The sequence below is a fragment of the Stegostoma tigrinum genome, chromosome 1 (assembly GCF_030684315.1).
Source record: "Stegostoma tigrinum isolate sSteTig4 chromosome 1, sSteTig4.hap1, whole genome shotgun sequence".
Classification (NCBI taxonomy): Eukaryota; Metazoa; Chordata; class Chondrichthyes; order Orectolobiformes; family Stegostomatidae; genus Stegostoma; species Stegostoma tigrinum.
In genome coordinates this window covers 123,052,713-123,124,801 of record NC_081354.1, presented here as the reverse complement: position 1 = coordinate 123,124,801, position 72,089 = coordinate 123,052,713, and the positions used below count along the sequence as shown (strand labels likewise).

Here is a 72,089-nt window from a genome sequence, read left to right as displayed (position 1 = left end):
ATTAAGTGGCACAAATTCAATACTTACATTACACAACCTAATGCCCAGATATCAGATTCACAGCCATGCCCTTGTTTGTTGAGAACTTCAGGAGACAAGTAGTTTGGTGTGCCACAGATTGTCCTGCAAGGACAGTGTAGGGGTTAGTGCCAAACATAATCCCATAATATTTTCCACAATCAAAGCTTCAGATACATCTGAACTCCTCACCTGCTCCTTTGCTCCACTGGTTCCAGTTTTGCCGCTAATCCAAAATCTCCTATTTTCAGTTCCATGGACTCATTGACAAAGAAGTTTCCTGCAATTAACAAGCACAACTACACTTAAAATAGTATTAACAACCACATTTTCTAGTTTTTATTAAAGAGAGATTGGAGACATTGATACTTTAACTCTTATTCAATTTAAATCAATTTCTATATACAGATGGGGAAATAAGTTATGGAGCAACATAGGTATACCTAATTTGAGGTCTCGGTGTAGGATTTCTTGCTCATGCAGACACTTCAGTCCTGATACTATCTGCCGGAGGTAGTACCGTACTTCTGGTTCTGTCAGCACCTTCCTAGCTTTCAGTATGTGAGCCATGGACTAGAAATACAAAGAAACAATTAACGATGACATCTTTTTCAAAAAATCACAGGCAGATGTTGCACTTCAAGTTTAATTAGCAAGGAGAAAGGATCAATACTTACTCTTCGGCTACAGTGCTCTAACAGGATGTAAATGTTTTCATTATCTTCAAAGTGACGGTAAAAGCGAACAATGTGCTTGTGGTGAAGCGTTTGGTGCAGTTCAATTTCTCGATCAATCTGTTTAAAAATATATAAAAAAGTCAGACATTTTGCTAGGAACACATTTTACTTTGTTACTTACAAATTAAGCAGCCTCCAGATTTTGATCAAAGTGGCAACGTAACCAACCTCTATTCAGTTAAGTGGAGAAGGTTACTCACCTTTTCTCTCTGATGGGGTCTGGCCACTCTCGAGTGCGGGATGATCTTTGCGGCATAAACACGGTTAGTAGTCAGGTCAGTCATCTCATAGCATTTCGCAAAGCCTCCCTAACCATGGAAAGAATTCAAGAGCTTTTGTAAAAAAAATACAAAAATTCACAAGAGCACTGAAGCTTTTGACTACACTGTCACCTAAAGACTAGAGATTGTCTTTCTGTATCAAATAAAGCTAGTTATTGCATTTAACACGTAGTGCTCATTGATAATGGCTTCTGCTGAAAAGCCTTCAAATACTAAATACTACGGGCTACATTAACATTGTTCAATAGGCGGCTAAAAATTCTACAGAGATGATCAAGTTGAACCTTTTGCAAGGATTCATTCAACGACTGCCTTACAATATTTGTAAATATTGTTCATTCAGTGCGCCCTCCATTTACACTGTCTACAAAAGCAATCCCTATTTACCTTTCCTAACACTTTTCCTCTGCAGTAACATTTGCCAGTTGCGGGGTCGGTTATAATCCGGGACATTTCTGTGTTGGAGTATGTTAAGTCGCCCTGTCTTTTGTTGACACGGTGTTCGGCGGACTTGCCAAGAGGCTGTTCGCACATCTTAGCGTTTTGTTGGTAAGTGATAGTCCTCAATAACTCCATCCAAACTTTGCAACAGCACTCTCCAGACTCTGAATGAAGCAAAACGCCGGCTGTGCAGTCTTTTATACCTTCCCCTTCCACACGTCACAATGACATTCATTGCACGCGCTCGTTACTGCCCTTCTACACCGATTCGTCGTTCTGATTGGTCAAGTGACATGTCAATCATTCCACCTCGAGACTCTATTGGACAGAATCTGCGCTGGCTAGACGGACTATCAATCTGGAGAGCTATCAATGACCTTAATGACAGCAAGTACTGTACTCTGTACAAACAGAATCATCACTGGATGGTGCTTTCATTATATTGGAATACGTACATTGTTCAGTTCATCTCCCTGTCTGTACTCTGAATAAATTTGTATTTGCAAAAAATGGAGGTGGGCGGAGGGTTTGCATTTTTGTTCGAAGATCACCTATCTGCAAAAATATATGTCCAGTCCGCCTCATTGCAACTTTATCAATCATCTCACAGCCGTTATTGTTTCCATTTGTCTCCAAACCTCGGTTTTATCTCCCAACGCGTTGTTAAGCACCGTTTCTAAAGCCACCCCATACAAATTCATGTCAGGCTGTTACAGTTTATCAGTTACTTTATCTGTAGAACATACTCCTTTCCATTTGCACATATCAAACTGTCATTGTGCGTTTCCATAACTGTTATTTTGTAATGACACAGCAAGCAGCCAGACACGCACTCACTCGATGATAAACAGTTTATGGTTTTATAAGTGGGAAAAATTAGACCGGACAAGTAACTGCTTTGCATTTATTCAAGACCGGGTGCATTTGTGGTTTTACGATCAGTGGATCAATTCAAAGCGAGACAAATCAGAGATGTTACTATAAATCCATTAATTGTGAGATTCATCATTGCCTTGCACAAGCGAAAATGACTTGCCGTGTTCTGGTTTTCAGGGAACTCCTGAAATGTCTCCAGCAATATAAGAAAGGTTGAATAAAAGGTAGAAATCTTCATTCAAAAACGTGCCAATTTCATTTTGATCAATGTTATTCAAAATTTGTATGGCAATGTTTACATCCAGTGTTGTGTTTTTGAAATTGTGAATTTACTTAGCCCAGTAATTTAACATTTATAAATTCAGCCTTCTAGGGTTTCTGACAACAGAACACATTTGATTTTTGGTGAAATTGATGTATGTCGACGAGATAGAAACATCGCACAGAAATCGGGAAATATACCGGCACTTCGAGAAACGATGCTCGATCTAGTTTATTCGTACCGAGCGCCACCAAATGCTCCCACACATGAAATACAGCAGCAGTTACATTGAGTCTGCGATACTGATAGGGTTGAGAAGGATCAACGTTTGTTTAGCTCCACCTGTCGGACAAATGTCAGTCTGAAATTTGCGACAAAAAATTGCAATTGCAGCAAACAGAGATAGTAAGAGCTAGCGAGTTTTGAGAAGATTTGTAGCTCAGGTTGAGGTTCTGGATGTGAGTTTGCTCGCTGAGCTGGAAGGTTCATTTTCAGACGTTTCGTCACCATTCTAGGTAACATCATCAGTGAGCCTCCGCCGAAGCTTCGTCGGAGGCTCACTGATGATGTTACCTAGAATGGTGACGAAACGTCTGAAAATGAACCTTCCAGCTCAGCGAGCAAACTCACATCCATAGTAAGAGCTGCCGATGCTGGAGTCAGAGATAACACAGGGTGGAGCTGGAGGAGCACAGCAGGCCAGGCAGCGTAAGAGGAGCAGGAAGAAGGATCCCGACTCGAACCATCAACTTTCCTGCTCCTCTGACGCTGCCTGGCCTGCTGTGCACCTCCAGTTCCACACTGTTGTCTCTTATAATTGCTGGAAACATTTGGGGTTTGGCAGCATCTGTGGTAGGGGAAACGAATTAATGTTTCAGATGCGCTGAAATGTGTAACTCCTTCTCAAAAAAACTAATGCAAGCATATCAAATGCCTCTAAATTGAGAAATGGAGGCCTTAGATTCTCTCTTGCTTACAGCTTTGAGTAGATTACATTGAGTAAAATGGTGCCTCCGACTGTCTCACTCATCCTTACCAATTTGTTAATTTGGGTCATGAGAATATTGGGTGGCTTTGTTGACAATGGCAGCTCCGAGTCTATTTTGAGGGTGGGAAGAGAGGGGAACAAAAGGGCAATGGCAGCTTTCAATATTTTTGTGAAGACTCAAGAAGCAGTTGAAGATGTGACAGCTTAGTGGTATTACCACTGGACTGGTAATCCATAGACCCAAGTAATGTTTTTGGGGACCTGGGTTTGAATCCCATCAAGGCAGATGGTAGAACCTGGAATTAAGAGACTAATGATCACCATGAATCCATTATCAATTGTCAGAAAAGCCCATCTGGTTCACTATAATGTCCTTTTTGGAAGGAAACTGCCATCTTTACCCAGCCTGGCCTACATGTGACTCCAGACCCAAAACAATGTGGTTGACTCTTAATTGCCCTGTGGGCATTTAGGGATGGCCAATAAATGCTAGTCTAGACAATGACAACCACTTCCTGTGAATGAATAAAAAAAAGTAGGTCCACAAAGCAAGATGGTGGAAAGTAGTCACTGGGCTACGATTTCATAGACCCAGGCTTATGCTGTGGGGACTTGGCTTTGAATGCCCTTACAGCAGAATACGACTAATAAATTTAGAATTAAAAAGCTAGTCTAACGATGACGCCAGATGTCCAAGTTTTTCAAGGACCGCAACTTTCCCCCCACAGTGGTCGAGAACGCCCTTGACTGCGACTCCCGCATTTCCCGCTACACATCCCTCACACCCCGCCCTCGCCACAACCGCCCACAGAGGATCCCCCTCGTTCTCACACACCACCCCACCAACCTCCGGATACAACGCATCATCCTCCAACTCTTCCGCCATCTACAATCCGACCCCACCACCCAAGACATTTTTCCATCCCCACCATTGTCTGCTTTCCGGAGAGACAGCTCTCTCCATGACTCCCTTGTTCGCTCCACACTGCCCTCCAACCCCACCACACCCGGCACCTTCCTCTGCAACCGCAGGAAGTGCTACACTTGCCCCCACACCTCCTCCCTCACCCCTATCCCAGGCCCCAAGATGACTTTCCATATTAAGCAGATGTTCACCTGCACATCTGCCAATGTGGTATACTGCATCCACTGTACCCAGTGTAGCTTCCTCTACATTGGGGAAACGAAGCGGAGGCTTGGGGACCGCTTTGCAGAACACCTTCACTTGGTTTGCAATAAACAACTGCACCTCCCAGTCGCGAACCATTTCAACTCCCCCTCCCATTCTTTAGATGACATGTCCATCATGGGCCTCCTGCAGTGCCACAATGATGCCACCTGAAGGTTGCAGGAACAGCAACTCATATTCCGCTTGGGAACACTGCAGCCCAATGGTATCAATGTGGACTTCACCAGCTTCAAAATCTCCCCTTCCCCCACCGCATCCCAAAACCAGCCCAGTTCGTCCCCTCCCCCCACTGCATCCCAAAACCAGCCCAGCCTGTCTCTGCCTCCCTAACCTGTTCTTTCTCTCACCCATCCCCTCCTCCCACCCCAAGCCGCACCTCCATTTCCTACCTACTAACCTCATCCCACCTCCTTGACCTGTCCATCTTCCCTGGACTGACCTATCCCCTCCCTACCTCCCCACCTATACTCTCCTCTCCACCTATCTTCTTTCCTCTCCATCTTCGGTCCGCCTCCCCCTCTCTCCCTATTTATTCCAGAACCCTCACCCCATCCCCCTCTCTGATGAACGGTCTAGGCCCGAAACGTCAGCTTTTGTGCTCCTAAGATGCTACTTGGCCTGCTGTGTTCATCCAGCCTCACACTTTATTATCTTGGATTCTCCAGCATCTGCAGTTCCCATTATCGTTGAGATTGGTTGGTTTGCCGAGCTGGTTTGTTGTTCTGCAGACATTTCATTACCCTGCTGTGTGACATCCACAGTGCAGCCTCTGATGAAGTATTGATGTGTTCTCCTGCCTGGCTTTTAGATCCATGAGATGGATTGCCTGACTTCCGGGTTTCCTTCATAGTGGAATGTATATGGAGTCGAGTTCAATATGTTTATTAATAGCATGCTTTATGGAGTGCCAGGCTTTTAAGAATTCCGTGCCCATCTCTGCCTAGCTTATCCCAGGATTTTTTGGGTGTTGTCCCAGTCAAAATGGTGGTTCTCCTTATCCATGTGGATTGAGACAACTTATCCATGTGGATTGAGACAACAACTGCTCACCCGGCCAACCTCGACACCCACAAACAGACCTACAAATTTACTCCAAAGCCTTAGTGGGACTATCATTGCTGATTGTTGTAAAATCTCATCAGGTTCAATATGCTCTGAAGGACAATCTTACATTCTCATCTCCTGACTTTCGTGTGACTTCAAATGTGGAGCAATGTGGTTGACTCTGAAATACTCTCAAAAATGGCCAAGCAAGGCACTCAGTTATATTTAACTGTTAGAAAGTATGATAAAAGGCATGAAACCAGACAGATCACTTGGCATCAAACAAGGCATTGGAAATGACAATGGCACACACAATCCACTCAACCTTGCAAAGTTCTTGTCACACACATCTGGGCCTTCGTCAAAATTGAGACAGCATGACATAGTCATGCTCACACTCTCACACAATATGCCAGATTTCATAGAATATTAGAACATAGAACATTACAGCGCAGTACAGGCACTTTGGCCCTCCATGTTGTGCCAACCTGTGAAACCAATCTGAAGCCCATCTAACCTACACTATTCCATTATCATCCATATGTTTATCCAATGACCATTTAAATGCCCTTACAGTTCGTTAGACTACTAATGTTGCAGACAGGGCATTCAACGCCCGTCCTACTCTCTGAGTAAAGAACCTACCTCTGACATCTGTCCTATATCTATCACTCCTTAATTTAAAGCTATGTCTCCTTGTACTAGCCATCGCCATCCAAGGAAAAAGGCTCTCACTGTCTACCCAATGTAATCCTCTGATCATCTTGCATGTCTCTATTAAGTCACCTCTTAACCTTCTTCTTTCTAATGAAAAGAGCCTCAAGTCCCTCAGCCTTTGCTCATAAGTCCTTCCCTCCATACCAGGCAACATCCTTCCTATAATGCGGCAACCAGAACTGTACACACTACTTCAAGTGTGGCCACACTTCACCTCCACTGCTGTAATATGAAACAATGAACTGAAGATCTGAAACAAGGACAGAAAGTGCTGGAGAATCTCCACAGGTCTGGTAGCAGCTGTAGAGAGAAAGAAAGAGTTAATGTTTAGAATCCAATGACACTTTGTCAAAACTGAAAGCAGTTAGGAAATGGTGGGATCACCATCACTATCCTGGGGCATGTTTTGTCCACCAGCAGAAGAGACCAACAGGAAAAGAGGGCACAGTGGTATGCAGTCAGGGAGTCCTCACTATTGACAACGACAACAAAAAACAGAAGTTGCTGGAAAAGTTTAACAGGTCTGGCAGCATCTGTTAAGAAAAATCCAGTGACCCTTTCTCAGGACTGAAACAGCAGAACAGCATCCACAGTTCTTTTGGTCCTCACTCTAGACCCTGAGGTATGGGATCAGGTAAAGCATGAGTAAGGAAACCTTCAGCTGATTACCTCATACACCCCTCTCCAACCTCACTCCCCTCCCGACCAGTGTCGATTGATGAATCAGCGCCTGTCCATTTTGAACACCTTCTGGAGGATACACTGAGGGTAATAAGAACAGGGCATGTCCTTTCCAATGTCCATCTTCAAGGGACACGGCTGGTGATAGAGCCTGAAGCAGATAGTGAGGGGACCAATGAAAAGGAAACATCTTGACTTCACCCACACCAATGTAAAAGTAAAAGATGCATCTGTGCTTAACAGTAATGACAAGGTCCTTGTGAAAAATTGCAGAGGTATATTCTGTTCACATAAAGAAGGAAAAATCCAACCTTAGACCTGAGCAATCTATTCTCATTCATCAGCAAAATGATGAAAACTGCTAGGAAGAGGCATTTACTCCATATTAACCTGCTCGGTTGCACCTAGTTTTGTTTCTGCCAGGCCCAGCTCCTGACATCATCAACATTCTGATCCCAACTGATGGATAAGTCAGATCCCAGAATGAAACCTGGCTCGATGTATCAGTTTTATAAAGACAATTAGTTCAGTGGTCATTCACTGAAATATAAACACCTAAGGTGGCATATTTCCTTTAACAAAGAAACAGTAGCTTATGACACAAAAGGAAAAATTAAAACAAACTGAACCAGAACACAATGTGAAACATTTTTAATCACACAGAAAAACATCTTATCTATGCCCCAACACTGTTTCAAACAGTAGCAAACAGAAAAAGTACCTCTATCTCAATTCTCAGTTCAATCAACTGATTCTTCCAAGTTATTTCCTGTGAACTATGAACACCTTTTACATAACTACTTACAAAGCTAAGAGGTTAAACTTGTTCAGTTTTCAATAGCCTGCAGATTGCTAACAAAACATGCATCGTTTGGAAGTTGTACAAACTTACATTTCACTAAAGTAACATTGCTGGAACTGTGCAGCATTCTTTTCCAGGTCAGAAAATATGCTTTGCTTCTGACCCTAGTAAAGTGCCCATTGGCATTGTCAATGTTCAATTACTATCACTGAATTCCCCACCACCAACAACCTGAGGGTTATCCATTGATGAGAAACTAAACATTTGATACAAATACAAATAAATATGTAAACTGGCCATTTAAATACAGCTCAGAGGTTAGGAATAATGCAGTGGGGATAAAGCTGGTGATTTATGGAGTTCCGCAGGAGGTAGTATTGGGCCCACAACTATCCATGTTGTATCTTAACAATGTAGACAAAGCAACTGAGGGCATTGTTGCTAAGTTTGCAGATGACAGAAAGATAGGTTGAGGGACAGGTAATATTGAGAAAGAGGGGAGACTACAGAAGGACTTGGACAGACAAGGAGAATAGGCAAAGAAGTGGCAGATGGAATACAATGTGGGAAAGTGTGAGGCTATGTACTTTGGTAGGAAGAATAGAAAAAAGAGGGGAAAGGCCTTCAGAAATCTGAAACACAAAGTTACTTGGGAGTCATAATTCAGGATTTTCTTCAGTTGGCAGTGAGGAATATGGCATTGAGATAGAAGATAAACCTTGGCCATATTGAATGGTGGATCAGGCTTACAGAGTCAAATGATCTATTCCTGTTCTTAGTTTCTATGTTTCACTGAAAGGAAAATCTTTCATGGTAATCTTCAGCCAGTACAGAAATGGAACCCATGCTGTTGGTGCCCTGCTGCTTTGAAGACCACCTGTCCAACTAAGTGATCTAACAAACGCTGTACGTGACGGCTCTCAATCAGCAGCTCCCACATGTATTCATGAGCTCCCCAATGCCCTTCCCAGGAAAGCACTTCCCTTTCTCCAATTCAATTTTGAGAGTACTAGAATACAAGAGCAGAGATGTTCTGCTGATGCTCTATAAGGCTTTGGTCAAATCACCTTTGTAATATTGAGCAGTTTTGTATCCTATTCCTAGAAAGGACATGCTGGTCTTGTAGAACATCCAGGAGCAGTTCACATGAATATTCCTGTGGAGAAAGGACTTGTCATTTGAGGAACAATCTGAGTCCTGTACTCAGTGGAGTTTAGACGGATGAGAGATGATTGAAACAGATGTTTCCACTAGTAGCAGCGACCATAGGGCATAGTCTCTGTGTGAATGGAGAACCCTTTACAACTGAGATGTGAAGAAATTTCTTCAGCTGGAGGTGGTGAATCTTCGGAATTCGTTGTAACAGAAGTATGTGAAGGCCAAGTCATTGAGTGAATTAAAGACAGACATAGATAGGTTCTTGATTACCAAAGGCATCAAAGTTTGTTGACAGAATGAGGTAGAATGTGCTTGAGAAACATATCACATGATTGAATGGTGAAACAAACTCACTTAGATGAATGGCCTATTTTTCCTCCTATACCTTGTGGTCTGCATGACTTGATTGGTTTGACTGGAACAAAAACAGAAATTGCTGGAAAAGCTCAGCAAGTCTGGCAGCATCGATGAAGAAAAAAACAGAGTTAACATTTTGGATGTGGTGACCCTTCCTCTGAGGAAGACCCGAAACATTAACTCTGATATTTTTCTTCGCCGATGCTGCCAGACCTGCAGAGATTTGGCCAACAACTTCCATTTTTGTTCCTGATTTATAGCATCTGCAGTTCTTTTGGTTTTTATTTGGTTTGACTGGGCCTGCATTCATGAGAGTTTGGAAGCAGGAGATAGTCTCTGAATGAAATGTACAGACTAGACACAGAGAGGATATTTTCCCAACTAAGAGTCTAGATACAGGAGTTATAGCCTCATGACATAGGGTAGGCCATTTTCAATAGTCTACAGATTGCTAACAAAACATGCATCGTTTGGAAGTTGTACAAACTTACATTTCACTAAAGTGAAATTGCCTGAACTGTGCAGTATTCTTTCCTAGGACAGAAAATATATTTTGCTTCTGAGATGAGCATTTCTTCATTTAGGAGGTGGTTAACCCAAGGAATTAACTTCCGCAGAAAGCTGTAGATCAATGAATACATTTAAAAAAGAGATTGATGCATTTTTAATATTAAAGGCATTAAGTGCTATGGAGAGTAAAAGGGAATATGGCATTGAGATAGAAGATAAGCCATGGCTATATTGAATGGTAGTGCAAGCTTAAAGAGTCAAATGGTCTTCTCCTATTCTCAGTTTCTATGCTTTAGTGAAAGGAGTTTATTCTTAAGAGCAGATGAGGCAAAACACATTTACATCAGTAGATAGGTTTAGTTTGCGCAATTTCCAGACCAGAAATGTTTGTTTAGAAATTGCAATTTAGTAACAGATGAGAAAGATTAAGCTTTCAGTTTTGTGAATTTTCATGTCTGTGCCTCATGATTTTGTCAACCTATATGTTTACTGGACAGAAACTGGAGAAAAAGATAAATTGATATAGTCTTAGAATCAAAGAGCATGAAAACAGGCCCTTTGGCCCAACTAGTCCATGCTGACACAGTTTCCTAAATTGAACTAGCCCCCTTTGCCTGTGTTTGGCCCATGTCCCTCTAAACCTTCTTATCCATACAGCTGACCATATGCCTTTTCAATGTTGTAATTGTATCCATCTCTACCACTACCTCTGGCAGCTCGTTCTATGTACACGCCAGCCTCTGTGTGAAAACATTGCCCATCAGCTTTCTTTTAAATCTTTCCCCTTTTACCTTAAGCCTTTACCCTCTAGCTTTTGGACTTCAGCTACCTTAGGAAAAAAGACCTTGGCTATTCAACGAAGATAACAAGGTGTAGAGCTGGATGAACACAGCGGGTCAAGCAGAGAGGAGCAGGAAGGCTGATGTTTTGGGCTGAGACCCTTCTTCAGAAATGGGGGAGGGGAAGTGGTTTCAGAAATAAATAGGGAGAGAGGGGGTGGTGGATAGAAGATGGATAGAGGAGGAGATAGGTGGAGAGGAGACAGACAGGTCAAAGAGGCTGGGATGGAGCCAGTAAAGGTGAGTGTACATGGGGAGGTAGGGATGAGATAGGTCAGTCCAGGAAGGACGGACAGGTCAAGGGGGCAGGATGAGGTTAGTGGGTAGGAGATGGGACTGGGGTTTGAGGTGTGTGGAAGGGATAGGTGGGAGGAAGGACAATTTAGGGAGGCAGGGACGAACTGGGCTGGTTTTGGGATGCGGTGGGGAAGGGGATATTTTGAAGCTTGTGAAGTCTACATTGATACCATTGAGCTGTAGGGTTCCCAAGCAGAATATGAGTTGCTGTTCCTGCAACCTTTGGGTAGCATCATTGTGGCACTGCAGGAGACTGAGGATGGACATGTCATCTAAGGAGTGGGAGTGGGAGTTGAAATGGTTTGTGACTGGGAGGTGCAGTTGTTTATGCGAACCGAGCGAAGGTGTTCTGCAAAGCGATCCCCAAGCCTCCGTTTGCTTTCCACGATATAGAGGAGGCCACAATGGGAACAGTGGATGCAATATACCTCATTAGTAGATGTGCAGGTGAACATGTGCTTGATGTGGAAAGTCTTCTTGGGGCCTGGGATGGGGGTGAAGGGGAGGTGTATGGGCAAATGTAGCATTTCCCACGGTTGCAGGGGTAAGTGCCAGGTGTGGTGGGTCTGGAGGGGAGTGTGGAGCAGACAAGGGAGTCGTGGAGAGAGTGGTCCCTCCGGAAAGCTGATACGGTTTGGGTAGGAAAAATGGCTTTGGTGGTGAGGTCGGATTGCAGATGGCGGAAGTTTCGGAGGATGATGCATTGAATCCGGAGTTTGGTGAGGGGTACGTGAGGATGTGGGGATTCTGTTGTGCCCCGCATGATTTTATCAACCTCTATAAGGTCATCTCTCTGCCCCCTGCACTCCAGGGAAGGAAGTCCCAGTCTATCCACCCTTACCTTCTAACACAAACCTTCCAGTCTCAATATCAACTTTGTAAATCTTTTCTACATTCTAGTTTAACAGCATCCTTCCCACAGCAGGATGACCAGAATTGTACGCAGTACTCCAAATGTGGCCTTATTAATTACTTGTACATGCTGTCCCAACTCCTGTACTCAGTGCTCTGACTGATGAAGGCAAGCGTGCCAAGTACCTTCTTCACCACCCTGTTTACCTATGTCACCACTTTCAAGGAACTATGTAACTGCACCACCTGTCTCTCCGTTTGACAACACTCCCAAGGGCCCTACCATTAACCATGCAAGTCCTGACCTGGTTGGTCTTACCAAAATGCAACACCTTGCACTTATCTAAATTAAACTCTATCTGTCATTCCTCAGCACACTGGCCCAGTTGATCAAGATCACATTGTACTCTTAGATAATTTTCTTCACTGTCCACTATACTACTAATTTTGGTCATCAGCTAACTTACTCACCATGCCTCCTACACTTTCATCCAAATTGTTTGTATAAATGACAAACAACAGTGGAACCAGCACCGATCCTTGCAGCACACCCCTGGTCACAGGCCTCCAGTCTGAACAACAACCTTCTACCACCAACCTCTGTGGTGTTTCACCTATTAGGAGACAATGTGGAAACGGCATTCAGCCCAACAAGTCAACATCAACTCTCCACAGAGCATCCCACCAAGACTTATCCCACTACTCTATCCCTGTAACCCTGCTTTACCAATGGCTAATGCACCCAGCCTTTACATCCATGGACACTATGGACAATCTACCTAATCTACACATCTTTGGGCTGTATACAAACTCCACACAGACAGTTGTCTGAGGCTGGAACCATGCCCCGGTCCCTGACACTGTTAGGCAGCAGGGCTAACCACTAATTGCCCAAGTCAATGTCAATCCAATGGTATACTGAATTAGCTAACCCACCCAGGATCTCATGTGATCTTACCTTACTAACGCATGTACCCATGCAGAACCATGTGACTTCTTAAAGATTTGATTTGACTGGCAATTTCTTTGGGTTTGAATTGCTGTACATTGATGTCATTGCAAAACGGCTTGAAACTTTGTCTTTTTGAGTTTTGTAAGATTTTTAAAATCTATGTTCTATATCTATAGAGCTTGTTTTGACTTTTTTGTCATGTCTGTGGTGTATAAAATTTCAGTCCTGCTGTTAAAGAAGTGTGTACTTATGTATTAGCAACTATATATCATATTAAATAAGTTGGTTTAAATCAAAACAAACAATCTATAAAGCTGCCTTTCATTTGGGTTCAGACATGTCCAATTGTAACATTAACTGGAATTTATAACATTGTTAGTAACTCAAATAATACAATGGGGAGGCGTAAATCTAACTTTTCAGAAAACACAAAATTTATTTACAAAGAAGGAATTTAAGCAGAATCATGAAGCTGCAGAGTCATTGAATAAGTGAGTGAAACTACAGGTGTTTGCTTTCAAGATGTGTGAGGTCACCCATTTTTCACCATAAAATGAGAAGAGTATTTTGTAAATAATTATTGGTTTGCAGAATGTGAGCAGCCCAGGCAGGGCCAGAATTGGTTGCCCATCCCTAACTGCTCTTGAGAAGATGATGAATGATTTGAATGAACTACTTCATTTCATGTTAGTGTAGACATATATGCAGGGAAAATAGGGAGGCAGTTTCAGATTTTTGGCCAAATGGTTGCAAAGGACTGTGACACAGTTCCAAGGTTGGGATTGGGTGTAGCTTGGAGGGGAGCTGGTAAGTGATGGTGTTCCCGTGCTTCTGTTCCTCTAGCTGGAGGAGGCCATGGGTTTGGAAGATGCTGTCAAAGAAGAATTGTTGGGTTTTGCAGTGCAGCATGTATATGGTACGCACTGCTGTAGAGGAGGGAGTCAGTGCTTAATTTGATGGATGGAACTTGCCAACATAGGAATAAGGCTAGACCATTCAGTTCACTGAGCCCGCTCCACTATTTAATTCTATCATGGATGACCAGCTACCTCAAGCTACTTCCCTGCTATATCTCTATACCGGTTGATGCTATTACTCTTGTTTGGTCTTGAACCTTCTCAATATTTAAGCTTTCACAGCCCACTGGAGTAAAGAATTTTAAAGATTCACCGTTGTTTGAATGATGAAAGTCCTCCATCTCAGGCGTTTATCTTTTAAAAAAATTATTCATGGGACACGGATTTGCCGGCCAGGGCAAAATTTTATTACCACACCTAACTGCATTATTGTCAACCTATTGATTAGATTAGATTAGAATTCCCACAGTGTGGAAACAGGCCCTTCCACCCAGCAAGTCCACACTGCCACTTGAAGCATCCCACCCAGACCCATCCTCCTATAGCCCACACACCCCTGAACACTATGGGCAATTTAGCATGGCCGATCCACCTAGCCTGCACATCTTTGGACTGTGGGAGGAAACCGGAGCACCTGGAGGAAACCCACACAGACATGGGGAGAATGTGCAAACTCCACACAAACAGTCGCCCGAGGCTAGAATTGAACCCGAGTCCCTGGCGCTGTGAGGCTGCAGTGCTAACCACTGAGCCACCATGCTGCCCCTATTGGTACGGGTCTGGAATCACAAATAGGCCAGACCAGGTAAAGATAGCAGTTTCCTTTCCTAAAGGACACTAGTGAAGCAGATGAGGTTTTTTTTCCCCAACAATCAGCAATAGTTTTATGGTCATCATTAGACTTCTAATTCCAGGTATTTAGTGAATTCAAATTCCACCATCTGCCATGATAAGGTTCAGAAGCCTACATAGTCTGTGGGGAAAGCCATCCAAACATGATTTTCTACAAACTAGCTAATTAGTGATCAGAGGTTTCGGCAGGGGAGTAGGTCTGGGGGGAGGCTTCAAACTCTGCCTGGCTCTCCCCACCCACTCCAGTCCTAGTTCAGTTTCTAGTGACCCTGCACTACTCCCCACTGTCTCTGGGGACCTGGGAGCTCACTGAAGTATTACAGAACTAGTAAGATTTTATTCATGGATATATGCTGCAATAGTTTTTATAAGACCTTTTGTTTTATCAGTAACAAAGTTAACTCATTAATAAAGGAAATGTTACATTGGAAAGCCAGGATGTTTCCATGTCTTGGATAACCAGATTTGCAGGAAGTGCCATAGATTGCAGCAGCACCTGGGCTCACACTGCCTCATCTCTGAGGCTGAGCTACATTGCAAATGTGTTTGTCAATGTGGTTACTCTTGGAGTATAGGAATATAGGAACAGGAGGTGGCCATTCACACCCTTAGGCCTGTTCCAACTTTCCAAACTTTCATGGCTGACCTGTGCCCTAACTCCATACATCTGCCTTTGATCCAAACAGTGACCATCGGTGACCTCTGGCAGTCAAAAAGAAACAGATACAGGGAGGTAAACAGGAGACTGGTAAGTGGATTCCCCTCTCCATTAAGTATTCAGTTCTGAATCTCTCTTGAGAATGATAGTTCATCTGAGGAATGCAGCTAGATCCATATTCATGGCATCACAGGTGGCTCAGCTGTACAATTGCATACATAGAAGACTGGAAAAGACATAAAGATAGGTGATTTGATGGTTAGAGGGACAGATAAATGTTTCTGTGGCCGTAGATGTGACTCTGGGATAGTTTCTTGCCTTCGTGGTGCCAACAGCAAGGGCGTCACAGAGGAGAATCATTTATCTTAGGTTGCCACTCATGTCAGTGCATCTCAGTATCCATCTGAAAGAATTCCCAGCTTTGTTGGAAGAGGGTCAATGACCTTCTCCACTCTGCAAGGATAGATGTCACACTCTTCTCTCCAATAACTCTCTCTAACTCTACCTCTGCTACTGCATCCAATTCTCACCATTAACAATGCATCCCCGCTGTGCTGCTTACTAACTCACTTGACTAGATATCACCAACAATCTGTTTTGTCTGTCCTCATTGATGCAACAGTCAAGAAAGCAAAGCAATGCCTCTACATCCTCAGAAGGCTAAGGAGGTTCAGCATGCCCACAATGACTCTGACCAATTTTTGTAGATGTACCATAGAAAGCATCCTATCTGGATGCATCATAACTTGCTTTGGCAACTGCTGTGCCCAAGACCACAAGACATTACAGAGCTGTGAGCACAGCCCAGCTCACAATGAAAACCAGGCTTCCTTCCATTGACTCCATCTTCCCATTGCCTTGGAAAAGAAGCCAACATAATCAAATGCCCCTCCCACTCCAATTATAGTCTCTTCCACCTTTTGCCAGGCGAAAGATACTAAAGTTTGAAAACACACATCAACTGATTCCAGAACTTTCTATACTTGCTTTACTTGCTATAAAAAAAGGGGGTAGCATGGTGGCTCAGCGGTTAGTACTGCTGCTTCACAGCACCAGGGAGCCAGGTTCAACTCTATCCTTGGGCTACCCTGTGGAGATTGTGCGTTCTCCCCATGTCTGCATGGGCTTCCTCCTACAGTCCAAGGATGTGCAGTCCAGGTGGACTGGCCATGCTAGAATGCCCATAGTATTCAGGGACATGTAGATTAGGTGGGTTACAGGGAGATGGGTCTGTGTGGGCTGTTCCTATAGTCAGTGTGGATTTGTTGGGCCAAAAGGCTGTTTCTACACTGTAGTAATTCAATTATTAATTTATGATAAGAACAACTTCTTCCCTGCTGTAATCGGACATATGAATAGACCTCTCAAATATTAGACTTGGTCTTTCTCTGCAGCTGCAACATTATTTTCTACATGTTGTTCTACTTCCCTGATGCACTTAGGTAAAGTATGATTTGTCTGGTTAGCATTCAAAACAATATTTTTCACTATATCTTGGTCCAAGTGACGATAGTAAATCAAATCAAATAAAATCAAAGCAAATCATTGTCTGATAGATGCTAGTGTTGTAGCTGTACTTGGACAGCTTGGTGAGAAGCATAATTGTAGAGTAGATGTAGAGGAAGGGAGGATGATTTCCTAGAGCTATACAAAGCTGTGACTAGATCACATCTCTAATAATGTGTATAGTTCTATGCACTTCATCTTAGAAATGAGATATTGACCTTGGAAGGAGTGAAGCACAGATTTATCAAGTACGACCCATGCTCCAAGGCTTAGAATATGAGGGGAGAGTACATAAAACAGCTCTTGTATTTTCTGGAGCATACAATGCTAAATGATTTATTTTAGGGTTTTGAAAGAAACTCAGTGAAAAACATGTCCATCATGGGCCTCCTGCAGTGCCACAATGATGCCACCCGAAGGTTGCAGGAACAGCAACTCATATTCCGCTTGGGAACCCTGCAGCCCAATGGTATCAATGTGGATTTCACCAGCTTCAAAATCTCCCCTTCCCCCACCGCATCCCAAAACCAGCCCAGTTTGTCCCCTCCCCCCACTGCATCACACAACCAGCCCAGCTCTTCCCCTCCACCCACTGCATCCCAAAACCAGTCCAGCCTGTCTCTGCCTCCCTAACCTGTTCTTCCTCTCACCCATCCCTTCCTCCCACCCCAAGCCACACCTCCATTTCCTACCTACTAACCTCATCCACCTCCTTGACCTGTCCGTCTTCCCTGGACTGACCTATCCCCTCCCTACCTCCCCACCTATACTCTCCTCTCCACCTATCTTCTTTTCTCTCCATCTTCGGTCCGCCTCCCCCTCTCTCCCTATTTATTCCAGAGCCCTCACCCCATTCCCCTCTCTGATGAAGGGTCTAGGCCCAAAATGTCAGCTTTTGTGCTCCTGAGATGCTGCTTGGCCTGCTGTGTTCATCCAGCTTCACGCTTTGTTATCTTGGATTCTCCAGCATCTACAGGTCCCATTATCTCAGGTGAAAAATGTTGTTGTTTGTTGGGCAAGCCACAAGAGTCCATAACCTTAAAATCAAAGCAGAGCTATTGAGGAAAGAAAAAAAAATACATTTATGTAGTCCTTTTCACCACCTTCCAGTCACCCCAGAGCCCTTTAGAGACAATGAAGTGTAGTCACTGCAGTAATGAAACACAGGAGCTGTGAATTGAACTAAGATGGACTTTGTCTTAATTTTTTAGATTTTCTCTTATCAATGCCTTCTGTTATTAATAAAGGTGCAGTAGTATGGCAACTTAAACACTTTTCACTGTATTTTGTTTTGTAAAAATGCAAGTGACGATAAATTACCAATCTGTTCTATTCTATTCCATAAATGAAGGAAATACAGCAAACCCTAAGCAGCAAAATGACAGTTACTGGATTAAATTATTTTCAATTGTGTTGCTTGAGGAGTAGGTGCTGGCACAGACACTAGCCATCCTTTCTTTTCCTTCAGGTGTCCTGAGACACTGCGTATAAAGAGAAAAAGCTGAGAAGCAAGAAAACACATCGTCAGGCAACGACTGATGACAACATGGGACACTATGCTACAAAACACAACATAATGCTTAAAAAACATATCAATAGATTTCTACTAAGCGTGTTAAAGAATATGAAGCCAAGAAATGGGGATGGAATTCAAATCAAGATTTCTCATAATTTTACTGATTAATGGAAAAGACACGTATGGATGAATGGGGCACTCCTGTCCTTACTTTCATATGATAATATGGATAATGAGCAGCAGTACGCCATTTGGTCACTTGAGCCTTTGCCATTCAGTTGGATCATGGCAGACTTAATAATGGCATCAACTCCACACCAGCCTACCTGTGCTATGCTTTTCTCTCTTGTTTAATCAAGAATCTGTAACTCTGCCTTAAAAGTATTGAATGGCTCTGCCTCTACCACTGTCCGGAGAACAGAATTCTACAGAGCCACAATCCTCTTACAGAATATAGTTTTCTTCATTTCACCCTTAAAAAGGAAGCTCACTCATAAACTGTGCCCCCCTGTTCTAGTGTCTCCCAGACTTACTGCCCTGTTTTGTCACCATCACCTGGATAAATTATTATGAACTCTCTATTTTAATTAGTCTGTACAGTTTTGAATTACCTATGACTTTGGTTAGACCATCGGCATGCGTCTCTTATACCTATCATGTTATTCCACCCAAGATAATAAAGTGTGAAGCTGGATGAACACAGCAGGCCAAGCAGCATCTCAGGAGCACAAAAGCTGACGTTTCGGTCCTAGACCCTTCATCAGAGAGGGGGATGGGGTGAGGGCTCTGGAATAAATAGGGAGAGAGGGGGAAGGCGGACCGAAGATGGAGAGAAAAGAAGATAGGTGGAGAGGAGAGTATAGGTGAGGAGGTAGGGAGGGGATAGGTCAGTCCAGGGAAGACAGACAGGTCAAGGAGGTGGAATGAGGTTAGTAGGTAGGAAATGGAGGTGCGGCTTCGGGTGGGAGGAAGGGATGGGTGAGAGGAAGAACAGGTTAGGGAGGCAGAGACAGGCTGGGCTGGTTTTGGGATGTAGTGGAGGGCAGGTTAAGTAAGCTCTCTTCAATTGATAAATCAAATGCATTTTTACAGCAGTTTCCATGTCCATATACTGCTGTTAACTCGCATACACCAGATTTTTCAGATAGGCAATTTTCCATTTTTCTAATCAACCTGTTCAGAGATGTTATTACAAACCTCTGGAGCAGGTGAGAGTTGATCCAAGGTCTCCAGGCCTGGGGTAGGGATACTACCATTGCAGCAGAAGAGCCCCTTGAACAATTTCTTGTTGTGAGATTTTTATTCACAACATCTGGCTTGCTAATTGTACTACCTGGTTCCAGAATTCTCTCATGTGACTTCATATACTCTACAAGAATCTGTCAGTTTTAATCCTTATTTCAGTGCAAAACACAACATCAGCTGAATCAGAAAACCAGGGAATTTTTCCTGAAACAGATGCTCCCCATTTCTCACACAGATCCATCATCAAAATTGTTAAACTTTTTCAGCTGCTCTATTCACAAAAGATGAAAAACCTGGTGTAGGGTCTTTTAAATAGCTGCAGCATTTTAAATACTGTCACTGAACTCAATTTCTTTTTTTGACAGCATGGTAGTCAATCCTTGAGGGGTTTTGTCAGTGTTTTAGAATTCTGCATAATGAATTGGACAGTTCTAAAGAAACAGAGTAGCAATAATTTATTCATTGGAAATTAATGGAATGTTACAGGAATATTATGGATCAAGAATGGTTGATATTGGATTTCATAACAATGGGTAATATATGTCAAAACAGAACTAAATGAAGAAACAATTGTAAATATTATTAGATTAAAACTTCTCCTGTGAGAAATACCCTAAATACTGACAGCTTTAGATAGTGAAATAAAATTTCCTCATTCTATTTTTAGCATGCTGTACCTTTGGAAACTCAGTATAAGTGTAAGTCTGTTTGTACTTTTCATTGTATCTTCCACCCTGATAAACAGAAGACATACAAACAAAAGATTAATATCATGTGACTCTACAATGGACAATGCGTGTTCACAATGCATCCCAATATCTTACAGCATTTGAATGGCTTCAGTACAGTCACATGGGGGCACTGTTTCTATACAAATTACAATGAATCTAGTTATTCTTTGAAATAAACTAGTGGGCAGAATCTTCTAGATACCTGAACAACATGGTCTTTTGTGCGATTTGAAGCAGAATCATGTGAGAAGCCTTCCTTGATGTTGGAACCAATTCACTGAAGGTTTTATGCATTTAGCAAGAGGTGAGGCAAGTTTCTCACCAGGCAGTGGCAAGCTGCCAATTGAGGGTAATCATCGATAACAAGGTGTAGAGCTGGATGAACACAGCAGGTCAAGCAGCATCAGGCATGCTGTGTTCATTCACCTCTACACTTTGTTATCTCAGATTCTCCAGCATCTGCAGTTCCTACTATCTCTGAGGGTAATCATAGCTTGTTTAATGGCTTATTAAACCACAACTTGTCTCATTAATATTCAGATTCCTATTAGATCAAAGGTACCAAACAAGCTGGAAGCAGAGAATTCTCAACATGGAAACCAACATGGGTAAAATGCATCTGCCACTCATTGTAAAGGAAGTTTGTATTGGACAACGGGCACTGCCATCTCAGGGCCTTGACCTCACATACTCCACATCCATGGATACTGCCATCCATAAGAAATAAGAATAGGCCTCCTTGAGCCAACGGCACGATTCAATAGGATCACAGTTGATCCAACATTCCTCATATTCAGTTCTCTGCCTTTTCCCTATAACCCTTGATTCCCCTCTTGATCAAGAATCTAACTATCTCAGCCTTAAATATACATAAGGACTCTGTCCCCGCAACTCTGTGACAAAGAGTTCCAAAGACATTCAACCCTCGGAGTGAAGAAATTCCTCCTCATCTCAGTCTTAAATTGGTGTCCCTTTATTCTGAGACTATACCCTCTGTGCCTAGACTCTCACATGGGGGCAAACATCCTCTCAGGATTTATCCTGTCAAGCCCTTTAAGAATCTTATATGGTTTAGTGAGATTACCTCTCACCCTTCCAAACTCTAAGTGAGCCACAACCTTTGTAGACTTTGCTTTACTCTGTAAAAACTTGTTGCAAGATAACGGCATGGGTGAGGTAGGCAGTGTTCAGGCTCCTGAGCTTGTCTGCCCCAGACCAGCTGTTTCTTTCCTTCTTCCTCACCCTATTCGACTTCTTTCTTTTTCTTCCCTTATTCATCTGCTTCCCGTCCAAAAGCGCAACATCTCGGAGGACGGCAGCTGGAGCAGGGACTCTTGGTGAGATGGCAGCAGCAGTGTCCTGGCCTGGCAGCAGAGCCAGGGCCTCCTGATTGCAGTGGGCCTAAAGGGGGAACACCTGGCATTGGCGAGGCAGCGGCCAAAGCCTAGTATGCCCAGAAGGGGACTCCTGGCATCATGGAGGGAGCAGCTGCAGAGTCAGGGACTCCTGTCAGTGGTCATGGCAGGGTGGAGCTGGGTCTCCTGGCTATCCGTGAGGCGGTGGCAGCAGAGGAGCCAGGGGGCTCCTGGTTGTTGGGCGAGTGTGAGTTCAGCAAGGAACCTGACTTTAGGAGCAAAGAGATGGCACCTGAAGTGTGGTGATTCTTTCGTTGGTGAGTCTGGCACAGGCAGCAGCTGGGGTGGTTGAATGAAGATAGATTCTCTTTTAGTTATGTCTTTTTATTCTTTTTATTCTTAAATGATTCAAAATGGTGCCAGAGCGTGGCAACTGTTGAACTTTTTCACTGTATTTTACTGCTGTATTCATTGTGAGATACACGTGACAATAAATCATTCATTTGATTCATAATTCAATCCCTTCTTACCAAGGACCATCCTAGTGAACTTTCTCTATGCCGTCTCCAAGGAAATGATATATATTTCTTAAATGAGGGGTCTAAATCTGCTCACAATACTTTGTGATCTCACCAGCACCTTGGACAGTTGCAGTAAGACTTCCCGACTCTTACACTCCCAACGCCCTTGAAATAAGGGCCAGCATTCCACTAATCTTCCTGGGTCTAGGCCCAAAATGTCAGCTTTTGTGCTCCTGAGATGCTGCTTGGCCTGCTGTGTTCATCCAGCTTCACACTTTGTTATCTTGGATTCTCCAGAATCTGCAGTTCCCATTATCACTATTCCTGATTACCTGCTGCATCTCTGTGATAGCTTTCTGTGTTTCATGTACAAGTAGCCCCAAGTCTCTTTGTGATGCCGTTCTTCTCCAATCAAATAATATTTAGTTCTTTTCTTCCCCCTTCCAAAATGAACAACTTGGTATTTCTCCATATTATACTCCATTTGTCAACATTTTTGCCCCTTTCTTAACCTATCAATATTTCCTTACAAACTGTTTGTATCCATCTCACAACTTTCCACTTATCCCCACGCCAGGTACAAAATTGACGCAGTATATTCACTTCCTTCCTCCACATCATTAACATACATAATAAACAGTTGATGTCTCAGTGCTGATCCCTGTGCAATCTCACTGGTTACAGGTTACCAATCTGAAAAAGCACCCCTTATCCCCTCTCACTGTATCTTGCCAGTAAGCCAATGCCAATGTACTACCTCCAACACCATGGTATCTTATCATGACATAACATTTTGTGAGATACCCTATCAAACGCCTTCTGAAACTCCAAATGCTACATGCCTACTGTTTCCCCTCTGTGAACTTTGGCAGATATATGTGCCAGTTTTTAAGCACCCTCATGATATATTTCTGATCCACTTAAAGCATGCTGCTTCACCTTGGCTGCATCAGCAGCTATTACTGTAATGCTGCAGCAAGGATAATGTGTGCATGGGAACACACACCCAGCTGATAGACTGGACCAAGCTGTATCGCAGGGCTGTTGCCCTGCTGTCATAGCACTCACTCGCTCTCCCTTTCCTGTGCGCTCACATCACCTCTGCTTCGACTTACCTTAATGTGCTTTGTGCCCTCAGACAGATTTACCAAGCTCACATTACTTCCACCTTGTCCTGCTGTTTAGTGCAGAGAAAAAGGAAGGAAGCGTGCTATGGTTGGCAGCAGGCCTTGGTCAAGACATGGGAGAGCGACTTTGGTTGGAATGTAAATAAAGAACAGCTTAAAATTGCAGTCCAAGGCTTGGATATGGGCAGTCAGCAGCTTGGAGGGGTCAGAGTCAGGATGTGCTCTAGATAAAGGGTGAGGAGCTGAATTTCGAGAACCCATCTTGACTCTTTCTGTTATAACAAAGTGTGGAGCTGGATGAACACAGCAGGCCAAGCAGCATCATAGGAGCACAAAAGCTGATGTTTCGGGCCTAGACCCTTCATCAGAAAAAGGGAATGGAGTCAGGATTATGAAATAAATAGGGAGAGAGGAGGAGGTGGACTGAAGTTGGATAGAGGAGAAGGTAGGTGGAGAGGACAGTATAGGTGGGGAGGTGAGGAGGAGATAGGTCAGTCCAGGAAGGACGGACAGGTCAAGGGGTGGGATGAGGTTAGTAAGTAGGAAATGGAGGTGCGGCTTGAGGTGGGAGGAGGGGATAGGTGAGAGGAAGAACAGGTTAGGCAGGCGGGTAAGATCTGGACTGGTTTTGGGATGCAGTGGTGGGAGGAGAGATTTTGAACCTGGTGAAATCCACATTGATACTATTGGGCTGCAGGGTTCCCAAGCGGAGTATGAGTTACTGTTCCTGCAACCTATTGGTGACATCATTGTGGCACTGCAGGAGGCTCAGGATGGACATGTCATCTAAGGAATGGGAGGGGGAGTTAAAATGGTTCGCAACTGGGAGGTGCAGTTGTTTATTGCGAACCGAGCATAGGTGTCTCTTGACTCTTTCTGTTGTCAGATGTCTTCCACTGGTCATAAAATGCCGTTCCTTCAACGTCACTGGGCCAAAATTCTGGAAACCTGTCCTCAACAGCATTGTGGGAGTCCTATACTAAATAGGCAGTAGCAGTTCAAGAAGGCAACTTAACACCATCTTCAAAAGGAAACTAGTAATGGGCAATAAATCCTGGCTCAGTCGGTGTGCCCAAATCTACTCAATGAGTATCTTTAAAAAAATGGTTTAACAAGTCTGTTTGTTTCCTTTGGGAGTTCATCAACTTCGAACTGTTTTTGTAGGAATGTGAATTCTGTCTGTATGGTGGTTCATAGGTAAGGGGTTATGAGGGGTAATGAAGTGAGAAGGCTTAATGTAAGATGGGATTTAAAATAGTCTTAAAGTTTACAATATATAAACAGATGAACCACTAGTTGCACTGAGCTGAGATTTCTTAAGATCAGAACCTTTCATGCTGCCCACTCGGGCCTTTCTTTCTCGTTTGGAACAGACAGGCCTGTCCAAAGATCATTTAGGGCATAAACTCCAAGAAGACCTCGTATCTTGGCAGCATCAAACTAAAGACATGTGGAATGTGGAATGGAATGTGAAGGTGGATTGATACTGTTCTTTCAAGTCCCTCAACACGAGAATTTAGCCCTCTGAGTGAAAAGCAAGACAGTAACACTAAAACCTATGGATGTGACAAATCAGCGGCAAGTCTTTAGGTGGAGCATGGTGTCTAAACTTGTGTCACACACTTTAAGAAGGGAAATCAAAACCTTAGAAAAGATGCGGAGCAAATTTGTTAGAACGACACGAGGAGTGAGGGACTTATGTGAAAAAACACTTTGAGAACTTAGAATTGTTCTCTTCAGAGCAGAGAAAATCAAGTGAAGCTTCATGAACGCTTAGAGAGAATATGTTTCTACTGAAAGGGGAATTGGTAATTTGATGACACAGATTCATGTAATTGACAAAAAACAAACAGGCTCAGTAAGGAGAATTTGCAAATGCAGCAAGTGCACACACTCAATAGAGATGTTCCATTTTGGAAGGTCAAATTTAAATGCAGAATACAGGGCTAATGGCAGGATTCTTGGCAGTATGGAAGAACAGTGGGATCTTGGGATCCACATCAATGGATCCCTCAAAGTTGTCACCCAAGTTGAAAGGGTTGTTAAGAAAGCATATGGTGTGTTGGCTTTTATTGACAGGCGAATTGAGTTTAAGAGCTGTGAGGTTATGCTGCAGCTCTATATAACCCTTGATAGGCCACACTTGGAATATTGTGTTCAATTTTGTTGACTTTGTTATAGGAAGGATGTGGAAGTTTTACAGAGGGTGCAGAGGAGATTTACCAGGATGCTGCCTGGAATGGAGGGCAGGCCTTATGAGAAAAGGTTGAGGGATCTAGGGCTTTTCTCATTGGAGCAAAGACAGAAGAAGGAGTAAGGAAGAAGGAAGAAGAGGTGACTTGATGGAAGTGTACAAGATGATGAGAGGCATAGATAGAGTGGATAGTCAGAGACTTCTTCCCAAGCCAGAAATGACTATTACGAGGGGACATGATTTTCAGGTGATTGAAGGAAGTTATAGGGGAGATGGCAGATGTAGGTTCTTTGCGCAGAGCGTGGTGGGTGTGTGGAATGTGCTGCTGGCAGTGGCAGTGGAGTCAGATACTTTAGAGACTTTTAAGCGACTCTTGGATAGGCACATGGAGGATAGTAAAATGTAGGCAATGCAGGTTAATCTTAGAGTAAGATAATAAGTCAATACAACATTGTGGGCTGAAGGGCCCGTACTGTGCTACACTGATCTATGTTCTAAGTCACATGGTCTGATTTGAAGCATAGTAAACTGCTAGCAGCACACTTGTGAACTTGTAATGAAATGAAGAACTACTGAAAAAAATTTAAAATATTCTGTTTAAGGGTAATTTGAAATGGACTAGAATTTTTTTAGAACAAATTGAAAGTGTTGAGATTTTTGCTGTAAAATGGTTTACAACAACATAAGTCATATTAACATGATTAGGCTCTAACACAGTTCACCAAAGTCGGTCAAATGGAGGGCAAATAGGTACCTGCACACTTGAACTTTGTTGTTGTGTTTTTGCGTGACACAAAAAGACATATTTCGGATATAAACTAACTACTTCAGTGCAACACCGAGGGATGGAGTTGTATTAAATAACCCCCTCAAAATGGGAGCAAGGATTGCAATGTGAATTGAACCCTTACTGATTGAAAATGAGATGCTGTTCTTCAAGTTTGTGCTGAGTCTTACAGGAATACTGCAGCAGGCCTATGACAGAAATGTTGGCATAGGAACACGTTAGCACGTTAAAGTGGCAGGCAGCAGAAAAGTCGGGGTCATTATTACAGACAGAACGTAGATGGCCTGCAAAGCAATTACCGGTCTGCATTTCATCTCCCCAGTGTAGAGGAGACCAGATTGTGAGCAGTGAACACAGTAGACTAGATTGTGTGAAGTGCATGTAAATCGCTACTTCACCTGGAAAGTGTGCCTGGGGCTATGGATGGTGAGAATGGCGGAGGTAAATGGGCAGGCATTATATCTAGCAATTACATGGGAAGGTGCAGTGGGGTGGAGCTGGACCAGGGAGTCCAAAAGGGAATGGTCCTTGTGGGAGGCTGTAAAAGGAGGGGAAAGGAATTTGTGTCTAGTGGTGCCACTCCACTGGAGGCGGCAGAAATGGCAGCTAATGATCCTATGGATGCTGATGGGATAGTAGGTGAGGACGAGAGGGACCCTATTGCTGCTGTGGGAGGGAAGAGAGGAGTTAAGGGCCGAAGTGCAGGAGATGACCTAAACCATGCTGAGGGCCCTGTCAATCATGACGCTGGGGAGTCCTTGTTTGAGGAAAAGGGAGATGTTGGGAATGGACAAGGAATGTACCAGAGGTTTTTCCGCTCCTATCAGTTCTGATGGAGAATCACCAGACTCGAAACATTAACTCGGCTGGTGATGGGAAAAGTTATTATTTAGCTGTATAGGAGCATTTTTGGATATTAAAAAAAAAGAAAACAAGCTACTATACGATTTTGAACTTTAGCAACAGAATAAAACTTAATCACTTATCATGAGTGCCTAGTACCATCTAAAGTCTACCATCAAAGATTGAAAAGAAGCAGTATTGTGGCTGCTGGTGGTGAGATTAATCTAGATATTGGAATGTAAAAGAATTGACCATGGCTGATCATGGGAAAGAGCCTGCACCAATATTTATGAATGCTGCACTGCTGGAAAAGTTGGAAAGATGGAGAGAAGGCCTACTTTCTGCAGACCAAATAATCTTCAGACACACACTTAAAAGACGGTGTCAAGAGATAGCAAGAGAGATAAATGTCAAGTGTCTCGAGCCAAGAACCTGATGTTTAATCATCTCAAACAAAATGTCAGCGAGTGCATCTTCAAATTTCATATTCTCCTAACTTCACTACGAGCCTCAGCCCTTTTCTAATGATGAGAAATGTATTACTTGCTCACCAACAATCTCCATCACTCAGGAACATAACAAAGGTTTGTTCGTGTTAGCTCACTTTCACATATTTGGCTCTAGAGGAAGGCTTGGGTTTGTATTTTTAGCCTACACCCATTGCTATCTATTCAAAAACCACAGTAGCTACATTATCCAAACATGGGAACGGTACCACATTAAGGTTTCCCTCCAAGATACTTACCATTCTGTTTTGGAACCATAATGCTTTTCCTTCACTGTTGTTGAACAGATGTCTTGGAACTTCTTCTCCAAAGCACTGTGGGTGTATCTACACCTTGAAAACTGCAGTGGTTCAAGAAGGGAGATCAGCACTACTGTCTCAAGAGCATTTAATGATGGCTTAAAAATGCTGGCTTAACGACCAGTGGACCACATGCCTGGAACAAGCAAATAGCCCAGATATTCTGATGGTCAGATAGTCTTTTGAGCAGTGCAGGCTGCAGTTGTCCATTGAAACCATGTTGAATCCCAGATGCTGCAGCCTCTGTGGGAATTGCCTGGGAAATCAAAGATTCTGATAGGAATTTCCCTCGCATTTGAGATCCTCCAAAGAAACCCCTTAACGACAGAAAATTCAGATGATTCTCCTTCCATTAAGTTGGCAAATATCAATGAAAAGTTAGGCAACTAGAAAATTAGTCTAAGCCCTGAGCAATTATTAAACTGGACTTCCTTTTTGCCACATCTGCCCACCAACTATACCTCTCTTCTTACACCACCCAAACCAATCCCCCATCAATCCTAGGTTCTTGACAACCATTTCAAACCCAACACAATTCCTCATCATGCGCAGGATCTGCAGCCCCCCCAATATTGCCATTGCCCCTACTCCTTGAAGGCTAGCCCAACCTATGCATCATTTACTGCCATTTCAACAGCTTGACACCCAGCTCGCCTGGCTCCTGGGCACACCACCCTCCTGGCATCCCATTGATTTGCCAACTTCTCACTTGGTAGGTAGTGTTAAAGCTGTTCCCTCATGATACCAAGATTGAGTAACATGCCGTATATCATGAGATGCACTCGTGAGTACCGCAGGCCTTTCCAGTCCCCTGTGCAGTCTAGGTGGAGGATGTCAATGATCTGCTCTGCAAAATCACTTGTGGCAGAAAATCTCTCATTGTATGTCTCAAAGATGGGGGAGACCAGCTTAAAAGTACAAAAAGACCAAATTGAAAAGTTTGCAGCTATCTTCAGCCGGAAATTTTGAGGCTGCTAGTTGGTAAATGAGGAAATGCTGATATCGTCGGATAACTGAATTCCTTTTGTGGTTGAAAATTCTGTTTAGTCATCAATGTTCACTGGTTGTTCCCCACTGGTAGAATGTGTTCATGTTTAAACATTCTGAAGCTGCTAAACCTAATACAACTAAATTTAGAAAGATTTTCTGACGCTCCAACTCAACTAATGGTAATAGTTTGCTCAATTAGACTTTGCTGTGGCTGTAGAACTATAGTAATCAAGTTCTGCACGGACAGCGAACACAATTACTTGTAAATTAATGGAACTAAAAAGACTCAAAAATTATACATTCTGCCAGATTTGTCCACTTTAATTTTGAAAGGTATCCTTAAAGTATCAATATTGAAATTTTTAGGGATGATGAATCAAAATAATATAGAGCATTTGGGATTGAAATGACTATTTTTTCATGGTGATGGGGTTTTCACACCTATAATTCTTTGGTGTGCTGAAAGCAGAGTGTTTCCTCAACAATCAGTAGCTTATGGTTGACTGTCTTTGATGTACATATGAGAGTCCATTTGCACAGTATTGCTATTGGTTTAGGACTTCACTCAGCAGTAATATAGATCAAAAAAAACTGGCACAAAGATAAACATGAACTCCTGGATGTTCTAGTGGTTAATTTAATTTTGAACTCTGAATTTCCCTACGCCTTACCTCATCTTGTCCTGTTTCTGTACTTTTCTCAAGTGTATATTAACCTCTGCTCGTCTATCTGTGGCCTTGCTGCGATTGTGTGTTCTTCCTCTCTCTACTTTGTCTTTCAATCATCAGGTCCTAATGGACACAACCCTCCTTTCCAAAGGTTTTCCCTATCGCCCCCACATTCAAAACTGACCAGAGATGTTTCTCTTCAGCACGTCCTTTGCTTACCACATCTAACATTCCCCAGCCTGCCTCCATCATTAAATATAATCATGAATTCATCTTGAGCTTCAACTCCATTTCCCCACCCACTCCCCGTTTCCCTTAATTCTTTTACAGACCAAACAGTTATCCATCTCAGCATTAAGTACATGAAGTGATGACATCTCTGTAACTCCTCTGGGGTGCAGAATTCCAAAGGTTTACAGTCAAGTGAGTGAAGAAATTTCTCCTTACATCAATCTTAAATGACAGAGCCTTTAACTTGAAACTGTACCCACGTGTTCTGTGTTCCTCTGCCAGAGGAAATAACCTTGCATTATTCACCCTGTCGAGCCTCTTTATAGGCTTGGGTTTTGTTTAGCTGATAGGCGTCTTATTCACTGATTGAAGAACTGACGACAGACACCGCAGGACTAATAAAGGTGCCATGGTGCAGAGTGTCTTCCTTGCAGTTGAGTTCCCCGTCGGTGGAAATCGTACCCTCTCAGAGCTGTTGTCCATTAGAGGCCAACATGCCATCAGTGCCAGTGGGTAGCGTTGCATTGCACCCATCAGTTACCCAGAATCATTGAGGAAGAGCAGACTTAAAGTGAGTGAGTTCAGGAGGGGTGTTGAGGGTTAGGAGATGGCGTGACAGCAGGGTCAGAGGAAAGGGCAGAGGAATAGCTTTCAGCAGCCACTGTCATGGCCAATACCTGATCCCTTCATCAGGCAAATGGTTGGAAAAGATCATGTTCTTCACTTAAAACTTGAGCCACCATCAAATTGCAGTGCGTTTGGTGATAATAAGTGTTTTTTTTAAGTTCATTCTAGGCTGGGCCAGTATTTATTGCACATCTCTAATTTGTACAGAGGGCAGTTGAGACTCAACCACATCGCTCCGAGTCTGGAGTGCATATGTAAAACATAACAGATTTCCTTCCCTGAAGGACATTAGTGAACCAGATGGGTTTTTTTTTACATTTGTTAATGGCTTCATGATCTTCACTGAACTTTTTTTTAAATTGAGTTCAAACTCCACCATCTGCCATGGCAGAATATGAACCTGGGTCCCAGGACATTACCTGGTTTGATGAATTAACAGTCTAGCAATAATATCACTAGTTCATTGTATTCCACTGATACACTGTCAAGTGAGTCATTAATGAACCTGACCAACATCACTTCACCAAAGGCTTGGAATTCCACGTCAATCCCTTTTAGCCTCTGGCTGAATCCAGGAGGTTTGCTTTTGGGACCCTGAAGTAGAGCTTTCCCCCACAATTAGATCTGCCTGTGCATCATGTTCCCCACCAGATTAATCTGCCTTAAATCTAGCCCATAATCTTGAACATTGCATTGAACAGCAGAGTGCAATGACCCAATTTATTCATCTTCATACTATAGGATAACTCACTAACCCTAGAGACTCATCCAGTGATCCTTCATTGTAATTTGTCATTTCAAGACTTTCCTTCTTTAAGTTTGGAGATCGCCATTGCACGCTGTATTCCAGACGTTATCTCACAAAAACTGCGATTGCAGCACAACTTCTTTCTTCCTGTATTCCGATCCACTTGAAAACGTTTCAACATGCTATTTGTGAGTGCCAACATTCACAAGTATTACACTGCCCAAAATAAAATCTGCTTTTCTATTTATGCAACTAAGCTAAATAACTTCAGGCTTCCTTTCATTATACTTTATCCCATCAACTTGTCACCGATTCACTTAAATCTGTCTAGATCTCTTTGCAACCTCTATTCCCATTTAGCCTTGTAGCACCAGCAAATCTGGATACATCAGACTCTACCGCTTCATCTAGGCTTTAATGTAGATTGTAAATAGCTGAGGCCGAGGCACTGACTATTAAAACATTCCATTAGTCACTGCCTGCCAACTTGAAAATGCATCATTTATGCCCACTCATTTCTTTTCTGTAAACCAATCCTCTATCTGTACTAATATATTACTGCTCCAACTCCTTGAGTTGTGAATTAAAATTTTACATGGCAACTTATAAAATACCTTTTAGACCTTCAAAGTACTACTGTTACTGTACGTTCCCAGGTATCTATCTTATGATTTACATCTTCAAAAATTCAAATAAATTTGACAAACCCTTTTTGACTTGTTGACCTGCTCTGATCATACTTCGTTTTTCCTAAGTCCCTTGTTAAGATTTCCTTGCTAATTGATTTCAAGGCTTTCCCAGTGATTGATATCAGGCCAACGGGGTAGTTTCAACGTATCCCTACATTGTGGAAACAGGCCCTTCAGCCCACAAACCCTCACCGACCTTTGGAGCATCCCACCCAGACCTATCCCCCTGTAAGCCACCTAGTCTACACACCCTTGAACACCATGGGTAAATTAGCATGGCAAATCCACCTAGCCTGCACATCTTTGGGCTTTGGACATTTTTAATAGTACTTCCCCATTTTCTCTCTCCCTCCTTTCTTGAATATCAATATTCCATTCGTTAATTTCCCATCCTCTGGGATTGTTTCAGAATAGAGTGAATTTTGGAAAATTGTTGCCATATTCATAATCATGTTTGGATCTATCTCTTTTGTAATCAAATGATGTGGGTCTCTGATTCTGGGGATTTGTTGAAATTGTTAGCTCCTTGAGTTGCTACAGTACATTTTATCTGCTAGCTTCAATTACCTTAATTTCTCTGTCCTGTTACACTTGCTTCCAAGTTAGCCTTTGTTTCTGCTACGGAAATTATATCTTCTACTGTGAAGACAGAAACAACAGATTTATGCAAAGCTCAATTCACTAGAAATTAGTAATGATCAAGCAAATATTATGCCAAATCGAGTTGCAAAATAACTACTCAACTGAAACAAGGTTACCATTTCTGAGAAGTAAAAGATTTAATAATAAATTTCCAAATGGAGTGGAATTATAATTATAAGTATTGGTATAAATGATCAAAAAATTAATGTAACATAATGGTTATCGTAGCTGGAGAAAATATTGCAACACTTTCCACTAATGGTGAAATAGGTTGGGTAGGGTCTTTGATAGCTCTTGTGAGGTCTTGATAGCAGTTTGCCTACCAGCTCCCTGCCTTCTCTTTCCTGATTCACAAGATACCCAATTTTACAACATATAATTTAGGAATGAGAGTTGAAATTTTGCTAAATTGTGAGAACACCCATAGCATGAGTTTCACTTCCAAATGGGGCTTTACTTGGTATTTAAGTGCACAAAAAGATTTTTAAAGGAAAGAGCCAAAGGTCTTATTCATGTTTCTATAAACCCTTGACTCATTTTAACACTCCGTTATTATTATTTTGTAACCCCTCCATGTTCCCATCACTCTAATTTTTTTTACCCTTCTCCAGCCTTACACATCTCTGAGACCTCTTACAGTTTTGATCATTGCACATTTCTTAATCTGCTTGATCAACATTTGGTGACTGTATCATGAGCTGTTTGGTTCAAATCTCCGGAATGTTTTCACCACATTTCTCCATCTCTTTTCTCTGTGAAGAGACTTGTTAAAATATCATCCATCCTAACATTTCCTTAACCACTGCTGAATAAAGACTCATTTCACCTTGCACACATCAGGACAATTCACAAAACTACCAATCCATCGTGCAACCAGAGCTGACTGCATGAGAGAAGAATTGCTGATTGGTTGGAAAATAGGTTCAGGTTGGTAAAAATGGTGCCATGGAGAATGCATCAGTTAATAACGATTGGGAGTTAATCGCCAGCTTTGTTCAATCGGATCAGTTCCAGCTCACCATCACCTTCTGAGGGTAATTAGGGATAGACAATAAATATTGGCCCAGCCAGTGAACACACACACCCCTAAATTAATTATTAAACACCCAGATAGGTTGTCTCAAGGTATTACACTGTGAAATGAACGAACACTGTCACCTATTTTGTTGATTTGAAACAGGTGTGTTTACATGATTTATTTTAGCCTGGAAATAATGAGACTCCATGTTCTAATGTAAATAGACTCAATTACATGCAAGTGAGGCACATTGCAAACCCAACTAATAAATTGGTGCTCAGCAAAATTCTTAGCGCACTGAGGATTATTGAACAAATTTTATCTAATTGCACAATCACATCTAATGTTGGACACTACATTGTAGATTTTGTGAGTGGATGCTGATTTTGTATGCCTTGTTCAAACAGCCAGTGGGGTATGCCGATTGACATGATCTACCAGTTTTTGATACATGCAGCTTACATTCCTGGAATTTGATCAAAGGTTTGAGCAAGGAGTTTGTTTTAATTCTCTTGTAGGATGTGGACATCACTGATTGGCCAGTATTTACTACTCATCCTCAAGTTCCCAACTGGAAAGTATAATCTTCACCCAGAGAGTGGTGGATATATGGAATGCTCTGCCCCAGAAGGCAGTGGAGGCCAAGTCTCTGGATACTTTCAAGAAAGAGATGGATAGAGCTCTTAAAGGAATCAAGGGTTATGGGGATAAGGCAGGAACAGGATATTGATTGTGAATGATCAGCCATGATCATAATGAATGGTGGTGCTGGCTCAAAGGGCTGAATGGCCTACTCCAGCACCTACTGCCTATTGTCTATAATTGAGCTGTCTTTTTGAAGCACTCCAGTCTATTTGCTGTAGGTAGCCCTAAAATGCCATTAGTAAGGGAGTTCCAGTGGCAGTGAAAGAATGGTGATATATTTCCAAGTCAGGGTTGTGAGTGGCTTGGAGGGAGGGGAACCTACGGGCGATGGAGTTCCCATGTATTAGTTTCCCTTGTTTTCTAGATGGAAGTAGCCATTAGTTTGGAAGGTTCTATCTGAGGATCTTTGTAGAATTTCTGCAATACATCTTGTAGATAGTACATATTGAGCGTTGGTGGTGGAGGCAGTGGATACTTGTGGATGTGGCTCCAAGCAAGCGGGCTGCTTTGTCTTGCATGGTGTTAAGCTTCTAGACTGTGATTGGAGCTGCCCTCATCCAGTTAGCTGTGAAGTTAGCTGATCCATGCTGCTACTTTGCAACAGCAAGAGAAGTGATGATACAATCATGCCAAAAATGTGTCTGTCAGATAAATTATTAACACGTTATATGAATTTCATTGCCAGTGTGATGCCAGATAGGTAATTCTGTCCAACCAAATGAATATTTACGTAATTTCAATGTATCAAATTTTGTTTGATTACTTTCTTGAGAAGTATCCTAAGATATTTTAGTACTTTAAAAGCGCAATATTAAGCAAGTTATTGTTGATGTTGTTCTGACGGAGAGTTGTTTCTCTTCGTTCAAGCAGTGGGCAGTGGTACAAGGCAATGTGTACTGTAGGAAGTGGTGTGTGATCAAGATCTGCCATGGCAAGAAGTTACAAGTTATATTTGTGAGGAGAAGATGGTGGCAAAACAAATATCAGCAAAAAAACCTTAATTTTATACAATTTGAAGTTGATCGTTTGCAGGCATTCTCCAATTTCTTGACTATAATTTCAATGGGAGATTGCCAGAACCCTCAGAAGAAATAATGGGCATATTCTCTGTACTTTGTGGAGTCGTTCTGCAAAACTTAAAACATGAGATTTCCAAAACCAAATTGAAATTCATTGTGTTTCCACAATACATGTACTGAGATCATTTGACCATATCTCTTCTACAAAATAACTGAACATAAACAATGAGATAAGAGTGCTTACATTTGACATGGGGATGACACCAAGGAGTCCTAGGGATAAAAATCAAGGAGAAAAGTTGGAGTGTAAATGGTTGTGTTTGTTGGAGACCAATTATCTCAGCTCCAGGACATCTCTGCAGGAATTCCTATGAGCAGTGTAGCAGGTCCAACTCTCTCCAGCCGCTTCATCAGTTTACCTTCTCTCCGTCACAGCATCAAAAATGGGAACACTTTCCAATGATTGCACAATGTTTCGTTCCACTTACAACTCTCCAGACAATGAAGCAGTCAGTGTCAATATGCAGCAAAACCTGGACAACATTCAGGCTTGAGCTGATGAGTAGCAAATAACAGTCACACCACGTACAAGATGCAATGCAGTAATTTTCCAAAGCTCCTTTGATTAGCACTGTCCAAACCCGTGGCCTCTACCATCAAGCCAAAAATAGGTCTGTCTGTTATATAAGTTAGTAACATGATGTGTGAAGGATAAAAACAATAGATATATTGAGCAGAATAAGTAGACTGATTAGTAAAGTTAGATTATGTGGGATTTAGCGTGAAATTGCTAATTGGATGCAAAATTAGCTTTATGGTAGGAGACAGAGAATGACAGTGGAGGGTTGTTTTTCAGGCAGGAGGCCTGTGACCAGTGGTGTTCCACAGGGATCAGTAATGGCCCACTTTTGTTTGTCATTTATACAAACGATCTGCATGAGAACATAAGCAGTATGGTAACAGGTCTGTGGGTGACACCAAAATTGGTAGTATAGTGGACAGTCAAAAAAGTTACCTACGATTATAAAGAGATCTTGTTCAATTGAGCCAATGGGCTGAGGAGTGGCAAATGGAGTTTAATTTAGACAAATGTGAGGTATTGCATCTTGCTAAAAACAAACAAGGGCAGAACTTACAACAGTAATGGAAGGGCCATGGGTAAGGTTGTAGAACAGAGAGACTGAGGGGTTCAGATACATAATTCTTTGAAATTTTCATCATATATGGACAGGATGGTTAAGAAGACATTTAGCACATGTGCATTAATGGTGGGCAGCACAGTGGCTCAGTGGTTAGCAATACTGCCTCACGGCACCAGGGACCTGCGTTTGATTCCACCCTTGGGTGACTGTCTGTGTGGAGTTTGTACATTCTCCCCGTGTCTGCATGGATTTCCTCTGGGTGCTCTGGTTTCCTCTCATAGCCCAAAGATGTGCAGGCTCAGTGGAAATTCACCAGTTTTCCACTTCTGCCACCAACTGAAGCTCTTAAGTGTGATATACTTAAAAGTCATGTCCTGTCACCATTAGTTGGTTACTGACTGGGAGATTTATTAATTAGGAAGCCCAAAAAAAAGTCTTACAGTATTGCTGATGGAATGTGCTCCTTTATTATCAGGTACTCAGTGTCTGATTGAAGGGCTAGGCGTTCAGAAGCACGTATACCTTTGTTTAATCATTAATGGGATGAGGGCGTCACTGGCGAGGCAACACTTACTTCCCATCCCTAATTGCCCAGAGGGCAGTTGACAGTCAACCACATTGCTGTGGATCTAGTGTCACCTGTCGGACAGACGAGGTAAGGATGGCAGTTTCCTTCCCTGAAGGACGTTAGTGAGCCAGATGGGTTTTTCCAACAATCGTCAATCAATTCCCAGTCATCATTAGACTCTTAATTCCAGACATTTATTGAATCCAAATTCAATAATTCAATAATTCCTACCGAGAAGCAAATTCAACCATGAAACAATTATGAGGAGCACAGACAAAGTCGATAAGAAGCTGTTGGTTCCCCTAGTTAAAGGGTCAAAGCGAGGGGAGGCATAATTTTAAGGGTGAAAAGCTGGGGGCTTAGAGGGGATTGAAGGAAACATATTTTCACCCAGAGGATGTTGGGAATATGGAATGCACTCTCTGGGAGGGTAGTTGACATGGGAAATCACATAACCTTTAGAAAGCAATTGGATGCGCTTTTGAAATGTCATAACATTCACAGCTATGAGCAAAGTGCTGGAAAGTGGAATTAGTAAAGGTTGAGAGTACACATTCATCAGTGTAGACTCAAAATGCCAAAGGGACTCTTCTGTACTGTATGAGTCTCTGAATTATGATTCAAAACTCTTACCCTGGTGGCATTGTGGACCTACTTACAGCAAATTGACTGTGACTGTTCACAAGGGCAACTCACTACCACTTTTTCAAGGGCATGAGGGAAGGACAATAAATATTGGCCCAGCCAGCAACATCCAATGAATGAATTAAAACTAAAACATGTACTGCCAAGCCCATGGCCCCTTCCTATGACACCCACCCTGTGTCCTTCACCTTGCTGTCACTCACCTGTGGCCAAGATCCTTCCCTGATCCCTGGTCACCATTGGGTGCACTGTTGTCAGCCTGGCGCTACTGCCCGAGGTGCAGCCTGCGGTGAATGAAATTCCATTCATTGGAATACCACTAGTTCCAACTTGCCCTTACGGTACTCAAAATCCTGCCATGGCATTATGTCTCTGTTCCTCCCCTGCCACTAGTTTAAAAACCTGGCAATGCCAGGCAGGTCTGTGCTTTCATCTACACTAGATGGATTGCAGCAGTTCGAGGAAGTGATTCAGCAGAACTTTCTCACAGGCTTTTGGGGATTGGGAATCACATCAGGCCCTCCCACCTCATGTAGTAAAACTTTAAAAAGGAATCTTTAGCATATTACACCCATAGTTGTTTAAAGTATTGGCAAAGGTCTGTAGCTTGGGTTGTGACTAAGGTTGTTGATTTGCTCACCGAGCCGGCTGAAACGTCCGAACAAAAACAAGCCAGCTCAGCGAGCAAGTCAACTACTTCATTAAAAAGGAACTCAGAGACTGAAAGAACTGCCAATGCTGGAGTCAGAGAATACACAGAGTGGAGCTGGAGGAACAGAGCAGGCCAAGCAGCATCAGAGGAGCAGGAAAGCTGACGTTGCGGGTTGGGACCCTCCTTCAGAAATGGGGGACGGGGGGACGGGAGCTCAGAAATAAATAAAGAGAGGAGGGGTGGGGCTGGGGAAAGTAGGTGGGATGGTGGTTGATGAGTGCAGGTAGGGAGAGGAGGGGATTGGTCAGTGAGGTGGGAGGAGCAGATAGGTGGGAGAGCAAATGGATAGGTTGTGTCAGGTCAAGGAGGCGAGGATGAGAGGGAGGGTTGATCATGGAATAAGGCCAGGGGTGGGGAAATTTTGAAACTGGTAAAATCCACATTTCGGTCCTTAAGCTGTAGGATCCCAAGGTGAAATATGAGGTGCTGTTCCTCCAGTTTGTGGGTGGCATCATTGTGACCCTGGAGGAGGCCCAAGAAGGACATGTCACCCAGGGAGTGGGAGGGGGAGTTGAAGTGGTTTGCGACTGGGAGGTGTTGTCACTTGCTGCGAACAGATTGCAGGTGCTCCACAAAATGGTCTCTGAGCCACCGCTTGGTCTCACCAATGTAGAGGAGGCCACATCGGGAGCAGCGGATGCAGTAGACCACATTGACGGATGTGCAGGTGAACCTCTATCTGATGTGAAAGGTTTGTTTGGCACTTTGGATGGAGGTGAGGTGGGAGATGTAGGGGCAGGTGTAGCACTTCCTGCAGTTGTAGGGAAAGGTGCCAGCGGTGTGGGGTTAGTGGGGAGTGTGGAGCATACGAGGAAGTCACAGAGACAGTGGTCCATATAGAGGGCAGATAGGGGTGGGGAGGGAAATATACCTTTGGTTGTGGGTTCAGATTGTCGGTGGTGGAAGTGGCAGAGAAGGATACATTGGATATAGAGGTTAGTGGGGTGATATGTGAAGATAAGTGGGATTTTGTCTTTGTCTTCGTTGTGGGTAGGATATGTGAGGGCAGAGGTGTGGGAAACACAAGAGATGCGGTCAAGAGCAGTTTCAAAATCTCCCCACCCCCAATCTCATCCCGTGACCAACCCACCCTCTCATCCCTGCCTCCTTAACCCAACACAACCCATTCATCTTTTGTCCCACCTATCCACTCCTCCCACTTCATTGACCAATCCCCACCACTGCTTACCTACACTCACCTATCACCATCCCACTTACCTTCCCCAACCCCACCCCTCCTCCCTCTATTTATTTCCCAGCTCCCTTCCCTATCCCCCATTTCTGAAGATGAGTCCCGACCCAAAACATCAACTTTCCTGCTCCTCTGATGCTGCTTGGCCCGCTGTGTTCCTCCAGATCCACACTGTGTTATCTCTATTAAAAAGGACCTGGCTGGATTTGGCTAAATTGGTCATCAAATCAAAGATTTTGAAGGTTATAAAATGATTGGGCTATTAAAAAGCATATGGGATCTTTAAACCATATAAACAGAGCACAAAAAAGTCCAAAATGAAAGATGCTATGGGGTTGGATATCATAGAGGAGGATGGACTGGTCATTCCAGCCCTCCTGAAAAAAAGTTAATCCTGGCCAGACTGACTTTTAAATAAACCTACCTGGGCAGAGACAGCCAGCTGGAGGAAGACTGAACAGCCCAACAGCTGGATTTTGTCACTCAGTTGACAAGAATTCTCACTCCCACAAGCTGCTGGTTAATCTAATTCATTGCCAGTTCTAGCAGCCCCAGGGTTTTTTTAAAATTCATTAATGACATGTGGGTGTCTCTGGATAGGCCAACTGTCTGTTCCTAACTACCCAGACGGCAGTTAAGGGTCAATCACATGATTGCAGGTTTGGAGTCACATGTAGGCCAGACCAGGTAAGGATGGCAGTTTCCTTCCCTAAAAGATAATAGTGAAGCAGATGGGTTTTTCCCTATTGGGAACGACAGGTTCATATCATCATTAGACTCTTAATTCCAGATTTGTATTGAATTCAAATTCGAGCAGTTGACACAGCAGGATTTTAACCAAGGTTCCAAGATCCTGGAGTGTCTGGATTAATAGCCCAGTAAGTAACAGCATGGCCAGCAGCAGCACTGCTGGAATTGCAATGAGTATCCTGGGAGAAGATCACAATGACAAGAGGCAGCTCAGTCTAGGCTATTAGGGCGAGGGTGTGTGTACAGAAAATTTAGGGAGAAGAGAAATGGGTATTGGCGTTGAGATTTGAAGGGTAGGCAGGGAGCTGTCAGGATTGTTACCGTTTACTTTACAGATAAATAATTAAAGAACAGCATGTATGTAGAAGGCAGATTGCCACCTGAGCCATTTGTTTGCTGACTCATTTAGCCATCATAAGACCGGAAGTGTGAAAACACAAACAATGAATTGCGTTAGTGCAAACTCAGGTTGGCCTAGTAAACATTCACAGAACTGAGAATAGCTCAAATAATGTCTGTAAACCCACCTTTAATGTGGAAAAACACTTTGTAGGAGCAGCGGTGCAGGCTGTAATAAAACAAAGCCTGTAGCAAACTGTGTGAGTGACTGAAAATGAGCGCAAAGATATTTTTAGACAGTTTTTTAGAGAGACAATTGCGCTATTTTCAAAGATGACCAATCTAGTACCTTGTGGCATTTGCAGCCTCTATCTCTATGTGGTGCTGAAGAAAAAAGTTGCTTGAGATAGCTCACTATCACAAATCCCCCCTAGTCTTCATTTGTTTTAGGGAATTTGTAGTGGGTAGTGGTAAAGTGCAGAGTATCTCAGAAGAGACACTGATATTGGAAAACAGGAAGATTTAACTATGATAGCTATAAGTTACACTTTGTTTGGCTGTGAACACTGTAAGATTCCTCCCTCTGTCTCCGCCCACACACTGTGGGTGACATCAGTAGAATGGGTGGAAGTAATATTACAGGAACACAAAGCCCTTCAGAACCATTGCTGTAAGTAATGCAAGGCAGAACAAGAGAGAAAATTTCACAGTGCAAGACTAAGGTAACTGAAGACTCTGTCACCAGTGATGGAGAGGAGGGAGGACAATGAATCGTACCAAGAATAGCATGAAGTCTGAAACTGCACCAGGCAATGGAAAAGGTAGGATGAAGTGGAGCCATGTGATGTTTGTAGATAAAACCATTTTGAAATGAATACACTGGGATGATTTGTGATATATCAGCAGGACTTAGTTCTGAATAAAATAGAATGTGACAAATTATATTCTGCTACATATTTTTACACCAATAATTAAAAGTTAACCTAATAAAGGCACTGCTGTGGCCAATAAAATCAGTTTATCTATTTCTTACAAAATATGAACTTCCATTGTGATGTGAGTACAATGCTAATGGATAATTTTGCACAATCGGTCTTATTTAACATAAGAATGTGATATTTATAGGCAGAAGAGCAAACTGCTAACAATGCCTGAAGTCTCAAATAAAAGCAAAAAGTGCTGGATGATTTAGTAAGGGTGGCAGCACTTGTGAAGAGAGAAGCAGTTAACTTTACCATTCAGCAAGCTGTTTCTCAAGTCAGCAGTTCAAGCAGTTTCAGACTTGACTTACAATAAAGGTTGTCGTACAGCCTTAGAGCCATACAGCATGGAAACAGACTCTTTGGTTCAACCAGTCCACACTGAACATAATCCCAAACTAAACTACGCCCACCTGATGGCTCCTGGCCCATATACATCCAAACATTTCCTATTCATGTATTTATCCAAATGTCTCTCCTCTCTCCTTAAAAATGTACCCGCTAGTCTTGAAATCCCCCTCTCTAGGGAAAATACACCTACCATTATCCCTGTCTATGCCTTTCATGATTTTGTAAACCTCCCAACCTCCTACGTGAAAAATTCCCAGCTTATCCAACCTTTCTCTGTAACTCAAACCTTCCATAACTAGCAACATCCTGATAAATCTCTGCTAAATCCTCTCCAGCTTAATAATATCCTTCTTATAACTGGGTGACCAGAACTAGAAACCAGTATTCCAGAAGATGCCTCACCAAGGTTCTGTATAACCTAAACGTGACGTCCCAACTCCTATGCTCGATGGACTGAACAATGAAGGCAAGTGTGCTAAACGTCTTCTTAACTCCCCTGTTTATATGTGGTGCAAACTTCAAAGAATTATATATCTGAACTCTTAGGTCCCTCTGTTCTATACCATCACCCAAGGCCGTGCCATTAATTGTATAAGCCCTACCCATGTTTGTTGCACCAAAATGCCCTCTGTGTTGAACTCCAAACTCTTGATCACAGCACAATCCCATGCATAGGAGGGTGTGGACTTAGCTCTTGGGCTCCAGCTAACAGTCACCATCACTGAATCTGCCAGCCTTGTCATATAATATTGAAACTTGCACAGTTCTGCTCCTGACCATCTTATGGCATGTTTTAAAGATAATTCCTCATAGTTATTGCTGGGTAATATTATGGACAACTAAACAATAATTATTAGAAAAGGAAATAAAAACACTTGCAGAGCTTTATCAAAAGAGCAAGACACTATTTTTTCAAACACCCAGCGCAGGCATGACAGATTGGCTGGCTTCCTCTGTGCCCTCAGATTTCACAATTTGAATGTTGCAGCAGGAGCATCATTGTATGCTGTTCCAACTTGCCTTGGGAATTAAAAGCTTGCATGGCATGCATCAACAAACTGGCTATATTAGTCACATCAAACTGGAAATGCTCAGTGTCTGAATACCAATCATTACAGCAGATGCATTGAACTTCCAATGCAACATGGTTTGCTTACATCACTCCAGGAATTATTTGTTTTGCCTAACCTTGGAGGGGTCACTGAAACCTAGGTTCCCAAGCTCCTTTCTTCACATCACCCACTCTCTGCTCCCAACCATACACCAGCACAGTCATAACCTTCCAGTCTGAGATGCTGATTTATGCGGTTGGGGAAACCCCAGCCTCCTTTCCTGATCTGCACTCAGTTATTGTTCCGAGGAACTTAGTAGAGTGCAGCAATTAATCTTAGCAACCCCGGATCAGAGGGAAGGACAATCAGTCAAAATCCCTGCTCAGCTTTCACAATCTTACAACTCCAGCTGGATGTCACATGGACAAGGCCATTAAGAGAGGATTTGTTGACCTTGATTGTAACATTTGTGAAATATCCTGCTCGTACTCATTGTCTAGAAATGAAATGAGGCTATGGTTTGGTTGACTGGTAGTTGTAGAACTGTACCCCATTTAGATTCTGTGTTTTCAGGCAAGGAGATATCAGAGAATAAGTAAAAGCAAAGTCTGTCTTGCGTGATGACTAATTGAGGAAGTGTCCAGCTTGATTCTTTGAAAAATATTGTGCAATATCAAACTTAGATCACTATCAGCAGAATAACTTCAACTGGTGAGCTGTCCCAAGAATTTTAGTGTCACAATACCAATGACTTTGCGCGATTGATGCATTATTTAAAACATATTTAATAAACCTCCAAGACTGCTGGGCGATAAAATGCAAAAGCTTCAAACAAATATGTAAATAAAGCATCTGTTTGCTTCAAGTGGATGCTTCTTAAATTGGTATTCAGCTACTAAGGAAAATTGTTAATAGAACCATATGTGGAGTAGGCTATTCTGCCTGACCTTCCTGTTTGCCTGTTTGTTATATCATAACTGATTCATATCTCAACTGCATTTGATTCCTAAGTCTTTCAGAAAGGAAAAGTTTCAGATTTCCACTAACCTTTGGGTGAAAAAATGCTTTCTGATTTCAGACTTGGATGATGTTTTATTTTGTTACTCTCTCCTGGATTTTCAACCAAAAGGAATTGTTTCTATACACCAACCATATCAATCCCCTTATCAGTTTAAAATTATTATTAGATCACCCTTCAACCTTCAGAATCTAATGCAATAAAAACCAGAATATATAATCTGTCCTCATAATTGACCTCTTTGAGACTCAACGCTGTATCAATTCCAACATCAATAGACTGCCTTATGATGTGCATTGCCTGGGACTCAACTCAGTGCTTCAGATCTACGATAATCAAAATTCAGGGTAACTATTGTCTAACTTCAATCTCTTCGTATTGAGGAAAAAAAGGCAACATTCCATCAGCCTTTCTCAGCACTCGCTAATTCCATCAGCCTTTCTCAGCACTCGCTAATTAGACCTACCGCAATGTAAGTGAACAGCAATAGCCTTTGTTGCATGTAATTATGTGTGGAATATCGCAAGACAGGACAATCTTATCTGCAGCTCTATTTACCCAGGCTCCTTTTCCATACAAGCTAATGTCGCAATGACATTACTCTTTTTTCACATGTTCAGAATAAAGGTATAATTCTTCTAAATCTAAATCTTAGCCCAGGTTCTTTCACTATACTTTTTTTTACCATTAACACTTAATTATAAACATTTAAATCTTTTTATTGCACTTGACCTCTTCCCCAACAAGACTCTCACATCTGGAACTAATTGACACATCATTCCCAGTTCTCTTCAATGACTTGCAGGATCTGTATTCTCTCTTATCATTTCCTTGGGGGTGGCTAACAGAGTGGTCGAATGGCAACGGTTCAGCTTTTGGCTCAACACTCACAAAAGACTTGAATTTGGCTGCAATGAGGACCATTCAGAGGAAACTGATGAACAGGAAAAGACTCCAAGGGCCATAGGGCCATGTCCTCTTTTAAAAGGAAGGCAGTGAATTGAAGTTTTCACTCTCTTTTCGATCTATCTTCTGAGATCAAGAATTTGTCGATCTCTGCCTTGAAGGCATCCAACGTCCCGGCCTCTACTGCACTCCGTAGCAATGAATTCCACAAGCCCACCACTCTCTGGCTGAAGAAATGTCATCTCATTTCAGTTTTAAATTTACCCCCTCTACTTTTAAGGCTGTGCCCACGGGTCCTAGTCTCCCCACCTAATGGAAACAACTTCCTAGCGTCTGCCGCTTCTAAACCATACATTATCTTGTAAGTTTCTATTAGATCTCCCCTCAACCTTCTAAACTCTAACGAGTACAATCCCAGGATCCTTAGCCATTCATCATATGTTAATCCTACCATTCCAGGGATCATCCGTGTGAATCTCCGCTGGACACGCTCCAGGGCTAGTACGTCCTTCCTGAGGTGTGGAGCCCAAAATTGGACACAGTATTCTAAATGGGGCCTAACTAGACCTTTATAAAGCCTCAGAAGCACATTGCTGCTTTTATATTCCAACTCTCTTGAGATAAACGACAACATTACATTCGTTTTCTTAATCACGGACTCTACCTGCAAGTTAACCTTTAGAGAATCCTGGGCCAACACTCCCAGATCCCTTTGTACTTCTGCTTTGTGAATTTTCTCACCATTTAGAAAATAGTCCATGCCTGTATTCCTTTTTCCAAAGTGCAAAACCTCACATTTACTCACATTGAATTTCATCAGCCATTTCCTGGACCACTCTCCTAAACTGTCTAAATCTTTCTGCAGCTTCCCCACCTCTTCAGTACTACCTGCCTGTCCACCTATCTTTGTATTATCGGCAAACTTCGCCAGAATGCCCATAGTCCCTTCATCTAAGTCATTCATGTATAAGGTGAACAGCTACGGCCCCAACACTGAACCCTGCGGGACACCACTCGTCACCGGTTACATGGGAATGTAGAATTCAAAACACAAACAGATCAGCCTAGACCTTATTGAATGGTTGAGCAAGTTCTATAGGCTGAATGGCTTGTTTCATTTTTTTTAATGTCTATGTATGCCCCATCTCTTCGAACCCATGAGAAAGTTTTAAGGTGATTGGAGGAAGGTATAGGGGAGATATCAGAGGTAGCTTCTTTACACAGAGAGTGGTGGGTGTGTGGAATGTGCTGCCGGCAGTGGGAGTGGAGTCAGATATTTTAAAGACTTTTAAGCGACTCTTGGATAAACACATGGAGGATCGTAAAATGTTGGATATGTAGGATAGATTGATCTTAGTCATTAACAAGGGAATTCGCACATCTTTGCTCTTTCTCTCTCTCTCTCTCTCTCTCTCTCTCTCTCTCTCTCTCTCTCTCTCATTTTCCAGACTTTATATTTTGAAAGACTCAGATATCACTCATTAGCTGTAACAGAAAGTTTCCTTCAGCAAATCATTTATCATGGTTACGGAGTTTCGGAATATTTCTGCAATGGAGATTTTTTACCTCTGTCAACGTAACACCAGAAGATGTGGGAGCAGAATTCGCTAATCAGCCCATCAGGTCTGCTCTGACATTCAATCATAACTGAAATGTTTCTCAACCACATACTCCTGCCATCTCCACAGCATTCTTGATGCTCTTGCTAATCCAAGCCTAGCTACCTGTTATAAAAACAATGACTTGGCCTTCATAGCTTACTGTGGTATTGAGTTCCACAGATTCACCATCCTCGGACCAGGAGTAGGCCATTTAGCCCATCCAATCTGCTCTGCCATTCAATTAAATTATGGTTGATCTGATAATCCTGAACTCCACTTCCCTGCCTTTTATTCATTACTGTTGATTCCCTTATTGATAAAAAAAACTGTCTATCTCAGCCTTGAATATACTTAATGACCCAGTCTCAATAACACTCTGTGGTAACCTCCATGGATTCACCAATATCTGAGAAGAAATTCTTTCTTTTCTCTGTCTTAAATGTGTGACCCCTTATTCTGAGAATATGTCATCTGGTCCTTGACTCTACTGTAATGGGAAACAACATCTGTACACCTATTGTGTCAAATCCTCTAAGAATTCTACATGTTTCGAAAACGTCACCTCTCATTCTTCTGAATTTGAATGAGTGCAGGCCCAAGCTATTCAGCCTCTCCTCATGAGACAGACCCTCCACTCATGTGATCAGCCTAGTGAACCTTCTCTGCACTGCTTCCAATGCCTATACATCCTTAGATAAGGGGCTCAAAATTGTTCACAGTATTCCAGCTGGGGCCTGACTTGTGTCTTGTATCGATCAGCAAAACTCCCTGAATCTAATATTCCTTCCCCTTTGAAATAAGACAACTATTCCATTTGCCTTCCTTTTTGCTTGCTGAACATGAATGTGTAGATTTTTATTCCCAATTTGCCTGGTCCATCAGATTTATTCTGGATATTAGTAACCCAAGGCGGTTTGAACAACAGAACATACCCAATGTTCTTAATTAAAGCAAAGACCACAGCAAAATATACAATAAAAATCGAAGGCATTAAGGTAGATTTGTAGCTTGGGTTGTGGGTGCTGTGGTTGGTTGGCTCGCCGAGCTGGTTCAATGTTCCACAGACATTTCATTACTCTGCTGGGCAACACCATCTGTGCAGTCTCCGATGAAGCGCTGTTGTGTTTTCCTGCTTGTTATTTAAATTCTTGTGCCCATTGAGCTGGGTTATCTCACTTGCAATTTTTCTTCACAATGGAGTGTAGCTCTACGTTTTTATTACTGGCTTTCTTAGTGGTGTACCAGGCCTCTAGGAACTCCTGTGCATGTCTCTGTTCCGCCTGTCCCAGGTTCCTGGTGTTGTTCCATTCAAACTGATGGTTTTCCTTATCCATGTGGATGGAGATGAGTGAGTATTTGCCATGTCCTTTTTTGCCAGTAGATGTTTATGTACTCTTGCGGCTAATTTCCTTCCTGTCTGCCCAATAATGGAGTCGGTTCAGAGGAGGTTCACGAGAATGATCCCAGGAAGGGAAAACTTAACATATGAGGAATGTTTAAGGACTCTGGGTCTGTACTCATTGGAGTTTAGAAGGATGAAGGGGGATCTAATTGAAACTTACAGGATACTCAATGGGTCCTCTTCTATTTGTGATTTTTGTTAATGATTTGGGTGAAGGAGTGGAAGGGTGGATTAGTAAGTTCACGGATGATACGAAGGTGGGTCAAGTTGTGAATAGTGCGGAGGCTGTTCTAGGGTACAAAGGGACATTGATAGGATGAAGAGCTGGGCAGAGAAGTGGCAGATGGGGTTAATAACCCTGAAAAGTATGAGGTAATTCATTTTGGAAGGACAAACTTGGAAGCAGAATATAGGGTTAACAAAAAGATTCTTGACAGTGTGGAGGAGCAGAGGGATCTTGGGGTTCATGTCCACAGTTCCCTGAAAGCTGCCACCCAGGTGGATAGAGCTGTTAAGACAGCGTATGGTGTGTTAGCTTTCATTTATAGAGGGATTGAGTTCAAGAGCTGTGACACTATGCTCCAGCTATACAAAAGTCTGGTCCGGCCACATCTGAAGTATTGTGTCCGGTTCTGGTCGCCTCATTACAGGAAAGATGTGGAAGCTTTGGAAAAGGTACAGAGGAGATTTACCAGGATGTTGCCTGGAATGGAGAGAAGATCTTACGAGGAAAGGTTGAGAGAGCTAGGGCTTTTCTCTTTAGAACAACAAAGGATGAGAGGTGACTTGATAAACATGTACAAAATTGTTAGAGGTATAGATAGAGTGGACAGCCAGAGACTTTTTCCTAGGGTGGAGGTAGCTATTACGAGAGGCCATTGTTTTAAAGTGGGTGGAGGTAGATATAGAGGAGACATCAGATGTAGGTTCTTTACTCAGAGAGTGGTTGGGGCATGGAATGCATTGCTGAAGGGGGTAGTGGAATTGGCCTCATTTGGGGGTATTTAAGTGGCTATTAGATAGGCATATGGATAATAGTATAAGGTAGGGGTGGAAGTTGGATAGACCTTAAGTTTAAGGTAAAAGTTTGGCACAACATCGTGGGCCAAAGGGCCTGCACCGTGCCGTGTTGTTCTATGTTCTATGTTCTATGATGCTGAATGGCCTGGACAGAGTGCATGTTGGCAAGATGTTTCCATTGGAAGGAGAGGCTCGGACTTGAGAGCACAGCCTTAGAGTAAGGGGAAGACCTTTTAGAACTGAGATATAGAAAAACTTCTTCAGCCAGAGAGTGGTGAATCTACGGAATTCACTGCCACAAAAGGCTGTGCAGGTCAGGTCATTGAGTACATTTAAGACCAGAATACATAGGTTCTTGATTTTCGGGGGATCAAAGGTTATGGGGAGAATGCAGAAGAATGGGTTGAGGAACTTATCAGCCATGATTGAATGGCGGAGCAGACTCGATGAGACGAATGGCCTAATTTCTGCTGCTATGTCTTATGGTCTTATTGTCTTATCATGTTTGTTGCAGTTTTTGCAGGGAATCTTGTATCTGACATTGATCCTGTCCATTGTGGGTAGTGAGTCTTTGGTTTGGATTAGCAATTTGCATAGAGTTGATGTGGGTTTGCGTGCTATTCTGATGTCCAGTGGTCATAGGAGTTATGTGGTCAGTTCAGATGTGTTCCTGATGTACGGTAGTGTGTCGCGGCGTGTAGTATCTTCCTGGTGTCGTTCATGTAATAGGCATCTTCTGACCCAGTTTTTCGGATATCCATTGTCCTTGAATACCTGGAAGAGGCGCCCTTCTTGTTTTTTGGCATATTTCTGTGTTGCTACAGTGTTTTGTTGCCCATTTAAATAATGTTCTCACGCAACTTTGTGTGTGTTAGGGTGGTTGCTGTTGAAATTCAGTACTTGGGCAGTGTGTGTGGCTTTCCTGTGCACCTTTGTTAGGGAATCCCCATTGGTCCTGCATTCCAACAGGACGCCCCAGCCCCCTACCACACACACCAGGCACCATAGCCTGCCATTACACACTACCTGTTATTAGATTCTAACAGTCCCCATTAACTACTGTTCACCCTCCCAGTCTGATCATTATCAGCTCTTTGTCTGTCCAACTGTTCTTCTCTTTCTTTAGGCTCTATATTATTGTTTACTTCCTATCCCTTATTTCTACATATAAACTGACGTTTTCCCAGTCACCATCAGTTCTGAGAAAGGATCACTGGCCACGAAATGACTTGATGGGCCGAATGGCCTTACTTCCACTCCTATGTCTTATGGTCTTATGGAAACATTAACTTTGTTTTCTCCTCCACAGATGGTGCCAGACCTGCTGAGCTTTTCCAGCAACTTTGTTTTTGTTCTTTTCCTCTTCCCTGGTGAATCTCACCCCAGTGAGGGCGTTGTCTATTAGCTTGTGTGTCTCCTCGAGGTGGGTCTGTTTAATAATGATGAAGGTGTCATCCACATATCGTATCCATAGTTTTGGTTGGATTAGCAGAAGGGCCGTACTTTCAAGTCTCTGTTTCACCGCTTCAGCTATTAGTTTGGAGATAGGTGATCCCATGGGTGCCCCGTTGATCTGTCCATATATTTGGCCATTAAAGGTGAACTGGGTGGTGAGGCAAAGGTCCAGTAGCTTCAGCATTTGTCTGTGGAGATGGTGTCACTAGGGTCTTGTTCTTGTTTTAGTAGCGTTGCTAGTGTTTCACTTGCTAGTGATATGTCAATTGATGTAAATAGGGCAGTAACATCAAATGATACCATAGCCTCATCATCGTCTATTCTTATATCCTTGATGGGATTGAGGGACCCCTGGGCTGAGTGGATTGAGTGGGGTGACTTGCTGGCAAGCTGCTTTAGTCTCCTTTGTAGCTCCTTGGCTAATCTATGTGATGGTGTGCCTGGCAGGGAGACTATGAGTCTGAGGGGTACTTCCAGTTTAAGTACCTTTGGGAGGCCGTAGAATTGGGGAAGGGGTGGGGTGTTAGTTCTTTCAGATTTCATTCTTAGGTTGTCTGTTTTATTGATCTGACTGCTCTTTTTGAGTCTCTTTAATGTATTGAGAATCTTGTTGCCCAGTCATGGTGTCGGGTCTGTCTGCATTTGCGAGTATGTGTCCTTGACAGCTAGCAGTGTTTGTGTCTTGGAGAGGTAGTCTTGTTTGCTTAGCATTACCATCATGTGTCCTTTGCCTGCTGATAGTATTGGTTGTCTGGTTCATTAGTGTCCTTCAGGGAAGGAAACTGCCATCCTTACCTGGTCTGGCCTACATGTGACTCCAAACCCACAGCAATGTGGTTGACTCTTAACTGCCCTCTGGGCAATTAGGGATGGACAATAAATGCTGCCTAGCCAGAGACACCCTATTCTGTGAATGAGTAAACAAAACAAATCGCAAACCCAACTGATCAATAATCACATCCAATATCAAATCTGATGTGCTGTTTCAGTTTTAAACAAAACTTTGGCTTTTGATTAGATTCCCTACAGTGTGGAAACAGGCCCTTTGGCCCAACAAGTCCACACCGTCCCTTGAAGCATCCCACCCAGACCCATCCCCCTATAACCCACACACCCCTGAACACTACGGGCAAATTAGCATGGCCAATCCACCTAGCCTGCACATCTTTTGACTGTGGGAGGAAACCCATGCAGACACGGGGTGAATGTGCAAACTTCACACAGACAGTTGCCTGAGGTTGGAATTGAACCTGGGTCCCTGGTGCTGTGAGGATACAATGCAAACCACTGAGCCACTGTGCTGCCCCCAGAGTTAATTTGACAATTCGATTCATTACTGCTTTGACAATTCTTGGTGTAAGCAAATATGTATATTCCTTCAGCAAAACATGGAAAGACTATAAAACTAGCGAGTTTTCTAATTATTAAATAATCACCAGGCTTCATATATTTTCTTATTCTTATTATTACATTCAGCTTAATTTTAGTTAAATTAATTATGGCTAACCCAGCAAATTTTAGGTTAATATCTGCAGACATTAGCTTTTTATGATTTACGAATGAATACTCTCAAAGAAAATCTACTTTCTGTAGATTTCTCGATTTAAATAACATTCAGCTCCTCCAGTCTTTCTGCCAAAGTGCATTTTCCCACATTGTCTTTCACCTGCTAAGTTTTTGCTCACTTGCTCAACCTATCTATGTCTCTCTGCAAACTCCTTGCGTCATCCTCAAGATTTGCCTTCCTACCTATTTTTGTGCCATCCACAAACCTGTCTATAGTACATTCACTTTCCTCATTCAAATTATGAATATAAATTGGAAATAATATGGCCATACCACTGATCCCTGTGGCACTTCACTCATTAAAGGTAGCATGAAAATGCCTCCTTATCCCAACTCTCAGTCTTTTATTAGTTATCCGATCCTCTATCCATACCAATCCATCCTGGGGCTCTTATTAAGTAGCCTAAAGCACCACTTGTAAGTTCCTCTACCAGCCACTCACCAACTTGACTTGGAAATATATCATTCCCTCAGTGAGTCTACCTACACCAGCAAAAATACAACAAGGTAACTCACCACCATCTGCTTAAAGACAGTAGGAGATAACCAATTATTGCTGACCCAGCTATTGAAAATCACATGCCATGAATGAATAGAACAAAAATTGTTGTAAAAGTCCATCTAGTTCACAAATGTTATTTAGTGAAGCAAATCTGCTGCCTTTACCTGGTCTGATTTACACGTGATTCCCCACTACAGCAATGTGATGACTCTGAACTGTCTTCCAGAATTACAGATGGACGAGAAATGCTGGTTCCCAGATCCCATAAAGTACAATATCTACTCTATGTTTGATTTGCCTCAGAACAATGTAGTATGACATCAGGTTTTTGAGTACGCAGATGATACATTTGAAAGAGTTTTAAAAAACTCTCTGAAATCACAAATCATCTGCATTCATGCTTACTGCTCCTCATTTATAGTCTCTGTTTATGTGTCTTCTATGTTAGCACAGAAACCTCACTAATCAACATCAGCGAACATAGATCACACTCAGATAAAATACACTCGATAAAATGAACACTTTAGATGCCACTTTGGCTGTACTTATGCTCAGCTTTAGTTCCCCATGAGAAGCTGGTGGACAGTGGCTATAATCCATGCAATAAACTCTGGTATAATGCTGCTAATTGGGAAGACAGGATTTTAACCCTGCAGTGGAAGAAAGGTGAAATATGTTGTATATGAAATAAATCAGATGTGAGCCTAGGGTTGACCTATTATTATTGTAGCTCCATCAGGCAAATGAAAACTATTCCCTCAGATGTGAACAGAGATCCAGTGAATTGATCTTCTTTCCCTTTTTAGAACATAGAACATAAAACATAGAACAGCACAGCACAGCACAGGCCCTTTGGCTCATGATGTTATGCCAAACTTTTACCCTAACCCTAAGGTCTATCTAACCTCCACCCCTACATTATACTATCATCCATATGCCTATCTAATAGCCACTTAAATGCCCCTAATGAGGCTGACTCCACTACCCTCTCCAGTGATGCATTCCATGCCCCTACCACTCTCTGAGTAAAGATCCTACCTCTGACATCTCCCCTATATCTACCACCACTCACTTTAAAACTATGCCCCCTCGTAATAGCTACCTCCACCCTAGGAAAAAGTCTCTGGCTGTCTCTGACTACCTCTGATCATTTTGTACACCTCTATTAGCGATTCTAAAGAGAAAAGCCCTGGCTCTCTCAACCTTTCCTCGTAAGACTTTCCCTCCATTCCAGGCAACATTCTGGTAAATCTTCTCTGTACCTTTGCCAACGCTTCAACAACTTTCCTGTAATGAGGCAACCAGAAATGGACACAAATCTCCAGATGTTCTATTTCTGTTAAGAGCACTGATGTTGCAAAGGTGAAACAGTACAGGCCAAATTGAAGTAGTGTCAGACATCAGGAGTATACTTACATGCTTAGCGACTGGGCAAGTGCACAAAGGTGCTATCCTGAAGCTTATTAAAATTCATGCCCTAATTTTCACCTGCATACAATTGGAATTCTGCAGACCTCAAGTTTAATGCTGTTTGATGGCCAAACTCTGACAACTCCAATTTGCAGAAGTGGTGGAGGAAAGAGCCCAGCAGCCTGCTGTTCCTGTCCTTTCTGACCACACATATATTTGAATAAACGAAAGACAGCTCACCTTTATGTTACATGCTGCATCCGCTTTATACTGAATATCAAACAGTGCTCGTTTGTGAGCAACAACCTATTAAACTGTACCATTGTGCCAACTTTAGTGAGCATTAAATATTTTCTTTAATTTCACAAATGATGCAGTCCTAATAAAGACAAAGTAATAACTATAGGCATGCCTAACAGAGCTAAACTTTGAGGTGGCATGATGGCTCAGTGATTTGTGCTGCTGCCTCACAACACCAAGGACCTGGGTTCAATTCCACCCTCAAACAACTGTCTCTGTGGAATTTGCACATTCTCCCTGTGTCTGCAAGGGTTTCCTCCAGGTGCTCCAATTCCCTCCACAGTCCAAAGAAGTGCCAGTTAGATGGATTGGCCGTACTAAATTACGCATAGTTTCCAGGGTTGTGCAGGTTAAGTGGATTAGCCATGGGAAATATTGGGATAGGGTAGGGATGGGTTTGGAGGAGCAGTGAGGATGTGATGGGATGATTGACCTGCTTCTACACCATAGGGATTCTATGATTCTTAATTCCAGATTGTTTGAGACACTATCCTGATTTCACCTAACAAAAACATTGCAATGACCTCACTAAGGGTAGAGTTAAATTTGTATTTCAGACTGATCTTTAATGAAGGACCCTGCTCCAATGAACATACAACAAAACACAAAGAAATGTTGATGCTGGAAATCTGAAACGCAAATGGAAATTGCAGGAAGAAACTCAGCAAGTCTGGCAGCATCTGTGGAGAAAAAGATGTAGGCCAGGAGGTCCAGGTTTAAATTCCATCTGCCTATGGGGGTGTCACATCATGTCAAAAATCAAAAATAACAGACATCAATGTGCAAAATCAGGAGGCGTTTCTGCTGATTTTTATTTTCTGCTTAGTTTCTGCCATGCAGGTAGCGTTAAAATTGCCTGTTTAGGTGTTTCTTATTCTGCCATCTAAACTCTGAGCTTCAATCTATGTGCACTGTCACACCAACACGTTGGTTTACGCTTGTACCAGAGATAATAGGAACTGCAGATGCTGGAGAACCCGAGATAAAAAAGCATAGAGCTGGATGAACACAACAGGCCAAGCAGCATCTTAGGAGCAGAAAAGCTGACATATTGGGCTGAGACCCTTCTTCAGAAATGGGCCCCATTTCTGAAGAAGGGTCTAGGCCTGAAACGTCAGCTTTTCTGTTCCTCAGATGCTGCTTGGCCTGCCGTGTTCATCCAGCTCCACATTTTGTTATCTCTGTTACATTGGTTTATACACCTGCTTATTATCAGACAGTTTGTAAGTTTAGCATAGCCACATGAGATAGATTGGAAAGCTATATGACCCTCCTGTTCCATTGAGCAGTTTATTAAACATGTGATTAGCAGACGGGTGTTGACTGTATGGCAATTGATAAGAATTACGAGAATGTTGAATTATCAAAAATGACTTTTACATCACAATCCTTTTCTTTTCTTTTTCAGATACTTATCCCAAGAAATTTGAGTTAATGCTCATGGTCTTTATTTTCCTCAAGGATGTCCACTATGTCTACTGCTGCAGCAATTACACAGCCTCTTAACAACAATGGTACAGTTAATATTCCAGCAATTGTCATCCCCCTGCTGTTGACCCCTGGAATAATTGGACTTATAGTCTGGTGCTATCTTCATTTTAGATCCAAAGGTTTTTATTTCCAAAATGTACTGAAGAGGTCCAGGGAAAGTGCCAGTGGAGTGGATACAAGCCAGTCAGATAATCAGCAAGAACACATCTACAATCCTAAAATAACTAATTATTCTGCTGAGCGGGTTTCTAGATCCAACACCTCTCCAAAATACGAGGTCAATCGTACACTCTATCAAACACAACATAATTATGAAAATGTTATGATCGACCCCATTAATCACCCTGCAGAATCAGGATTTGCATCACCTGCAGGCCATCAGCAAATTCAGGTTTCTCAGACCGTGGATTATAATGAGGCAATTTATGAAAACAGTGCAGCAATAGATAATTTGCCTGTGTACTGTAATTATACAGGCCCACCAAATGATGAAACTGATGATACTTACATCATTCCAAGCAAGTAGCCATCTGCATGGTGAGGACTCTGGACTCTTATCAAACTGAAAAAGAAGATTGTTTTTGTGCCTTAGACAGTGAAAATTGGAGGGAAATGTCTTAATATTATTTGTTGAACAGAACATATATTTGAGACACAGTATGAAGGATAAACATCTCAGCATAATGCAAAAAACAATAAAAAGTTATTTTTGGTATTTCAAAGAAATGTGCATTGGCAATTTGAACTCAGAACATTACGTACAAGAGAAAAGAACTTTGAAAAGCATTGTATTCTGTATGTCAGATATTTTGTCATCTTTCCAACTGAAATGCCACTAAAACTGGTTTGCAGAGTCAAATGTTTTCTTCTCAAAGACTGGCATCTTAGGTCATACTCAGACAATTTCAGTCAAGAATCCACAAGAAAATTGAGGTGAAAGAGATCAACAAGAAATCATCCAGGCTTCAGCTAGTGACCCATCTGATCATTGTTTTCTGCAGCATTTCCATCCATTAAGGAACAATTGTATTTATCAAAGCAGCTCTGATATAGACATTGTAATGATGATGAAGCTGTCAGCATTTGTTGTCACTACTCTGTGAAACTGGCAAGCACAGAGTTAAAAGTGGCAGTCTAGAAAGTGCTGTACTGATTGTCTACTGCTTCATAGTTGAAGTCCTCACCAACAAAAATCATTTTGAAATCACCAAATTTTCCACCTTTAACTTTTTCTTCTCGCTGCAAAACCAATTGATAAAGTCACACCTTATTGAATGAGCTACAGCTGGGTTCTAAATTATGCATTATGTCAAAATAACCATGATCGACCCCTCTGATTCAGAAAGGCTGATTGAATATTAGTGAAACTTGTGCTGAATTTTACCATTCCGTGTTAAATTTGAAAGTTTATGAAGTATTATTTCAGGTTTGTTTGTGCTGTTTCAGCTTCCATATTAATTGTGTCTATCCTATTTAATCGTTTTAATTTCTGTAAAATTATAAAGATGATAAAATATAGTGTTATTCCCTTTTTTGCAGTCTAAGAGAAATCTTTAATCTGATTGATTATTTAAAAACTGAAAGAACTGCGGATGATGAAATCAGGAACAAAAACAAAAGTTGTTGGAAAAGCTCAGCAGGCCTGACAGCATCCATGAAGAAAAATCAGAGTTACCGTTTCGGATCCGGTTCTAAGGAAGGCTCACTGGACGTGAAACATTAACTGATTTTTCTTGGCTAATGCTGCCGGACCTGCTGAGCCTTTCCTGCAACTTCTGGTTGATTAATTAGCCTGCTTCATTATATTAGAGTTGCTGGAAGCTGGGAGTCACCAATAGCTGCCATCAGAATGATTTGAATATCAAGAAGGGAGGAACTGATAACTTCAATTCATTAGACCTTTGTGAGCAGTTTTCTTCACAGTCAGCATTGAGCACTACAACTTTGTAGCTAAATGCAAAGTCTGAATCATTATTCATTTTTTATTAACTATAAAGTAAATTGCAGTGTTCTCTCTCGCTTTCTTATAGCAATGCACCACCATTAGTACCAGCTCTGGCCTTGACTTTTAGACCCTCCAGATGCCAAAATCAAAGGAGGACTGGTATCAAATGTAGAAATTCCCCAATGTTTGTTGGTTCATCCCAGTCTCAAGCCTTTTTTCCCAAAGTCACTATGAAGGGTTGGCAAAGCTATCCACCCATGCATGGAGGGTGGATGATTAAGATCATTATGGCGTCTTAAGAACAGCGAAAGGAAGTCACTGGATATTTCAGCCTCTAGTCCACGTGTCATCTAATCTAGGCTCCAGGCAGGCCCAGATATTGCTCTCACTGTTTCCAATACAACACTAGCCACAGGTTGGTGCAAATAGAGCCACCCCTCCCACTAGCCTCCACATCCCTCTTTCTCCCCCTTTCCCCACATTGGTCTCAAAGCTGCAAAAGGCATTTTTAAATTTACATTTTGACATGTTGGAGAGAGGGGGACTTAATGAATTTTACATTTCTTTTGCTAACCTTCTTGAGATAAGCACAGCCTGATTCAAATTGCCCGTTAAATTCACTGTTTAGTTCTAAAAAAAAATTGCAGTTTACTACAAAATCTATACTAACGTAATTGCACATTCATGTCAAAGTTGTTCCAACTTTGAAGAGGGAACATTCACGGACAAAAATGATACATTAACTATTTCCGAAGGATCATTAAAGACGTGCTCTGTTATGCACTGCAGACTCATTTGACATTAAGTCTTTAGTGGTATTTAAGTGCTATTTTCCTAATTCCAAATTGGCGCTCCAGGGTATGAAAAGGGAATATTCAAAGGAGAACAGGGGGGAAAAAAACGGTGACTAGCCTGCACCATCAGTGCCTGCCTTTCTAATAATGTGTGACTTATTATTTACAGGGGGATGAAAGCATAAATGTTAATATCAACCTCTATTCAAACAAATACTGCAAAGTATTCATCATCTACGCTTTAAATTTCAACTGTGTTGTTTCTTACTATCATTTTGTGTTCCCTAATTCAGCTGAAGCAGAGTGAATGCTTTTCAGATATTGCTATATACAAGATTTCAGAAGAATCAATATTTGCAACTTATTATTTTTGAGAATATAATTTTTCCAAACTTTTTGAAACTGCAATTCAGACGTTTAAAAGCTTCAACTGTACACTGTGCTAACAATTGTAGTCCACCATTTGCTTAATGGCATCCTGTTAGGATCTTCTTTGAGTTTTGAATGCTCAAAATAAAAATTGTGTCTTTTACCAATTTTGTTCAAATTTCCCTTGGTTTTTGACTTTACCACTTTTCTAATCTTGATTTACACGGTATAACTTAGGTAAACAAATATCTGAAAAGAAACCACAAAATTATAAGTTGCTATTATAAACACACATAAATCAGATTCATAGTTCAATTCAGAAAATACCTTTTACATGTGGCACCTGCAAGACTGCAAAGGGTTAGATTTTAATTTGGTAAGTAGCCAGTTTTTGGCAGTCTCAATTTGCGCAGTGTCACTGCAGATTGATAGTTTGGGGTTCAATTTAGATTAATGTGCTATATTGCATTTTGGTAATACAAACAAGGCAGGACTTATACAATTAATGGCTGGGCCATGTGTAGTGTTGTTAGGACAGAAAGCCTTAAGGGTTGAGGTACGTAATTCTGTGAAATTTGCATCACATGTAGACTGGGCAGTTAAGAAGGCATTTATCACACTTGCCTTCACTACTCAGACTTTTGGCGACAGGAGTTCGGACGTCACTTTGAGGTTGTACAGGATGTTGGCAAGGCATCTTCTGGAGTACTGTGTGCAGTTCTGTTTTCCCAGTTATAGGAAGAATATTATTAAACTGGAGTGGGTTCAGAAAAGATATACCTGAATATTGCTGGGACTGGAGGGTTTGAGTTATAAAAATAGATTGGAAAGGATGAAGGGTCTAGGCCCGAAACGTCAGCTTTTGTGCTCCTGAGATGCTGCTTGGCCTGCTGTGTTCATCCAGCCTCACATTTTATTATCTTGGAATCTCCAGCATCTGCAGTTCCCATTATCTTGGAAAGGCTGGGATTTCTTTCACTGATGCATAGGAGGTTAAGGGGTGAACTTATTGAGGTTGATAAAATCATGAGTGGCATAGATGAAGTGATTGACAAGGGTCTTTTTCCTAGAGTTGGGACTTCAAAACTGGGAGGCATATTTTTCCGGTGAGAGGAGAAAGATTTAAAAAGGACATGAAGGGGACAACCTTTTTACGCAGAATTCATTCCATCACTTTCTCTGGCAGTTTGTGTGTGGAATGAACTGCTAGAGAAAGTGTTGGATGCATGTACATATGTTCCAACATTTAAAAGACATTTGAATAAGTTCATGAATAGGCAAGATTTGGAGGGATATGGACACAGCTCAAGCAAGCTGGACTAGTTTAGTGTGGGAACATGGTTGGTGTGGGCTGGTTAGGCTGAAGGGTCCATTTCCATGTTGTATGAAGATATTTGGTTCATTTCCATGTTGTATGAATCACGGGTGAGTCTCAACAAGAGCAGACTTTTCTCTTAACAAAACACAATTTATTGCATGATAGAAATGAGTTATTAATTTCATTACCTAGCTAGACAGTGGGGAGAATTTTATTCTCATTTGAGCAGTGTGGGCAAGGATAGGAACGTTGGGAAAATATGGCAAGGATGAAAAAAAGAATCAGAAGCTGAGCACTGAGAAAAATGTCTGCAATTTTTATTTTTAAGACTTAAACAGCACATTCAGGATCTCACTATTTAACAACAGCAACTTTATTTCCATGCATTTGTTTCTCATTAGCAGTTCAGCTTGCTTTATTTATAAACCGTTGTCAATTTTCCTTCCTTCCTCAAAAAAACTAGAGATAGTAAATTCCTGACATGAAAGTACCAGCAGGCACTTGGCAATTTGCAGCTCATGGATTGCTTGGCATGGCTACCATCTGACTATATGTACAGCAAAACTACCTCATATGGTCCATGGCCACCATCCTCCTTGACACACAATATACAAGTTGGCATTGGAAAGACACCCGCCTCATCACTTCATCTTATAAGCTTTTGGGCTGACTGTAACAATACTTCAGCCTTTTATCACTTGACTTTGGAGCTAAACAAGCATGCCAAAAATGTTCAGCTATCAGTTTGATTTCACATGTTGCTGATGCAGCTATCATGTACTTCAACATAGCAACTATACAGCACCTCAATCCACCCTCAACAAAGTGAACTCACAATGGGGTGTGTGGAACCTGCCAAGAATTGTTGACTGACTACAACTATGTAAAAAGGACAATGGATGAAATGAATGCCATTTCCTAGGACAATTTTGGAATTGGAGCTCTCCTGCTGGCCGGCAAGGACTCTGTCATCTACATCAGATAATGCCCAGTGTCACTGTCTGTTCATTCTGTCTGAGTCACAGGCACAAATCCCACACACTTAGAAATATTCTTCTTAATTTATCGTTTTGGACCCAAGAATGCAAAGACAGTGTTGACTGCCTTGGAACGAATGGTGAAAATGTCCTGTGCCTATCCTCCAAGTGTAATGCCTCTTCCTCTTTTTGTTTTACAATCCGACAGCCCACTGTTCAGCCCGTCACCAACGAAACCAAGCAGCTCAGTAGGACAAACCAAGAAACAAGCAGGAACCTCACAACTGATTATGCTTAATGCTTACTTCTTCCTCCTGAGTTAGTTATTTCTCAATCCAGACTGTCTTGTCATCAGTTCCCTTTCTCAATGCCCTGTTTCTCCTTTTGATATTACTTTAGTCACTGTCTCATTTAAAAATCTACCGTAAATCCTTCAGTCCTCCCAAATAATTCTATTGTGAATATCCTTTTCTTTCTAAACTTATCAAAAGCAAAATTTCCACCAATTTCTTCCATTAATATCTATCTGAATCCCATTACTCCGTTTTCTCTTCCTGGAATAGCACCAGTTCAGGGTTTTTTTTTAATATTACCAGCAATAATCTCTAACTTTACAGAATGCAGAGCTGGGCTGAGAAATGACAGATGGAGTTCAACCTGGATAAATGCGAAGCGATGCATTTCGGAAGGTCGAACTTAAATGCTGAATATAGGATTAAAGGCAGGATTCTCGGCAGTGCAGAGGAACAGCGGGATCTTGGTGTTCAAGTGCATAGCTCCCTCAAAGTTGTCCCCCAGGTGGATAAGGTTGTTAAGAAAGCATATGGTGTTTTGGCTTTCATTAACAGGGGGATCGAGTTTAAGAGCCGCGAGGTTATGCTGCAGCTCTACAAACCCTGGTGAGACCACACTTGGAATATTGTGTCCAGTTCTGGTCACCCTATTATAGGAAAGATGTGGAGGCTTTGGAGAGGGTGCAATGGAGGTTTACCAGGATGCTGCCTGGACTGGAGGGCTTGTCTTACGAGGAGAGGTTGACTGAGCTCGGACTTTTCTCTCTGGAGAGAAGGAGGAAGAGAGGTGACCTGATCGAGGTGTACAAGGTAATGAGAGGCATGGATAGAGTCGATAGCCAGAGACTTTTCCCCAGGGCAGGATTGACTGCCACCTGGGTTCATAGTTTTAAGATGTTAGGAGGAAGGTATAGAGGAGACATCAGAGGGAGGTTCTTCACCCAGAGAGTTGTGAGTGCATGGAATACTTTGCCAGTGGTAGTCGTGGAAGCAGAGTCATTAGTGACATTTAAGCGACTGCTGGACATGCACATGGACAGCAGTGAATTGAGGGGAATGTAGGTTAGGTTATTTTATTTTTGGATTAGGATTATTCCACGGCACAACATCGTGGGCCGAAGGGCATGTACTGTGCGGTTCTTTTCTATGTTCTATGTTCTACGTTCTAACTGATTGCAACACATTGATCCACTCCAAACCGCTTCAATCTTTGGAACAATTGATGAATCTATCATCCAATCCCCTATCCTTTCTCTCTGCCACACAGCTCTAGAATCGTACAGTCATAGAGTCATACAGCACAGAAACCAACTCGTTTGTGCCGACCAAACATTCCAATCTGACTGAGTCCCATTAGCCAGCATTTGGCCCATGTCTTTCTAAACCGTTCCTATTCACATACCCATCCAGATGTCTTTTAAATGTTGTAATTGCACAAGCCTCCACCATTTCTCTGGCAGCTTGTTCCATACACGCATCTCCCTCTGCATTAAAAAAAGTTATTCCTTAGGTCTCTTTTAAATCTTTCACCTCTCACCTTAAACCCATTCCCTCTAGTTGTGGACTCCCCTACTTTTGGGAAAAGACCTTGTCTATTTACCCTAACCTTGCCCCTCATAATTTTATAAACCTCTGTAAAGTAGCCCCTCAGCATCCGACACTCCTGGGAAAATAGCTCCAGCCTATTCAATCTCTCCCTACAGCTCAAATCCTCCAACCCTGGCAATATCTTTGTAAATCTTTTCTGAACCCTTTCAAGTTAAACAACATCATTCCCATAAAAGGGTGCCCAGAATTGTACCCAGTATTCTAAAAGTAGCCTCACCAATATATGGATGGGTAATGATTAGGAAGGGTTTTAGAGAGATATGGGCCAAACGCTGGCAAATGAGAGGTTAGATGGGATGTTTAGCTGGCATGGAAAAACTCTACCAAAGGGTCTGTTTCTGTGCTGCTAAACTATAACATGACATGGCAACTCTATGCTCATTATTCTGACCAATAAAATTGATTACAACTTTTTCAGTGCCTTCACCTCATGGAGTCACCTTTTGATGGTTCCTAAGTTCTTTCATTTTCCACCTGCTGCCCCTAATCCTACTGCTGTTTACTTGTGACAGGCAAGTCCTGGAGGCGAGACCAGGGCTGGCACGGGAGGTGAGCCCCGGAGAAGAAGTCGGCGTGGAAAGCGAATGCTGTACCAGAGACCAGCGCGGGAGGTGATTCCAGGAGGCGAGTCGAAACCCGCACGGGAGGCCTCCAAGAGGAGGCAAGCCGTGGACAGGAGGTCGCCGTGGGGAGGTGAGGCCCTTTATGAACTGGAGGAGAGGCATCCCATTTTGAAGCTCGGCTTAGCGTGGATCTTGGCCCGGTGCAACCTGGAAGCTAGGTGCTAGCACAGATTGGGAAAAGGGCTGTAATTCGAGTACTTCTTAAAAAAACTTTTAATCTTATGCTGGACTTTATTCTTTAAATTCTGGACCAAATAATTAAGCACCTGCACCTGGGTATCTTGTAACTTAGATGGCGCCACAAGCGGTGACGTTGTAAACTTTTGCCTACACGCATTTGGATGCACATGACAATAATGCTAATTCACATGACCTATTCACTTGGAGTTAGCTTCAGTGGTATGTCATGGAACCATAGTCTGAATACTCAAATGCTTATACATATAAAAGACTACTGGTGTCTCCCTCCAGTAAGTTATGTACAGTTTGAGGATGATCACTTTACAAGTGTGGTGTAAAGGCAGAAGCCTTCATGATGTATAACAGCTGATATCGGAATTGAACACTTGCTATTGATTTTGTCCTGCACGACATGCTCATCACCTCGATAACTGCTTTGATTATATGATGTACCCCTGTGCCAGCATTCCTAACACCATGGCACTCCTTTGATGTCAATGCTTGCCTTAGAAGCTAGGAGGATTCAGAACATCTTTAAAAATGCTGGGTAGTAAGCCGAGGCAGAAGCCCATTTCCAACAGTTTCTAACTTTTGCTGGCAGGGGAAAGGGATGAGTTCTGATTCACAAATGAGGAAAACCCAAACTCTGCAGGACGACGTAACATAAAGTGCTGAGCTCAAACTGATTTCACTGTAGCTGGCTGAAGCGCCTGGACTTGCATTGCAGGAGTCACAGATTTTACTTTCTAACTTGTTGGAGTTTTTTTACAAAGTAACAAAAAGGATTGATGAGGGCAGAACGGTGGATATGATCTATATGGACTTCAGTAAGGCTTTCATCAAGGTTCCTCATGGTAGACTGGTTAGCAAGGGTAGATCACATGGAATACAGGGACAACTAGCCAATTGGATGCAGAACTGGCTCAAAGGTAGAAGGTGGTGGTGGAGGGTTGCCTTTCAGACTGGAGGCCTGTGACCAGCGGTGTACCACAAGGATCAGTGCTGAGTCCACTGCTTTTCATCATTTATATAAATGATTTGGATGTGAACATAGGAGGTATGGTTAGTAAGTTGGAGATGTAGTGGACAGCGAAAAAAGTCAGTTCATAGTACAACGGGACCTTGATCAGATGGGCCAATGGGCCGAGGAGTGGCAGATGGAGTTCCTTTCAGGTAAATGTGACATGCTACATTTTGGACCGGCAAATTAAGGCAGGACTTACACATATAATACTAAGGTTCTGCGAAGTGTTGCTGAACAAAGAGACCTTGAAGTACAGGTTCACAGTTCCTTGAAAGTGCAGTCGCAGGTAGATAGGAGAAAGAAGAAGGCATTTGGTATGTTTGCCTTTATTGTATAGGAGTTAGTTCGGCCACTTTTGGAATATTGTGTGCAATTCTGGTCTCCCTGCCAAAGGAAGGATGTCATGACCCAAACTCTCCAATGTTCTAGCCCCCTCCCCAACACACCAAGCCTTGTTATCACATAGACTGCCATTACACCCTATCTATTGTTAGCAACTAACAGTCCCCATTCACAGCTACTTACTCTCCCAGCCAGATCGTTATCAACTCTTTTGTCTGTCCAACTGCTCTTCTCTCTCTTTGGGCTCTATCATCACCTACTGTTTACTCCTTACCCTCTTCCCTTACCCTATCTTCTGCATATAACCCATCATTTTCCCAGCTAACATTAGTTCTGAGGAAGGATCACCAGACCCAAAACATTAACTCTGATTTCTCTTCACAGATGTTGCCAGACTTGAATAGCTTTTCCAGTAACTTCTGTTTCTATTATGGGCTAGTGCTGGTCACAAAAATCTGCTATCTGGCCATGTCATTTACTTAAGATTCTTCATTTCCATTTCCCCAAGGCTATCATTATTATATTATTACTTCTGAAAAAGGCCCAAAACGTCAGCTTTCCTGCTCCTCTGATGCTGCTTGGCCTGCTGTGTTCATCCAGCTCTACACCTTGTTATCTCTGAATAAGAGTATGTCTCTTATAAGAATTTATCCAGCATACATTAACATAAAAGAAATAAAAGTACGGTTACAAAATTCAGTGAGATTGAAACAATGCAAGAGTAAATAATGCAAGAACTTGCACTAATTCATGCATGTTAGTAAAATCCTTCCAGTCTATTAATTGCAAGAGTTAATTTGGAGTGGCACAGTGTCTCAGTGGTTAGCACTGCAGGCTCACAGCACCAGGGACCCGGGTTCGATTCCAGCCTCAGGTAACTGTCTGTGTGGAGTTTGCACATTCACCCTGTGTCTGCGTGGGTTTCCTCCGGGTGCGCCAGGTTCCTCCCACAGCCCAAAGATGTGCAGGCTAGGTGGATTGGCCATGCTAAATTGCCCGTAGTGTTCAGGGGTATGTGGGTTATATGGGGATGGGGATAGGTCTGGTTGGGATGCTTCAAAGAGCAGTGTGGACTTGTTGGGCCGAAGACCCTGTTTCCACACTGTAGGGAATCTAATCTAATCTAATCTAATTCCAACCTTCATTCATGATAGACACATAAACTGGAACCACAATTTTGTGCCGGGAAAATTGATCAGTTCTGAACAAGGGTCACTGGACCCGTAATGTTAACTCTGCTTTCTCTCCATAAATGCAGACTGATCTGTTGTTTTTTCCTAGTAATTCTACACTTTGTTTCTGATTTCCAGCATCTGTAGTTCTTTGGTGCTTTTCTTTCATACTTAATCTTGGTTTCTTGTTTGACTCAAAGCCATCATCTCCCTCTCTTTCAATATCACTCCCACCAGAACTGAAAATCTATTCCATTACATCTTCAAGGATGCCTCTTCCACTTTCTTTACTGCCCTCCCTCCTTCAAGAAATTTTGCTGTTTTCCTGCTCCTCTGATGCTGCCTGGCCTGTTGTGGTCCTCCAGCTCCACACTGTTATCTCTAACTCCAGCATCGACAGTTCTTACTATCTCTGCATGGGGTATGGGCAGTCAGGGAAGGGGGGCAAGGCATTGGGCCGAGCTTATGGAGGGCATTTCTCTGCTGTTCAGCTGATGGCCAATTGCTTCATGCTATTTTCAAGCGGGCCTGTAAAATGGAAAACAAACTACCGTCAATTTCTGGTAGGGGCTTCTCAGATATTTTGGAATACTGCAAGCAATTCTGGTCTCCCTACTATAGGAAGGATGTTGTGAAGCTTGAAAGGGATCAGAAAAGATTTACAAGGATGTTGCCAGGGTTGGAGGGTTTGAGCGATAGGGAGAGGCTGAATAGGCTGGGGCTATTTTCCCTGGAGCTTTGGAGGCTGAGGGGTGACCTCATAGAGGTTTGTAAAATCATGAGGGACATGGATAGGGTAAATAGACAAGATCTTTTTCCTGGGTTGAGCAGTCCAAAACTGGAGGCACAAGTTCTAAGGTGAGAGGGGAAAGATTTAAAATGAATTTAAGGGGTGACCTGTTCACACAGAAAATGGTGCATGTATGGAATGAGCTGCCAGAGGGAGTGGTGGAGGCTGTCACAATTACAACATCTAGAAGGCATCTAGATGGGTACATGAATAGAAAGGTTTATAGGGATATGGACCAAATGCTGGCAAATGGAAATAGGTTTGTTTAGGACATCCGGTCAGCATGCATGAGTTGGATTGAAAGGTCTGTTTCCGTGCTGTGTATCTCTATGACTCTATTTGTCATTTGGGGGTCTTACACGATTTGTACTTTCAGGCTTAAATATCAGACTGCAATTCTAGGTGTTGAGCAATTGATGTATTGCTCAAAAGCTGTAACAAGGCACCTATGTGGTGCCAGACATAATGGGAACTGCAGATGCTGGAGAATCCAAGATAATAAAGTGTGGAGCTGGATGAACATAGCAGGCCAAGCAGCATCTCAGGAGCACAAAAGCTGACCTTTCGGGCCTAGACCCTTCATCAGAGAGCCTCTCTGATGAAGGGTCTAGGCCCGAAATGTCAGCTTTTGTGCTCCTGAGATGCTGCTTGGCCTGCTGTGTTCATCCAGCTTCACACTTTGTTATCTTGGATTCTCCAGCATCTGCAGTTCCCATTATCACTAGATTAACTCACATACTTGCCCTGGTAACAAAGCCATAAAATAAATCCAGATAATTCTGAAAATATATAGTTTAATTGGGAACAGATAAATTAAAGTTTTATATACATGTATCAACCTAAAATATCACTGTTCTTATCAGATGTTAATGAAACCACTTTGAATTCCAAATTTTTCAGGTACCTCTTCATCACATACTTTTTTTTTAGCTTTAGTCAACAAAGTTAGGGAGAATAATTTCAATTCAGAGGAATATGCAGTCCAGTTCTAGGATAGGCTGAACTTGTTGTTGACGGAAGTGTTCTGCTTAAGATAAACGGTGATCCTTAAATATATGACATTGACAGTATTACCAGCTACATTATAATAGTGATTCCATAGAGCTTTGAATCATTTTGCAGAGCACGTTTTGAATACAAACAAACATCGAAGCATTTGAAGCAATTACAGTTGTTCTCAATTTACTGCACTGATAGGGTCAAAATTGATACATTATTATAAACTACGAAAAGGAATACGGAAGAAATTATGAACAGGTTTCTATTTTAGCATGAATCATGTAAATGATAATTTGAGCACCATTTTGCAATCTATAATAGATAAGCTTGTGGTTTTAAGATCACATGATTCCTGTGTAAAATTATTTTGGTGTAAAATTTCAACTTGATCAAGCATTCACAGGCTTGCAAATGAAATAGCAAACAATGTGGGGCTTGTTTATTGACTGTGTGATCATGTGTAAAAAAATGAATAACATTCATCCGTTCCTTCATTGATACTCGGTCAAAATCCACAGCTATTGCCATCTTTTCAAAGGCAATTAGAAATGGCAATAAATGCCCATCGCTTAAACAGTGAATGAATAAATGAAGAAAAGACCTTAGCACTAGCAAACAGAAATCCAATCTGAGATTTGATTCTTAGCAGTCGACAATAAATGTTCTGTATGAATTACATGCTTACAGCTGGATAATGATACACACTGGGATACCACAATGAACCACATTAGGCGTTATTATGTTTTAAATCACCATAAACAGTACTTATATTGATATTGCTATGAATATTTATGCCTATAAATATTTGAAATACCTGACTCTCCATGAGTGCAATAATCAAGGGGAAGCATCTTACATACCAGGACCAATCAGTTTGTTGAGTAAACGGGCTACAGCAAATCACATGAGAATGAATCCCAAAACATCTAGCATTGTAGAATTGTGTCTCAAGTGGAAGTCCCCAATCCGACTCTCATCAATTTAGACAACATCAAGGTTGCACAACAAGTATTCATTAAGCTATTAGAAATCTATAATTAAAATGATCTCCAGAAATTTGGTACAACGAGGTGGAGAGCTGGATGAACACAGCAGGCCAAGCAGCATCAGAAGAGCAGGAAGGCTAACATTTCGGGCTGACGTTTCTGACGTTGTCAGTCCCCCTCCACTGACACCTTCATCTGCCTAGCCGGACTCATCCTCATCCTCAACAGCTTCTCTTTCAATTCCTCCCACTTGCTACAGACAAAGGGGATGGCGATGGGCACCCGCATGGGCCCCAGCTATGCCTGCCTTTTTGTAGGTTGCATGGAACAATCCCTCTTCCGCACCTACACAGGCCCCAAACCCCACCTCTTCCTCTGTTACATTGATGACTGTGTCGGCGCTGCTTCGTGCTCCCACAAGGAGCTCAAACAGTTCATCCACTTCACCAACACCTTCCACCCCAACCTCAAGTTCACCTGGGCCATTTCTGGTACCTCTCTCTCCTTCCTGGGCCTCTCTGTCTCTGGCAACTACCTAGAAACCAAGATCCATTTCAAGCCATCCGCCTCCCACAGCTACCTAGAATGCACCTCCTCCCACTCACCTTCCAGCAAAAATGCTATCCCCTATTCCCAGCTCCTTCGCTTCCACTGCATCTGTTCCCAGGATGAGGCATTCCACTCCTGTACATGTCAGATGTCCTCGCTTCTCAAGGACCGCAACTTCCCCCCTCCCCGACTCAGTGGTTGAGAACACCCTCGACCATGTCTCCCGCATTTTCCGCAACTCATTCCTCACACCCCCTCCCCGCAATAACAACCAAAAGAGAACCCCTCTAGTCCTCACATATCACCCCACCAACCTCCGGATCCAACACATCATCCTCCGAAACTTCTGCCATCTGCAATCCGACCCCACCACTAAAAATATTTTTCCCTCCCCACCCTTATTTGCCTTCCGGAGGGACCACACTCTCTGTGACTCCTTTGTCTGCTCCAGACTCCCCTCCAGCCCCACAACTCGCAGCACTTATCCCTGCAACCACAGGAAGTGCTACACCTGCTCCTACAGCTCCCCCTTCACCCCCATCCCAGGCCCCAAGAAGACTTTCCACATCAAGCACATGTTCACCTGCACGTCTGCTAATGCGGTATATTGCATCCGCTGTTCCCGTTGTGGCCTCTTCTACAAATGGGGAAACTAAGCAGAGGCTTGGGGACCGCTTTGCAGAACACCTATGCTCGGCTCACACTAAACAACTGCACCTCCCAGTCGCAAACCATTTCAACTCCCCCTCCCATTCCCAGACGACATGTCCATCCTGGGCCTCCTGCAGTGCCACAATGATGCCACCCGAAGGTTGCAGGAACAGCAACTCATATTCCACTTGGGAACCCTGCAGCCCAATGGTATCAATGTGGACTTCACAAGCATCAAAATCTCCCCTCCCTCTACCACATCACAAAACCAGCCCAGCTCGTCCCCACCTCCCTAATCTGTCCTTCCACCTATCCCCTCCTCCTACCTCAAGCCCTAGCCCCATTTCCTACCTACTAACCTCATCCCGCCCCCTTGACCTGTCCGTTTTCCCTAAACTGACCTATCTCCTCCCTACCTCCCCACCTACACTCACCTTTACTGGCTTCATCCCAGCCTCTTTGACCTGTCTGTCTTCTCTCCACCTATCATCTCCTCTATCCAACTTCTATCCGCCTTCCCCTCTATTCCTATTTATTTCAGAACCCCCTTATCGGAAGAAGGGTCTGGGCCCAAAACTTCAGCCTTCCTGCTCCTCTGATGCTGCTTGGCCCACTGTGTTCATCCAGCTGTACACCTTGTCATCTCAGATCATCCAACATTGGCAGTTCCTACTATCTCCAGAATTTGATGCAGTTTTTTGTGTGAGCATTCTAAACTGACCTCAGTCAATATGTACCACACCCTCCCAGATGTGCATTTTGTCTGATGCAAGCTGGATTTTCCAATTTGCTGCAGTTGGAATTTCTCACTGTTGCTGGGATATCCCTGGGCCCTGGTGCCCACTGCTGTAATTAAAAGGCAGTTTTGCACCGGGTTAAACTCTGGAAGTCTGGAGCTGCCCTCATAGTTGTGGTCATGAGGAAACTGTCTTGGTGTATGGACAGGCCCCAGGAAATCATGGCAGATGGAATAGTTCAGAGGCAAAACACGATCTTCCCCCAGGACCAGTGGGAGTAGCCATGACACCAGAAAGCCATGACTCTACCGAAGTTGTCACATGGGCCAGTGCACCCTTTACGGTCTGGAGGAATGCCCTCTGGTACTGAAAGAAGGTCAGTTACCTTCTCTAAACTGCAAGAGTAAGTACTACCATCTGTTCTCCGCTACCTCACACTCTCTTTATCTTTGCAACTCTATCCAGTTGCACCCAGGCTGGTGCTCTACCATACTCAATGTCATATACAACAGTATCCGTTGGTCATTCAAATTGTCCCCATCCCACACAACCCCCCACCCACCTTACTAACCGTTCATGCCCCCTGCACTGCCTGCTCACTCGCCTGGGGTCTCTCACCAATTCTTCTCCACCTGCACCAACAATAACAGCCATGCTATCGAATTTATCTCATTCAATTTGTCTCTTTCTCTGTTACAAGGGAAAATGGCCCACAACAGGGTCGAAAGTGCCAAGGTGTGCAGTGGGGTGCCAAACATACAGCTCCTCACCCTCAAGGAGGGGATCTAGGGCCAGTCCTGTGGAGATGCTGGAATTTCTGTGTTCCAGAGAACAAATAGAAGTCTTTGTCCATTGTTGCGCTACTTTCCCACTAAACATTACATACATGTTTTACTGGCATGCCAGAACTTCTAACCCTGGTCACAATGCACTCTCTCTTTTATATCTCACAGGTACAAATGGGATGTGTGTGGTCTTCATCCTGTACCCCCTGTTAAGCATCAGTTCTTTAAATTCTAGCACCCTATGTACCATCAATCCTTTTAATGTATTTT

At 42.6% G+C, this 72,089-nt stretch overlaps 1 protein-coding gene and 1 long non-coding RNA gene across 2 annotated transcripts in view; one reads left to right on the top strand and one right to left on the bottom strand.

Annotated features, from left to right (window-relative positions):
- Positions 1–1,632, bottom strand: part of plk2b (polo-like kinase 2b (Drosophila)) — a 5,153-nt gene extending 3,521 nt beyond the window's left edge. Inside the window, exons 1-6 of the mRNA XM_048532062.2 lie at positions 1,424–1,632; positions 956–1,063; positions 696–812; positions 462–591; positions 211–298; positions 28–123 (exon numbers count right to left, since the gene is read on the bottom strand). Of these exons, the coding sequence (XP_048388019.1) occupies positions 28–123; positions 211–298; positions 462–591; positions 696–812; positions 956–1,063; positions 1,424–1,612 (728 nt within the window). The 5' untranslated portion in view covers positions 1,613–1,632. The remainder of the gene's footprint in view (positions 1–27; positions 124–210; positions 299–461; positions 592–695; positions 813–955; positions 1,064–1,423) is intronic.
- Positions 1,633–41,259: 39,627 nt separating this feature from the next.
- Positions 41,260–58,952, top strand: LOC132210005 (uncharacterized). Its single transcript, XR_009446121.1, has 2 exons — positions 41,260–41,444; positions 55,595–58,952. It is a non-coding gene; the product is annotated as an uncharacterized LOC132210005 (long non-coding RNA).
- Positions 58,953–72,089: the final 13,137 nt, after the last annotated feature.